Source organism: Nycticebus coucang, chromosome X (assembly GCF_027406575.1).
Source record: "Nycticebus coucang isolate mNycCou1 chromosome X, mNycCou1.pri, whole genome shotgun sequence".
In the NCBI taxonomy this organism is placed as follows: domain Eukaryota; kingdom Metazoa; phylum Chordata; class Mammalia; order Primates; family Lorisidae; genus Nycticebus; species Nycticebus coucang.
In genome coordinates, this window is record NC_069804.1 from 45,164,244 (window position 1) to 45,236,332 (window position 72,089).

Here is a 72,089-nt window from a genome sequence, read left to right on the forward strand (position 1 = left end):
CGGTGTTCTGAAACTCTCTGCTATCTAAATTTCAAATCTCTGGGCATGTGTGGAAAATTCTCTTAAATTGTTTCACAAGATACATAAAGCATCTGTATTCTTTGCAGCAATCTCATCACTTTCAGGTATTCCTATAAGGTGAATATTAGACCTCTTCAAATTATCCCAGAGCTCTCTGAGAGAATGATCCATTTTTGTTCTCCACTTTTTTCCCTCCTTGATTGTTTAGGAGCATTCAAAATCTTTGTCTTCAATATCAGAGATTCTTTCTTCTGCATGCTCCATTCTGTTACTGAAGGATTATATTGTATTTTTTAGATCTTTGAGGGCTGCAAATACTTGCTTTAATGTGTCAAAATCTTTTGTCATTTTGTCTTTAAATTTGTTAAATTCTTGAGACATCTTTTGAATTTCTGCTTTAAATTCTAATTTCATAATTTCCTCCATTTTGTTGATCCTATTTGCTATCCAAATTCTGAACTTGATTTCTGACATCTTAGCCATTTGTTTGTGAATAGGATCTTGTGCTGTGTCTGCTTTATCATTTTTGGGGGAAGTTAATCTACTCTAATTGTTCATGTTGCCAGAGTTTTTCCATTGATTCCGCCTCATGATTGTTTTTCACTGTTTTCTAGGTAGTCTGTTAAGGTGAGATTGTATTGGGGTTTCCTGGGGTTGTGGTTAACCAGCCCTTTGTTAAGGATCTGGGACTGATGACTGAAGCTTTTTCCCCTTTAGCTTTGCAAAGGACCTGTACAGTATTGCAGTTTGAGGCTGGGGAAACCTGCTTGGTGTGGTGTGGTTAGGTGCCTCAGTCTGGTATTCAACTGGTTCTTGTCTTATCCTGGTGGATCAGTGACTCTGGTGAAGTCTTAGCTGTGAGGAAGTACAAGCAATTAAGGACCCCACCTCCCAGTCAACAACTGGAATGGGAAAATCAACCCTTCCTGTTACTACACAACCAGGTTATCACCTGACAGTGTCCTTGGGTGATTGTCCCAAGTTAGGGGTTCCAAACCAATTGACCCTGTCAGTACAAACTCTCAGGTGGGAGAGTTTGAAAGTTCTCCAGCAGCTAGATAGCAGAGGTCTACTGGCTGGTCAGATTTGGCTCTCTCCGGTGCTCTACAGAGTCAGAAAGGCCTGCCGGGTAGCACAGTATGACCAGGGGGCTGAGTCTCTTTCTCCACTTTGTTACTTTTTCACACCCAATCACTGGTGATCCCACAGGGCTGCAGTCCTGTTCCCTCCAATAATGCGAAGTGCCAGGGCTTAGCACCTGTCAGAGTCAAAGGAAGGTCAATGCCCCTGAGACCCGGCCACTGCCCTCGGTTACAAGCCATCTGGGGGAGTTGAGGCCTGCCTGCCATGGGTGTTCAATATCCACTGGCGAGTGTTCCACTTGGGTTCAGTCTAATCCTGGGGGTACCAGGCCTGCAAATCCTTATCTCCCTCAGCCATTGCGCCTTTTCCCCTGCTGCTCTGCAGCACCAATATCCCAATAGAGTGACTTCTGGTTTCCTCTGGCAGTGCACAGAGTTGGGGGGCAGTGTTTCTCCAAGATTAGACCCTGGCGTGATCACTCTATTGTTGCTGGATCTTTGTGGGAAGTGCCCCTGCACAGCTCCACTGCCACTGCCAAAGCCAGAGAATTCTGGTTGTAGGAGCAGCTCTAGGAACATACTGCACATGGATCTGGCAGCAGGGCAGGGCACACTGCATGCGATTCTGGCAGTATCCAGCACCAGGTTACTTCAGCAAGGAAAACACTACTCCACTGGTGATTCTGGTTGGGCAGGGGCCTGGATGCAGAGGCAGGGCAGACACCGTGCCCTCCTGACTGGCAGGGCATGGTGCGTGGCCTCAGCGGTCCTCAGGCAGTTGTGGCATGGCGCAGAGGCAGGGACGGCACCAGGGGCATGGCATGGCTTGGAGACAGGGAGGGAGAGTGGGTCCCTTAACTCACAACTTAATATATCTTTAACCACTGATTGTATCTGTGTAACCCGAACCCAAATAAATAAATAAAACATCATTAGAATAGAGGCCTTCAAGGGACTGGAATAATTCTCTCTGTACCGCCATTCCAGGGAGGAGAAAGATAGACGACTGGGAGATATCTTCTTAGCAGCCACCTGTAGTGAAACAGAGGAGAGAGGACTCCAGCCACCTCTTGCTGGGGTATCCTGCCCATAAACATCACTCCGCAGACACATTGAAGTAGTATGGGACTCCAGGAACCAACAAAGAAGTCAGGAGCAGTGGAAGACTGGCACGGAAGGGGAGTGCTTGGATGCAGGCAGAGGCTGGCTGATCCTCCAGCAGAGGGCTAGAGACAGTGAAGGCCCGTCTTGCAATTTTGTTTTGTTGTTTTGTTTTTTGAACTTGGGTACTTACCAGAGCTGCCTTGGAAGTACTTGAGTGAGTGAACTTGAACAGCAGTTTGTGGCTGGGATTAAATCAGTGGGTATGGTGTAACTCATATTGATTTGATGAAGCTACCATTGTGGGAAAGCCACTGGGGAGGAACAGTCTGCAAGGTCCCAGTGTATGGCTAGCTCTGGCATGCCTGCTGAGCTTGGAAAGTCACCATTAGGGTGAATTGGGTGGCTTCCACATCCAATGAAAAGCCACTTTCTGGGCAAGGAGCACTGTTTGAAAGGTTGAGGCATATCTCCCAAATAGTCTGGCAAGGGCTTCAGGCTGCCAACCCTGTGGGGATTGAATGCTAGCAAGGTGACCAAGCCCTGATTGAGGTCAAATAAATTAGGAAGACGGGACTGGGGTCTCCTTGGCAGCTAGATAGTGGCTTCCTGCCTACATATATACACTTTTTTTTCTTTTTTGAGACAAGAGTTTCATCTTATCACCCTCAGTAGATTGCCATGTTGTCACTGTTCACAGCAAACTCAAACTCTTGGGCTCAACATAGTGCTGGGAGTTTTAGCCAAAGCAATCAAGGAATATAAGGATATTAAGGGCCTGTAAATGGGGGCAAAGGAGGTCAAACTCTTGCTTTTTGCTGATATATAATCTTATATTCAAAGACTCAACCATGAGACTCCTGGAAGTCATCAAAAAATACAGTAATGTCTCAGTGTATAAAATCTGTGTCCACAAATCAGTAGCTGTTGTATACACCAATGATATCCAAGTGGTGAAGCAAATCAAGGGAAATTCCCTTCACTGTAGCTTCAAAGAAAATGAAATACCTAGGAATATACCTAACAAAAGAGGTAAAGTATCCTTGCAAAAAGAATTATGAAACCCTAAGAAAAGAAATAGCTGAAGGCATTAACAAATGGAAGAACATACCATGCTCTTGGCTGGGAAGAATCAACATGGCTAAAATGGCTATACTTCTTGAAGCAATCTACAGATTCAATCCCCATTAAAATACCCATATCATACTTTAAAGAACTAAAAAAAAAAAAAAATAGGTCTTCATTTCATTTGAAACCAGAAAAAAAATCATATAGCCAAGGTGATTCTTAGTAATAAAAATAAAGTCAGAGGCATCATTCTACCAGAGTTCAGGTTATGTTACAAGTCCACAGTGATCAAAACAGCATGGTATTGGCATGAAAAATAGAGACATATACATTTGGAACATAATAGAAAACCAAGAGATGAAACTGGTCTCTTATCACATCTGATCTTTGATAAACCAAACAAAAACGTACACTGGAGAAAAGAACCCCTATTTAATAAATGGTACTGAGAGAACTGGATGACCACACGTAAAAGACTGAAAATAGGTGCACATTTTTCACCACTTACAAAAATTAACACAAGATAGATAGAAGATTTAAATGTAAGACATGAAACAATAAAATTCATGGAAGAAAGCATGGGAAAAAACTCTTAGGGCTGTCAGCCCGGGGAAAGATTTTATGAAGAAGACTTCTGTGGCAATTGCAACAATAATGAAAGTAAACAAATGGGACTTAATTAAACTGAAAAGCTTCTGTACGTCTAAAGATACAACAATTAAAGCGAATAGAAAACCTTCAGAATGGGAAAAGATATTTCAAGTTATGAATCTGACAGAGGGTTAATAACTAGAATCTACAGAGAACTCAAGTTAATTGAAAACAAAAAAAAAAGAGCAAACAGTCCCATCTATCACTGGGCAAGAGACATGAACAGAGCTTTCTCTGAGGAAGACAGATGAAGGACTAAGAATCATATGAAAAAATGCTCATCATCCCTAATCATCAGAGAAATTCAAATCAAAACCACCTTGAGATATTACCTAATCCCAATGAGACTAGCCCACATCACACTGTCCCAAAGCTGCAGACGCTGGCGTGGATATGGGGAGAAGGGAACTCTTTTACACTGTTTGTGGGACTGCAAACTGATACATCCTCTTTGGAAAGAAGTATGGAAAACCCTCAAAGAACTCATATTAGACCTCCCACTTGACCCCACAATCCCACTACAAGGCATCTACCCAGAAGAAAAAAAAATATTGTATCATAAGAACGTTTGCACTAGATTGTTTATTGCAGCTCAATTTACAATCTACAAGATGTGAAAGCAGCCTAAATGCCCATCAACCCAGGAATGGATTAATAATAAACTGTGGTCTATGTATACCATGGAATACTCTTCAGCCATAAAACGTGATGGGAATTTTATCTTTTGTATTAACCTGGATGGAGTTGAAACACATTCTTCCCAGTAAAGTACTATAAGAATGAAAAAGCCAATGTCTACAATACTAATGTGAATCAAGTATATGATATAATATAGTGATTCTCAACCTCCCTAATGCCGTGATGTATTTTCATTGTTACGAAGGGGTCGAGACCCACAGGTTGAGAACCGCTGATCTAATACATGCCAACCTAGGAGAAAAACTCAATTCAATTCAGGCTAGGGGGAGGGGAAACAGGAAGCAGGGAGGGGGAGGAGGGAAGGTCATTGATGTATTCCCACTTGATGGGCACAATGTAAAGGTGTATGGCACACATGTTATGTGCAGGACACAACTATAAGAGGGAGTCTACCTAACAAATGCAAACATTGTCACCTAATTGTTTGTATCCTCACATGAATCTGAAGTTAAAAAGTAAGGGACAAAACGGGAGAAAAAAGAGTTCGTTAATTCCTAACTTCTAACCACATAGGTTAGTTTTATCTGCTTTTAAACTTCATTTACATAGAAAAACAGTACATACTCTTTTGATGCCTGCTTCTTTCACTCAAGAATTTGTAAAGATTTTCTCTACTTTTTGTGTAGTTGGACATCATTCATTCTCATTGATACATAATATTCTATTATTTGAACATACCTTGGTTTATTTTTCTTTGTACTTTTGAAAGATTGTATAGTTTCTTGTCTGGGGATATTACAAATAGCACAATAATATACTCGTATATAGCTTTTGGTGAATGTGTTTATTCATTTTCTCTTGTGCTTCTACCTGTGAGTGGAAATGCTGGGTTATAGAGTGTGCTTATGGTCCTCTTTACTAGATACTACCAAATAGTTTTCCAAAGCAGTTGAATTAATTTAGTTATTAGAAACTATATTTTTGCTGTCTTTTGCTATTGATCAATACTCTAAAGCATGAAAATTTTTATTTTTTTCAAATCATTGTTCCAAGTGGTCTATGTGTGGTGGATGGGAGATAGTAGAGGAAGAAATAAAAGGAGAAGACCTCTGCTATTTCTACTACAAGAATTTAAACTTATGAATTGAAGAACTCAGGTTTCTCAAATCCATTTGTAAGAGAGAAACAGTGAGGAGAGGTAACTTTTGCCAAGGAGAAAAGTTAAGTGTCTAAGAAACTTGAACAGATGAAGAATTTTAAGGGCAGTATGGAATTTTAAAAAATCAAATGTATTTCCTGGTTCAGCCATACCATGTACCCTAAGGAATGTGGAAAACTGAATAAACTTTATCTGTCATTTTTTTGTGTTATTTGGTAGCTGTGCAGAAAAGTAATACTCTAAAGTGAGATTCATATTTTGGTTTGTTTTGTTTTACTCAATATTAATTAATTCCACAAAGTATCACTAATTCATCTATAAACTAATTCATTCAGCGCCAAGCATAGTGCAAAGCACTGAGAGTAACACATTAAATTAAACAGATTTGATCCAGAGAGCGTATAGTATTTTTATCAACTTTGTTCTGAACAAGAGATGATACTAATTGGTTTTCAAATATACACATATACACATGTACACACACAGTGCAAATAATAGAAAAATGAATAAAATCAAGATTATGGAGAAACTGCCTACTTATCAATTACTATTTTTTTTTCCTGATAGAAAAATGGTGACTGTGAAGTCTCCCTGAGTATTTGTTAGTCTCTTTTCTGGAAGGGAAGGATCAAAATGCTAAGTCATTCAACAAAAAGACATTAGACTTTTTTCATGAAGAATAAGAAATCCAACACAGAGTAGAATGACATTATCTTTTCTTATGTTTACTTTGCTTCTTTGCTTCTCACTTGCTTGGTATGCTAAGAAGAAGGAGAAGCAAGGGAGTGGGTAGCTGATGTAGGAAGGAAGAATGAGTCTTAGAATTCTCAGGAGTGCGGTGTGTTCTAGCTTATAATGCCATTTTGTGAAAAATAAAATTTAGCCAAGGCTTCTGCATGGGAGATTAGAATATTTGTGTGTAACCAGAGAAGGCAAACAGAGGGATGGTGCAGCTGAAAAGATTTTCTTAGAGTTTCCTAGTATTGATACACTTTTTTAAATATCACAATTGTGAAGTCTAAATCTTGACAAGACCTTAGATGAAACAGTCCCAGTGTTCACATTACACTATAGAAGAAGTAAAATAGTTTCCTGCAGTGCCAAAAATCTTCTTTTAGGAGAATGTGTCACCTGTGAAAAATAATGTCAAAATCTTTGTGCAAATTTTACCTACTTAGCATTTGGATTCTTACAGTTTCTAAAATCAATGATATGTGAGTGTATTTGTCCTACACAATTATCAGCAGTTATAATATGCAGACTAATGTATTAGTCTGATGAAAATAAACAATAATTCAGCTTCCTGGAGATAAGAGATACAACTAAACACAGTACAGGCCCTTTACACTTATGTTGTGGAAGTTTCCAAATAATTGAAGAAAAAGAAACTTGTATATTTGTTTCCAGGGAACATGACCATCTGCTAGCATTTGTTTGGTGTTTTTGAACAGGTTCGTTTTTTTTTTGTTTTTTTTTTGGTTAACGACACTTTATTTCTTCTCAAATGACTTTCCCCCTCAAAACTCATTTCTTTTTTTTTTTTTAGTTCTTAATATTTATTGAAGTAAATGATTTTTTTTTATTAAATCATAACTGTATACATTGATATGATCATGGGGCATCATACACTCGCTTCATAAACCATTTGACACATTTTTATCACAGTGGTTAACATAGCCTTTCCGGTGTTATCTCAGTTACTGTGCCAAAACATTTACATTCTACATTTATCAAGTTTCGCAAATACCCCTGTAATATGCACCACAGGTGTGATCCCACTGATCCCCCCCCTCTACCCACACCCCCTTTCCCACTTCCCACTATTGTTAAGTTGTAGCTGGGTTATAGCTTTCATGTGAGACTCCCAAATTAGTTTCATAGTAGGGCTGTGTACATTGGGTACTTTTTCTTCCATTCTTGAGATACTTTCCTAAGAAGAATATGTTCCAGCTCCATCCATGTAAACATGAAAGAGGTAAAGTCTCCATCTTTCTTTAAGGCTGCATAGTATTCCATGGTATACATATACCACAATTTATTAATCCATTCGTGGATCGATGGGCACTTGGGCTTTTTCCATGACTTAGCTATTATGAATTGGGCTGCAATAAACATTCTGGTACAAATATCTTTGTTATGTTGTGATTTTTGGTCTTCTGGGTATATGCCCAGCAGAGGGATTACAGGATTGAATGGCAGATCTATTTTTAGATCTCTGAGTGTTCTCCATATATCTTTCCAAAAGGAATATATTAATTTGCATTCCCACCAGCAGTGCAGAAGTGTTCCCTTTTCTCCGCATCCACGCCAACATCTCTGGTCTTGAGATTTTGTGATATAGGCTAGTCTCATTGGAGTTAGATGATATCTCAAAGTAGTTTTGATTTGCATTTCTCTGATGATTAAAGATGATGAGCATTTTTTCATATGTCTGAAGGCCGTGCGCCTGTCTTCTTCAGAGAAGTTTCTCTTCAAATCCCTTGCCCAGCCTGCGATGGGATCCCTTGTTTTTTTCTTGCTGATGCGTTTGAGTTCTCTGTGGATTCTGGTTATTAAACCTTTGTCAGAGATATACCCTGCAAATATCTTCTCCCATTCTGAGGACTGTCTGCTTGCTTTGCTTACTGTGTTCTTAGCTGTGCAGAAGCTTTTTAGTTTGATCAAGTCCCAGTAGTGTATTTTTGAAGCTGCTTCAATTGCCCGGGGGGTTCTCCTCATGAAGTACTCACTCAGACCAATTTCTTCAAGCGTTTTCCCTGCATTCTCCTCTAGTATTTTTATAGTTTCATGTCTTAAGTTTAAATTTTTAATCCAATGAGAGTCTATCTTAGTTAATGGTGAAAGGTGTGGGTCCAATTTCAGTCTTCTGCAGGTTGCCAGCCAGTTCAGCCAGCACCATTTGTTAAATAGGGAATCTTTTCCCTACTGAATGTTTTTAATTGGCTTGTCAAAAATCAAATAGCGGTAAGTAGCTGGATTCATCTCTTGGTTCTCTATTCTGTTCCAGATATCTACTTCTCTGTTTTTGGTGCCAATACCATGCTGTTTTGATCACTATCGATTTGTAGTAAAGTCTGAGGTCTGGTAGTGTGATTCCTCCTGTTTTGTTTTTATTTCTGAGTAATGTCTTGGCTATTCGAGGTTTTTTCTGATTCCATGTAAAACGAAGTATTGTTTTTTCAAGATCTTTAAAGTATGACAGCTGAGCTTTAATAGGGAGTGCGTTGAAATTATATATTGCTTTGGGTAGTATGGACATTTTAATAATATTGATTCTTCCCAGCCACGAGCATGGTATGTTTTTCCATTGGTTAACATTTTCAGCTCTTTCTTTTCTTAGAGTTTCATACTTCTCTTTATAGAGATCTTTCACGTCTTTTGTAGGTAAATTCCCAAATATTTCATCTTTGGCACTACTGTGAGTGGGATAGAGTCCTTAACTGGTTTTTCAACTTGACTGCTGTTGGTGTATATAAAGGCTACAGATTTATGGATGTTGATTTTGTAACCTGAGATGCTGCTGTATTCCATGATCACTTCTAGGAGTTTTGTAGTAGAGTCCCTAGTGTTTTCCAGATACACAATCACATCATATGCGAAGAGCGAAAATTTGATCTCTTCTGACCCTATATGGATACTTTTGATTGCCTCTTCTTCCCTAATTGCGGTGGCTAAAACTTCCATTACAATGTTTAAAAGCAATGGAGACAATGGGCAGCCTTGTCTGGTTCCTGATCTGAGTGGAAATGATTCCAATTTAACTCCATTCAGTATGATATTGGCTGTGGGTTTGCTGTAGATGGTCTCTATCAGTTTAAGAAAAGTCCCTTCTAGACCAATTTTCTTGAGTGTTCTGATCATGAAGCGATGCTGGATATTATAGAAAGCTTTTTCTGCATCAATTGAGAGAATCATATGGTCTTTGTTTTTTAATTTTTTTATGTGCTGAATTACATTTATAGATTTACGTATATTGAACCAGCCTTGAGACCCTGGGATAAAACCAACTTGGTCATGATGTGTAATTTGTTTGATGTGTTGCTGGATTCTGTTTCTTAGGACCTTGTTGAATATTTTTGCATCTATATTCATTAGTGATATTGGTCTATAATTTCTTTTCTTGTTGGGTCTTTTCCTGGTTTGGGAATCAGGGTGATGTTTGCTTCATAGAACGTGTTGGGTAGTCTTCCTTCTTTTTCTAACTTTTGGAATAGGTTGAGTAATATAGGTACTAATTCCTCTTTAAAAGTTTGTTAGAATTCAGACGTGAAACCATCTGGTCCTGGGCTTTTCTTTTTAGGGAGGTTTTGTATGGTTGATTCTATTTCCGAACTTGATATGGGCCTGTTCATCATTTCCACTTGATTCTGGCTAAATCTTGGAAAATGACATGCTTCCAAGTATTGGTCAATTTCCTTCAGATTTTCATATTTCTGAGAATAAAATTTCTTGTAATATTCATTAAGGATTTTTTTTGATTTCTGAGGAGTCTCTTGTTCGTCTTTGTTGTTTCTGATTGATGAGATTAGAAATTTTACTCTTTTTTTTCTGATTAGGTTGGCCAAAGGTTTATCTATTTTATTCACCTTTTCGAAAAACCAGCTTTTTGATTTATTGATCTGTTGTATTATTATTTTGTTTCCAATTTCATTTCATTCTGCTCTAATTTTGGTTATTTGTTTTCTTCTTCTGGGTTTTGGGTTGGAATGTTCTTCCTTTTCCAGTTGCGTGAGATGTCCCATTAAGTTGTTAACTTCGTCTCTTTCCATTCTCTTGAGGAAGGCTTGCAGTGCTATAAATTTCCCTCTTAGAGCTGCCTTTGCGGTGTCCCAGAGGATCTGATGGTTCGTGTCTTCATTGTCGTTTTGTTCCAAAAAATTGGCGATTTCTTTCTTAATCTCATCTCTGACCCAGCTATCATTCAGCATAAGGTTATTTAACTTCCATGTTTTTGTATGAGTATGCAGATTCGTGTTGTTACTCAGCTCAAATTTTATTCCATGGTGGTCCGAGAAGATGCATGGAATAATTTCTATTCCTTTAAATTTACTGAGGTTAGACTTGTGACCTAAGATGTGATCGATTTTGGAGTAAGTTAAATGTGCTGATGAGAAGTACGTGTATTCAGTTTTGTTGGGATGAAATGTTCTGTAGATGTCTGCTAAAACCAAATGTTGGATGGTTAGGTTTAAATCTAAGATTTCTTTGCTCAGCTTCTTGTTGGAGGATCAATCCAACACTGCCAAAGGAGTGTTGAAATCTCCGACGATTATGGAGCTGGAGGAAATCAAATTGCTCATGTCTGTTAGAGTTTCTCTTATAAATTGAAGTGCATTCTGGTTGGGTGCATAGATATTAATAATTGAGATCTCATCATAGTGAGTATTACCCTGAACAAATATGAGGTGATCTTTCTTGTCCTTCCTTACTTCTGTTTGTTTAAAGCCTATTGTATCTGCGAATAAAATTGCAACACCTGCTTTTTTCTTTTTTTTTTTTTTGGCCGGGGCTGGGTTTGAACCCACCACCTCCGGCATATGGGACCAGCGCCCTACTCCTTGAGCCACAGGCGCCACCAACACCTGCTTTTTTCTGATTACCATTTGCCTGAAATATGGACGACCATCCTTTCACCCTTTGTCTGTATTTGTCTTTAGGTTAAGATGTGACTCTTGTATGCAACAGATATCTGGCCTGAGTTTTTGTATCCAATGAGCTAACCTATGCCTCTTTAGAGGACAGTTTTAGCTGTTCACATTAATGGAGAATATTGATAAGTCTGCTGAAGTTTTGGGTATCGAGTTTTTCAAAAGTGCAGTGGCCATTTTTAATCCTTTCGCCAGTGTGGAAATTGGAGTTTGATCCGAAGTTTCTGAGTGAGTTTACTTTTGTGGTATAGGATTGGGTTGGTCATTATGGAGGATAGGTCTGAGAATATCCTGAAGAGCTGGTTTGGTTATGGCAAATTTCTTCAACATATGAATGTCATTAAAGTATTTAATTTCTGCATCACAAATGAAACTCAGTTTAGTTGGATATAAGATCCGTGGTTGAAAGTTAGTTTGCTTTAGGAGATTAAAAATTCGGTGACCACCCTCTTCTGGCTTGAAATGTTTCAGCAGAGAGATCTGCAGTCATTCTAATATTCTTGCCTTTCAAGGTAATGGTTTTCTTTCTCCTGGCAGCTTTGAGGATTTTCTCCTTCATATTAACTTTAGTGAAGTTAATTATGATCTGCCTGGGGGATGTCTTATTGGGGTTGAGTTGTGCTGGGGTTCTGAAGCTGTCCGCTATCTGAATTTCAGAATCTCTAGGCATGTCTGGAAAATTCTCTTTCATAATTTCATGCAGAAAGGACTCTGTGCCCAGTGAGGCCACTTCATCTGTTTCTGGATCTCCTATGATTCGGATATGCGTCTTCTTCTAATTATCCCATAGCTCTCTGAGTGAGTGTTCCATTTTTGCTCTCCATTTCTCTTCCTCTTTTAGAGTCTGGGAGCGTTCAAGGCTTTATCTTTGATGTCAGAAATCCTTTCTTCTGCTTGCTCCATTCTGTTACTGAGGGATTCTACTGTATTTTTCATATCTTTGAGGGCTGCAAATTCTTGCTTCAGTGTGTCTAAGTCTTTGGTGGTTTTGTCTTTAAATTCATTAAATTCTTGAGACAACTTTTGAATTTCTCCTCGGATTCCTAATTCCACTTTGTTAATCTTGTCTGTGATCTAAATTCTGAATTCGATTTCTGACATCTAAGCCAGTTGTTTATGAATGGGATCTTCAATTGCATCTGCCATATCTTTCCTTGGGGGGTGATCTATTCTGGTTGTTCATGTTACCAGAGTTTTTCCGCTGATTCCACCCCATGGTTGTTTTACTCCCTCTGATTTTTTTCCCGTGGGGCTTTGTCGAGGGCCCATACAGTGTTGTGGCCTGAGAAACTGGGGCCCTGTCTGTTGTGGTGGGGCTAAATGGTTCTGCTTTGCTTTCAGCTAGTTTCTGTTCCACCCTAGTGAAACAGATACTTTGGATTGAAGTCTCCCCTGTGGAGAAATATCAGCAATTAAGTCACCCCGCCCCTCACAGGCAACCAATTGGAAAAGAAAAATCAAACCTTCCTACCACCGTGCACCTAGGGCACCACCTGATTTGTCCTCAGGTGATTGGTTCAGTTCAAAAATGTCCAATCAATTGTCTCAGTCTGCACCAGTCTTGGGTGAGAGAGTTTAAGAGTTCTCTGGGAACTGGGTCACAGGGGTCTGGTGACTACTCTGGTGTGGCTTGCTCCAGTGCTGCATGGAGTTAGGAGAAGCCACCCAGCCTATAAATCAGTCTGGGAAGGTTGCTGCCTCCTTCCCCACCTTGCACCACTTCACACCCAGTCACTAATAGCCCTGCAGTTGGCTGACCCAGTTGCCTGTAGCGAATGGGTACTCAAGGAGTTTGTATCTGCCTGAATCACAAGGAAGTCTGCCAGGCCGCTGCGCTCTGCCTCTCTCCAGCAGGAGGAGGTGAGGCCTGACAAACTCGGGCGCTAGATGAAGGTTGAGGGGTTTTCACTCAGGTCCAGTCTCGCCCCTGATTAATGTTACTGACAGAACAGAACAGAACAACTCTGCGTTTCCCCTGGAGAAGAAAAGCTGAATTGAGTTCCCAATCAAGGGAACTCTTGTATTGTCTATAGGCTGACGATCCCCTGAGGGACAGGTGCGTCTTAGGTTTAGTAAAGCGGACCTCTGGGTCAGCCCCGCCCTGGGAATTTCCCTGATTTGCAAGTTTATGTTGCCTCAGGCAAACTCAGAGTCTCTGGTTGCCCAGGGAGACAGGGAGTGTGGCTTCAGAATATTCTGTAGTGAGCCATATTGCTAGCAAAAAAGGGCTGCTGACTTATGGCTCAGGCAACCACTGCTCCAGTGTAGCTCCCCTCCGTCCAATCGTCCTCTCTCTGCTCTGTACCCGAGTCTGCACCGACAGGCTGCAGCCCAGCACTGTCTACACCCCTCGAGCAATCGCCCAAGAGTCTGGACCCCTGAGGGACAGGCCTCCAGACCTTGGAGCAAGAGCAGAGGGGAGCGCGGGGAGCGCTGGAAGCCTGGGGTTGCGGGCAGAGAACACACACAGCTCCACACAGTTTCATGCCCGGCCGTATTATCACCAAAAGACAGCTGTCGCACTGTGCCTCAGGGAACTGCCACTCCGATGCAGTCCCCTCTCTGCCGACCGACCGGGACTGGCCTCCAGACCCCAGTGTGAGTGAAGGAGAGTGCTGGGAGCTCAGAATTCCAGGTAGAGACCATATACAGTTTATACAGTTTTATGCCTGGCAGGAGGACGCCGTGGCACCGCAGTAGGGGAGGTAGGTCCAGTTTTTAGAGTGTCTCTCCCGTGGAGTGTAGTGGGAGGAACTTTGAACTCTGCCCGGCTGTTTGTGGGGCACTCTGAGCCTTTCTCATGGGGGAGGAGACTCCCGTCCACTTGGTGATGGATTTTGTACCTTTTGTTTGTATCCTTGTGGTCGCAGCTCGCGTCAGCGGGGTTGACGTGCGTTCTACAACTTTCTCTCTTAGTGCAGCTCAAATCCACCAGGTTACTTGCTGAATTTTTGTCCTTTAACTCTCCTTCTGAACCAGAGCTTCTGTGGAAAGCTGGCTTCAGTCAGCCATCTTGTCTCGTCCCCCCAAATTTGTTAAATTCTTGAGACAACTTTGGAATTTCTCCTCGAATTCCTAATTCCATTTTATTAAACTTGTCTGCAATCCAAATTCTGAATTCGATTTCTGACATCCCAGCCAGTTGTTTATGAATGTGATCTTCAATCATATCTGCTGTATCTTTTCCTGGGGGGGTTGATCTAGTTTGGTTATTCATGTTACCAGAGTTTTTCCGCTGATTCTGCCCCATGGTTGTTTTACTCCTCTGATTTTTCACCTGGGGCTATATCGAGGGCCTGTACAGTGTTGTGGCCTGAGAAACTGGGGCCCTGTCTTGTGTGGTGGGGCTACGTGGTTCTGTCTTGTTTTCAGCTGGTTTCTGTTCGATCCTAGTGTAACATTTACTCTGGCTTGAAGTCTCAGCTGTTTGGAAAAACCAGCAATTAAGTCACCCCACCTGCCCACCTCTGGCACCAGTTGGAAAAGGAAAATCAAAATTTCCTACAACTGCATACCCAGGGCAGCACCTTAAAAGTCCTCAGTCTATTAGTTCAGTTGAAAAGGTCCAAATCGATTGTCTCAATCGGCACCTGTCTTGGGTGGGAGAGTTTAAGAGGTCTCTGGGAACTGGATCACAGGGGTCTGATATGGCTTACTCCAGTGCTGTGTGGAGTCAGGAGGAGCCACCTAGCAAATAGATCAGTCTGGGAAGGTTGATGTCTCCTTCCCCACTTTGACCCTCCATCGGACCCAGTCACTGGTATCTCTATAGATGGCTAACCCAGTTGCCTGTAGTGAACAGATACTCCAGGATTTTGCACCTGCCTGAATTGCAAGGAAGTCTGCCAGGCTCCTGCAGTCTGCCGCTGTCTAGCAGGAGGAGATGGGGCTTGACATTTTTGAGTTCTTGATGCAGGTGGTGGGAGGGAGGTGTTCACTCAGGCTTAGCCCCGTCCCTGATTGATGCTGCTAACAGAACAGACAACTTTGAGGGGTTCTGTCTCTGTTTCTGCTAAAATCGCTTACAGACGGGCTGTTCTGAGTTCAAACATCTTTGCTGCTGGAGGTTTGTGTCCTATTACCTCTCTGAGTCGGCTCTGCCCTGGAAGCTTCCCGGGTTTGTGAGCAGTGTCAGGCAAATCTTTTGCTCACTGGTGGCCTCCTCTGGTTGCCCAGGGAGACAGGGGGTGTGGCTTCAGAATATCCAGAAGTGAGCCGTTTTGCTTTTTAAGAAAAAACGGCTGTTGATTTGCCTCCAGGAACTGCAGCTCTGGTGTGGGCACCCAGCCAACACTTTTCTCCTCTGTCTTGTGCCCCAGAGTCAGCACTGAGTGGCTTCAGTTTATGCTCTGTCCACACCCCTCGAGAGGTCTCCCAAGAATCTGGACTCCTGGGGAGCAGGCCCCCAGACCCCCGAGTGAGAGTGGGGGGAAGCTAGAGTTTCATTCAGTTTTATGCCTGGCCGTATTGTTGCCTGGGGAGGGCTGCTGCACTGCACCACAGGGAAGTGCCGCAAAGGCGTGACTCTCCCTCAGCCAAGTGCCCTCTCCTCACTCGCATGTCTCAGAGTCAGCGCTGACCAGTCACGGCTTGGGCACTGTGCACTCCCCTCGAGAAATCACCCAAGGATCTGAACTCCTGAGGGACAGGCCCCCAAATCCCGAGTGAGAGTGGGGGGAAGCTAGAGTTTCATTCAGTTTTATGCCTGGCCGTATTGATGCACAGGGAGGGCTGCTGCACCGCACTGCAGGGAAGTGCCGCCAAGGCGTGACTCCCCCTTAGCCGGGTGCCCTCTCCACACTCGCATGCCTCAGAGTCAGCGCTGACCAGTTGCAGCTCGGGGACTGTCCACTCCCTTTGAGAAGTCACCCAAGAATCTGAACTCCTGGGGGACAGGCCTCCAGACCTCAGTGAGTGGGAGGGGAGTGTTGGGGATTCAGGGTTGCCGGCAAAGGATTTTTAAAGTTTTATACAGTTTTATTCCTGGCAGGAGAATGCCATGGCACCCTATTAGGGGAGGTAGGTCCAGTTTTTAGAAGGTCTCTCCCGTGGAGTGTAGTGGGAGGGCCTTTAATTTCTGCTCGTTTGTTTAATTGTGGGTCTCTTGAGCCAGTCTCAGGGGGGAGGGGTCTCCCGTCGGCTTGGTGGTGGATTTTGTACCTTTTGTTTGTGTCCTTGTGATCACAGCTTGCCTCAGCGGTATTGATGTGAGTTCTTCAACCTTCTCTCTTGGTGTGGCTCAAATCCACCAGGATACTTACTAAATTCCTGTCCCTTAATTCTCCTTCTGGATGGGAGCCTCTGTTGAAAGCTGGCTTCAGTCCACCATCTTGTCTCTCCCCCCAATTCTTAGCTTTCTTTAAGGGATTAATAAAGACTGTATCTATATAGTTTTATTTACCAGTTTATCTCACAGTGGAAGAATATCATCCTGCATGTTTCTATTTTTTTACTTTCAAAAACACAATGACTGTCAATGCTATTAACTAGTTCCAGGGAACATTTACTGCTGCCTAGAGTGGCAGAATGAATTATTGGAAGGATTCATCTTCTCCCAAAATAATTTAGCCCTTCTGCAATTTATAGCAATAATTTTTTTGAGTGTGTGTTTACTACAAAACCCTCCCTTTTTGGCTTTTATGAAAGCTGTAGGGAACATTAGTTACCTTCTCCTATCACCCTATGTAGTGTTAAATATAATAACAATGGTTTAATGTAATAAAACATAGTGGGGAAGATTGCTGAGACTTGAATATAATCAATTTGTTCCAATTCTGGTTTAGGTGAAAATTTATTGATAAATTGCCTTTTTAAGAGCTGCTTTGGTTATTTGATATTGATCTCAAAATAATTAAGAAGTGGAACACTATTGATTTTTAAATAAAAACTCCTTATAATGAGAGCCAGAACCAGATTGCAAAAATTTTAGATGTTAGAAGTGGACTTCAGTAGTCTCTATCAGCTCCTAGGATTGAATTTGCAAGCTATATAGTTCTTTTGCTGAGGTTGGAAGTTCTAACAAGGTAAAAATGTACAATTTTTTAACTGTGGAACAAAAGACATGTGTATAAATATTGATATAATTTAAAACTCATGTAATATAGCTAGATTCAACAATAGACACCAAGGATTTAGATCTAAAATTACTATGTCATCACCAAATCATAGAAAACTACTTGGGGTTGGTGATGGGCATACAATAACTCCCATTAGTCAATGTTTCCTGAGTTATTTTCTGGTCATCTCCATGTACTGATGTCCCAAACTACAGTTGCCAACATAGTTCTCCTTGATGTTTTAAAGTCATTTCACATTCCTTAGGGAATAAGATTAAAGAACTTCTGATACCTTGTTGATTGAAGCTCAAAAATAGATAAATTTTCCAGATGAAAAATTTTCAGTAAGTTAGTCTATTTTAAATAAAAATCTTTCTAGAAGTTTCCTTGCTTTTCTCAAAGAAGCAGATATTTTTCAGTATCATTTTTGGTACCTCTGCTCTATTTCAAATAAAGGCCCTCTTCATATAGAGCATGTTCGTACAGCATTCCAAACACCTGTGCTTGTCCATTTAACCCATAAAAGCCACTTCATTCCATGACTAAGGATTCTTGAATAGTATATTGTGTTTTATTTTTATTTTTGCCTTATATAAACATTGAGTTCTGGGGGAAGAGACAACATGGCTGACTGAAGCCAGCTTTCCACAGAGGCTCCCGTCCAGTAGGAGAGTTAAAGGACAAAAATTCAGCAAGTAACCTGGTGGATTTGAGCTGCACTAAGAGAGAAGGTTGAAGAACACATGTCAACCCCACTGAGGTGAGCTGCGACCACAAGGATACAAACAAAAGGTACAAAATCCATCACCAAGTGGATGGGAGTCCCCTCCCCCATGAGAACGGCTCAGAGTGCCCCACAAACAACCGGGCAGAGTTCAAAGGTCCTCCCACTATACTCCATGGGAGAGACCCTCTAAAAACTGGACCTACCTCCCCTACTAGGGTGCCATGGCATCCTCCTGCCAGTCATAAAACTGTATAAACTGTATATAGTTTCTACCTAGAATTCTGAGATCCCAGCACTCCCCTCAACTCACACTGAGGTCTGGAGGCCAGACAACCAGGAGTTCAGAGTCTTCGGTGAGTTCTCGAGGGGTGTGGACAGGGCCTCAACTGCAGCTGGTCGGACAGTGGGCAGAGAGGGGACCACACCAGAGCAGCAGTTCCCTGAGGCACAGTGCGACAGCCATCTTTTGGTGACAATACGGACAGGCATAAAACTGTGTAAAACTGTGTGTGTTCTCTGCCCGCACCCCCCAGGCTCCCAGTGCTCCCCACACTGCCCTCTGCTCTCGCTCCAAGTTCTGGAGGACTGTCACCCAGGAGTCCAGAATCTTGGGTGATTGCTCAAGGGGTGGAGACAATGCCGGGCTGCAGTCTGTTGGTGCAGACTCTGGGGCACTGGAGCAGAGAGAGAACAGTTTGCCGGAAGGGAGGTGCACCGGAGCAGCAGTTGCCTTAGGCATAAAACAGCAGCCCTCTTTTGCTTGCAATACAGCTCACTACTGAATATTATGAAGCCACCCCTTTTCTCCCTGGGCAACCAGATACTGTGAGTATAGGATTGCCTGAGGCAACTCCAACTTGCAAACCAGGGAAAATTCCAGGGTGGGGCTGACCCACAGGTCTGCTTTACTGAACCTAAGACGCACCAGCCCTCAGGGGATCGTCAGCCTATAGACAATACAAGAGCAGAGACAAGCTGATTTGGAACTCAATTCAGATTCTCTTTTGGAGGGAAACCACAAAGTTGTTTGGTTTTGTTCTGTCAGTAACATTAATCAGGGGCGAGACTTGACCTGAGTGAAAACACCCCAGCCTTCATCAAGAGCCTGGGGTTGTCAGGCCTCACGTACTCCTGCTAGAGAGAGGCAGAGCAGAGCAGTCTGGCAGACTTCCTTGTGATTCAGGTAGGTGCAAACTCCTGGAGCAGTGAATCACTACAGGCAACTGGGTCAGCCAACTGCAGGGCTATCAGCAAATGAGTGTGAGAGTGGTGCAAGTTGGGGAAGGAGGCAGCAACCTTCCCAGACTGATCTATTGGCTGGGTGGCTCCTCCTGACTCCACGCAGCACTGGAGCAAGCCACACCAGAGTAGTCACCAGAACCCTGTGATCCAGGTCCCAGAGACCTCTTAAACTCTCTCACCCGAGACAGGTGCAGACTGAGACAATTGATGTGGACCTTTTGAACTGAACCAATCACCTGAGGACAAATCAGGTGGTGCCCTGGGTGCACGGTGGTAGGAAGGTTTGATTTTTCTTTTCCAATTGTTTGCCAGTGGGGGGCAGGGTGACTTAATTGCTGATATTTCTCCACAGCTGAGACTTCAATCCAGAGTATCTATTTCACTAGGGTGGAACAGAAACCAGCTATAACAAGACAGAACCATTTAGCCCCACCACACCAGTCAGGGCCATAATATCTCAGGCCACAACACTGTACAGGCCCTCAACAAAGCCCCAGGGGAAAAAATCAAAGGGAATAAAACTACCATCGGGTGGAATCAGCGGAAAAACTCTAGTGACATGAATAACCAGAATAGATCAACCCCCCCAAGGAAAGATATGTCAGATGTAATTGAAGATCCCGTTCATAACAACTGGCTGAGATGTCAGAAATCGAATTCAGAATTTGGATTGCAGAGAAGATTAACAAAGTGGAATTAGGGATTTGAGGAGAAATTCAAAAGTTGTCTCAAGAATTTAACAAATTTAAAGACAAAACCACCAAAGACTTAGACAGCACTGAAGCAAGAATTTGCACCCCTCAAAGATATGAAAAATACAGTAGAATCCCTCAGCAACAGAATGGAGCAAGCAGAAGAAAGGATTTCTGACATCGAAGATAAAGCCTTTGAATGCTCCCAAACTCTCAAAGAGGAAGAGAAATGGAGAGCAAAAACGGATCATTCTCTCAGAGAGCTCTGGGATAATCCGAAGAAGGGCAATATCTGAATCATTGGAGTTCCAGAAACAGATGAAGTGGCCCCACTGGGCACAGAGGCCCTTCTGCATGAAATTATGAAAGAGAATTTTCCAGACATGCCTAGAGATTCTGAAATTCAGATAACGGACAGCTTCAGAACCCAAGCACGACTCAACCCCAATAAGACATCCCCCAGGCATATCATAATTAACTTCACTAAAGTTAATATGAAGGAGAAAATTCTCAAAGCTACCAGGAGAAAGAAAACCATTACCTTCAAAGGCAAGAATATTAGAATGACTGCAGATCTGTCTTTGAAACTTTTCAAGCCAGAAGAGGGTGGTCACCGACTTTGAATCTCCTAAAGCAAAATAACTTTCAATCCTGGATCTTGTATCCAGCTAAACTGAGTTTCATTTATGATGGAGAAATTAAATACTTTAATGACATTCATATGTTGAAGAAATTTGCCATAACCAAACCAGCTATTCAGGATATTCTCAGACCTATCCTCCATATGACCAATCCAATCCTATACCACAAAAGTACACTCACTCAGAAACTTCATATCAAACTCCAATTACCACACTGGCGAAAGGATTAAAAATGCCCACCGGACTTTCAAAAAACTCTATACCAAAAACTTCACCAGACTTATCAATATTCTCCATTTATGTAAATGGCTTAAACTGTCCTCTAAAGAGGCATAGGTTAGCTGACTGGATACAAAAACTCAGGCCAGATATTTGTTGCATACAAGAGTCACATCTTAACTTAAAAGATAAATACAGACTCAGGGTGAAAGGATGGTCATCCATATTTCAGGCATTGTGATCCGAAAAAGCAGGTATCGCAATTTTATTTGCAGATACAATGGGCTTTAAACCAACAAAAGTAAGGAAATAAAAGAATGGTCACTTCATACTTGTTAAGGGTAATACTTCTTATGATGAGATCTCAATTACTAATATCTATGCACCCAACCAGAATGCACCTCAATTTATAAGAGAAACTCTAACAGACATGAGCAACTTGATTTCCTCCACCTCCATAACTGTTGAAGATTTCAACACTCCTTTGGCAGTGTTGGATCAATCCTCCAACAAGAAGCTGAGCAAAGAAATCTTAGATTTAAACCTAACCATCCAACATGTGGATTTAGCAGACATCTACAGAACATTTCATCCCAACAAAACTGAATACACATACTTCTCATCAGCCCACGGAACTTACTTCAAAATTGACCACATTTTAGGTCACAAGTCTAACCTCAGTAAATTTAAAGGAATAGAAATTATTCCTTGCATCTTCTCGGACCACCATGGAATAAAACTTGAGCTGAGTAACAACAGGAATCTGCATACTCATACAAAAACATGGAAGTTAAATAACCTTACGCTGAATGATAGCTGGGTCAGAGATGAGATTAAGAAAGAAATCGCCCATTTTTTGGAACAAAACAACAATGAAGACACAAACTATCAGAACCTCTGGGACACTGCAAGGGTAGTTCTAAGATGGAAATTTATAGCACTGCAAGCCCTTTTCAAGAGAACGGAAAGAAAGGAAATTAACAACTTAATGGGACATCTCAAGCAACTGGAAAAGGAAGAACATTCCAACCCCAAACCCAGTAGAAAAAAAGGAATAACCAAAATTAGAGCAGAATGAAATGAAATTGAAAACAAAAGAATAATACAGCGTATCAATAAATCAAAAAGCTGGTTTTTGATAAGGTCAATAAAATAGATAAGCCTATTGCCAACCTAATTAGGAAAAAAACAGTAAAATCTCTAATCTCATCAATCAGAAACAACAAAGACGAAATAACAACAGAGCCCTCAGAAACCAAAAAATCTTTAATGAATATTACAAGAAACTTTATTCTCAGAAATATGAAAATCTGAAGGAAATTGACCGATACTTGGAAGCACGTCATCTTCCAAGACTTAGCCAGAATGAAGTGGAAATGTCAAACAGGCCCATATCAAGTTTGGAAATAGCATCAACCATAGAAAACCTCCCTAAAAAGAAAAGCCTGGGACCAGATGGTTTCACATCAGAATTCTACCAAACCTTTAAAGAGGAATTAGTACCTATATTACTCAACCTATTCCAAAAGGTAGAAAAAGAAGGAAGACTACCCAACATGTTCTATGAAGCAAACATCACCCTGATCCCCAAACCAGGAAAAGACCCAACATGAAAAGAAAATTACAGACTGATATCACTAATGAATATAGATGCAAAAATATTCAACATGATCCTAACAAACAGAATCCAGCAAGACATCACACAAATTATACGTCATGACCAGTCCGTTTTATCCCAGGTTCTCAAGGCTGGTTCAATATACGTAAATCTATAAATGTAATCCAGCACATAAACAAATTAAAAAACAAAGAGCATATGATTCTCTCAATCGATGCCGAAAAAGCTTTTGATAATATCCAGCATCCCTTCATGATCAGAGCACTTAAGATAATCTGTATAGAAGTGACATTTCTTAAACTGATCGAGACCATCTATAGCAAACCCACAGCCAATATCATATTGAATGGAGTGAAACTGGAATCATTTCCACTCAGATCAGGAACCAGACAAGGTTGCCCATTGTCTCCATTGCTTTTTAACATTGTAATGGAAGTTTTATCCACCGCAATTAGGGAAGAAAGGGCAATCAAGTGTATCTACATAGGGTCAGAAGAGATCAAACTTTCGCTCTTTGCAGATGATATGACAGTATATCTGGAAAACACTAGGGACTTGACTAGAAAACTCTTAGAAGTGATCAAGTAATATAGCAGCGTCTCAAGTTACAAAATCAACATTCATAAATCGGTAGCCTTTATATATACCAACAATAGTCAAGTTGAAAAAACAATTAAGGGCTCTATTCCATTCACAGTAGTGCCAAAGAAGATGAAATATTTGGGATTTTATCTAAAAAAGGACGTGAAAGATCTTATAAAGAGAAGTATGAAACTCCAACAAAAGAAATAGCTGAAAATATTAACAAAAGGAAAAACATACCATTCTCATGGCTGGGAAGAATCAACATTGTTAAAAAGTCCATACTACCCAAAGCAATATCCCTATGCAATCCCTATCAAAGCTCCACTGTCATATTTTAAAGATCTTGAAAAAACATTACTTCGTTTTATGTGGAATCAGAAAAATCCTTGAATAGCCAAGACATTACTCAGAAATAAAAACAAAGCAGGATGAATTATGCTACCAGACCTCAGACTATACTAGAAATCGATAATGATCAAAACAGCATGGTATTGGCACAAAAACAGAGAAGTAGATCTCTGGAACAGAATAGAGAACCAAGAGATGAATCAAGCTACTTACCATTATTTCATCTTTGACAAGCCAGTTAAAAACATTCTGAGGGGAAAAGATTCCTTATTTAACAAATGGTGCTGGGTGAACTGGCTGGCAACATGCAGAAGACTGAAACCGGTCCCACACCTTTCACCATTAACTAAGATAGACTCTCACTGGATTAAAAATTTAAACTTAAGACATGAAAGTATAAAAATACTAGAGGAGAGTGCATGGAAAACCCTTGAAGAAATCGGTCTGGGTGAGTATTTTATGAGGAGGATCCCCCGGGTAATTGAAGCAGCTTCAAAAATACACTACTGGGACTTGATCAAACTAAAAAGCTTCTGCACAGCCAAGAACACAGTAAGTAAAGCAAGCAAACAGCCCTCAGAATGGGAGAAGATATTTGCAGGTTATGTCTCCAAGAAAGGTTTAATAACCAGAATCCACAGAGAACTCAAACGCATTAGCAAGAATAGAACAAGGGATCCCATTGCAGGCTGGTCAAGGGATTTGAAGAGAAACTTCTCTGAAGAACACAGGCGCACAGCCTTCAGACATATGAAAAAATACTCATCATCTTTAATCATCAGAGAAATGCAAATCAAAACTACTTCTAGATATCATCTAACTCCAGTGAGACTAGCTTTTATTACAAAATCCCAACACCAGAGATATTTGTGCGTATGTGGACAAAAAGGAACACTTTTGCACTGCTGGTGGGAATGTAAATTAATACATTCCTTTTGGAAGGAGATATGGAGAACACTTTGAGATCTAAAAATAGGTCTGTCATTCAATCCTGTAATCCCTCTACTGTGCATATACCCAGAAGACCAAAAATCACATCATAACAAAGATATTTATAACAGAATGTTTATTGCAGCCCAATTCATAATTGCTAAGTCATGGAAAAAGCCCAAGTGCCCATCGATCCACGAATAGATTAATAAATTGTGGTATATGCATACCATGGAATATCATGCAGCCTTAAAAAAGATGGAGACTTTACCTCTTTTATGTTTACATGGATGGAGCTGGAACATATTCTTCTTAGTAAAGTATCTCAAGAATGGAAGAAAAAGTATCCAATGTACTCAGCCCTACTATGAAACTAATTTAGGGTTTTCACATGAAAACTATAACCCAGTTACAACCTAAGAATAGGGGGAAAGGGGAAAGGGAGGGGAGGAGAGGGGAAGTGGGTAGTGGGAAGGAGATTGGTGGGATTACACCAGCAGTGCATCTTACAAGGGCATGTGTGAAACTTGGTAAATGTGGAATGTAAGTGTCTTGGCACAGTAACTGAGAGAATGCCAGGAATGCTATGTTAACCAGTGTGATGAAAGTGTGTGTCAAATGGTCTGTGAAGCTAGTGAGTGATGCCCCATGATCATATCAATGTACATAGCTATGATTTAGTAAAAATCAAACAAAAACTATACAAAAAAAAATAAACATTGGGTTCTTTCCTTGGGAACTAGTATGTGACCGTTTTTTTCCTCTCTATTCTTAGCTACAATCCTCCATTCCCATAGCTGTCATTCAGAGCCAGATTTTTGAAAAACATTCTAGTAGTAGCCAAGCACACAACTCTTTACCCTTCACTGGACCTTTAACTTATAACAAATTCTACAAGTACCCTAGAAATGAAAATAAAGGAAATCTATCTAAAAATTTGTTTCATCATTTTATAATCCAGCTCACTTCTTTGTTTGATTTCTATAACCCTTGCTAAATTCCTAAACTATTTTTTTCCCAAAGTAGCCATTGGTTTAAAACAAATATTTGTTTGCCGCATTCCTAAATTTCAATACCAGTGGTAAACTCCACCAGTAGAAATTTAGTTTCCATTTAAAATTATCATCTCTGTGTAGTTATACAGATTAATGTGATATCCATTTTCAATTTGCTTTATATAAATGGGTAACTATAAATAAGATGAAGATAGCTCAGGAAAGAAAGTAAAAATAAAATAGTAATTTTATAATCTAATTTTACTTAATCTTTACTAAATATCTGGATCAAGCTTCGCCTTCCACCTGAGGTAAGCAATATTTATATCATATCTTTGAGCTGTATGCTATGTTAGCTATAAACTGTTTGAAAAAGAAAAGTAATTCAACTGGAAGCTTTACTTTCTCTGTTGGTAATGAAATTGGCCATGCTCAATGTTTCAATTTGAAAGGACAACAGAAGTGGTAATCTCTCTAATTACTAATTGACATTTCATCACAAGTTCCAACATCCTGGCCATCCATTGTTACTAATTCAAATGATGTACTTTCTTGCTTTTGAAAGGGTCTTATTCTTAAGTTCTTTAAGTTTGAGAGCAAAGTACATTTGGCTTTGTTCAAAGGTATTTGAAGACGTACATTATTATTTGAGGCTTTGTATCTTATTGCCATCTATCTTTCTGTTATATATACTAAACAAATTCCTGCAGGTCTAAATCTGGGGCTATATCCATATGCCTAATATTATTCCATTCATTAATATTATTCCTATACATATTAGCTGAAATTTTCAATAGCAATAATGATGAATATAATTTGAAGTGACCGCCAATCTAATAGTAATCATTTTACTTCTTTAATATTCCCTTCTTTAGTCCTCTTTTGTCAACACCATATGCTGCAGTAAAACCTTTCAAAGTTAGCATGGTATTACACATTTTATTAAGTGGATTTTGATTTAAAGGACATCCTGAAAAAGACTACAGATCAGAGGAATCATTCACAATGAAAGGAGATTATTTAAATGGATGTTATGATTAGGAAGTACATGGACAAGGAGACCAGAATATAAAAGATAGGAGATTAACAAAACCTACTATATAAAATTCATTCATTCAAAGAGCAGGAAGTTTTATTTTGTCTTTAGAGATTATTATAGAGTACAAATTGAAAGGAATCAGAAGAAAAAAAGTTAAGAAATTCTCATGTTCATCCTACTGCTTCTCAAGAAGATGAGGAATTTTGGCAATATTTGAAGCCAGAGTTGTGAGGAGATATTAATTATTCCATGAAGTTGCTTCTCCCAGATTCAAGTAGCTGGAAGGCCCTATGAGTCAGCCCTGCTCTCTGAGGCCCAGCATTACTACTGTAGAGAAAAGTTGTGCCTCAAATCACTCTTGCTATTGCTAACAGTGCCAGCCTGTTCTCTGTGGAGCCATTTTTTGGTATGTTTTGCTAAAATAAAATGTTTTTATTTCATGGGAAGAATGTTGCCTAGGACTGATTCAGCATCAGTAGAATGACAGTGACTTCTGTGCCTTAGAAATTCAGGCAGAGTCAGACACTCTTAAATTTCAGAGAATCATATCTCTCTCTCTCTTTTTTTAAATACTTATCCACAATGACCTCCATACAAGGATATGTGTGGGGGGATGGGGAAACAGTAAGAATTTGTAAGGGGATAGAAGAATGTAGGGAAGTGAGAAAGGAAGCCTCAAGTAGATGTTGCTAGGGCCCTACCTATATTCGCTCAAACTCTCTTGGTACTGAATTTCCAATTGTCAGCACCTGAATTTCTTTGCCTGAGAACTTTCTTGGGTCTTCAGAGACTGTTTTGTCCACCTTATGACAGGCTTCAAGTGCCTTGGTGTCTTCTTCACCCCCGCCACATACCAGATATATGACTCTATATGATGAACAGGAGTTGAAATGTAAGTACACCAGTTCCTGAGGTGGAATACCTCTAAGCTGTCCATTCTATGTAGTCTCTTGCACTTTTCTGCTGACCTTATGCTCTAGTCTGATGAAAGTTCTTGTCAATATAATAACATAATAAGATAGACAATCACATAATAGGCAAACTTTCAGAAAGAAAGAATAAGCCAGGCACGTTGGCTCACACATACAATACTAGCACTCTGGGAGGCTAATGCAGGTGGATTGCTTGAATTTAGGAGTTCAAGACCAGCCTCAGTAATACTTAGACCCCATTTCTACAAAAAATAGAAAAACTAGCTGGGCATTGTGGCGAGTGTCTGTAGCACCAGCTACTGGGGAGGCTGAGGCAAGAGGATCTATTGAGCTCAGGATTTGAGGTTGCTGTGAGCTATGATGTCATGGCATTCTAGTCTGGGGTAACAGAGTGAAGTTCTATCTGTCTCCAAAAAAAAAAAAAAGGTAGGAAGTAACTATTATCTGTAGATGTGTATGTAACAGTCTAAGAAAGTGAACTAAAAACCTTTTAGAATTAAAGAGTTTCATAAAATGTCAGGATAAACATAAATACACAGAAATAAATTACTTGCATGCAAACCAGAAAGTACTTTTGAAGTTCAAATATTAAATAAATCATGATATCAAATATAAAGTCTAAAAGGCACAGCTCTAACATGCAGAATCTCTCTGTGAAACTGAACATTTACTGAACAAGAGAAAACATTTGAAAAAATGGAGCAATATGCCATATTGCTGAAAGAGAAAAGCAAATGATTTAGAAATTGTACTTCTTTACAAATTTATTTGAAGCTTTAACACAATCCCATTCAAAAGTCCTATCTTTGTAAATTGACACAACTATTTTAAAGCTTAGCTAAAAAAAGAAAATAGGCAAGAACAATGAAGTAATATAGGAAATTCATAAAGGTTTCAAAACTTACCATAAAGTTATAGTAATCAAGGTAATATCAGCAAAAGGAAAGACACAGAAGTAGCACTTGCCTTGTTCTTGACCTTAGGGGAAAAAGTTATTTTTTTACATTACGTATGATGTTAGCTATAGATTATTTTATAGATGCTTTTTATCCAGTTAAGTCCCACCCCTTCCTATGTTGCTTAGAGTTTTTGTCATGAATGTGGATTGTTTTTTTTCCCCACATGATTTTGTGTCAATTAATATGATTATTTTTGTTCAGCCTGCTGATATAGTGGATTACATGGATTGATTTTCTAATAATAAGCCAGCTTTATATACCTGAAATCAATTCCATTTGGTCTAGTATATTTTCTAATACTTTGTAGGATTTGGTTTATTTAATGTTTTGTTAAGGCTTTGTGTGTCTAAGTATTTGAGAGATTACTACAGATTACTTGTTTTATGTTGTTCATATCTGGTTTTGGTAGAAGAAAAGTGCTGGTCTCATAAAATGCGTTTGGAATAAGTTTGGAAGTGTCTCCTCTCCTTTTGTTATGTGGAAGATATTGTTAAAATTGGTATTAATTCTTATTTAAATATTTGGCAAAAGTCTCCAATAAAACCATCTTTGCCTGGAGATTTCTCTTTCTGGATATTTTTAATTATAGATTCAGGTTCTTTAACGGTTTAAAACTGCTCAGATTATCTAATTCATCTTGGTTCAGTTTTGGCAATTTATGATTTTCAAGAAACTGATCATTTCTTCTAAATAAACTTGGAAGCATAAAGTTATTTATAGAGTTTCATTTTAATAGCTTAAAAATATGTAGTGTTATTCTCTGTTTCATTTTTCATTGTGGTAGGATTTATGTTTTTCTCTATTTTTATCCTTGTCAGTATTTGCTGTGATCAGAATGATTGTGTCTCTCCATTCATTCACATGCTGAAACCTAATTGCCAATGTGATGGTAATAAGAGATTGGGAAGAATGTTAGCAAGATGGCGGAATAGACAATTCCCTAGGATCACTTCCTCACAAAAGAACAGCTAGAAACTTTTCAAAGACAATAACAATATGTTGAGTTCAACAGAACTCAAGGAAGAAACAGAAACACCCTGGGCACACAGAATTAAGAGAAGTCATTGTCCTTTCAAACTGTGCTGTCCATTCCTCAAGCTGGCATAATGCCACTCACACAGAATTTCCCTAGAACTATGATTTCCAAAGTAAGAGGAGGGAATTGGAAGTGAAAATTCAATCTCTTCACTGATCTGATAATCTTCATGGGAAGCTCACTGTGGTCCCATCTTGCAAGAACCACAAGGAGTGCAAAAGGGATGAAACATTTGGGGTGAACTTGGAACAAAGATCTGGGAACTGACAACACCGATTGTCATGTAGATCCTGGTAACTATTCTGAGCTCTGATCAACAGGGATGCCATGTTTAAGAGATTGGATTAAGCCCTACTATTGCAGGGGACACAATGACACAATCCTGTGGTAAGGCCTGAATCCCTGGCAGGATTTTCTGCAAAGCCAAGCTGCTTCTGTGGAGCCTTTTCCTGGCCTGAAAATGACTAAAATGTGAGGAATAAGTTCCAGTGTCCACTTAAGTATTACCTAGAATGAGAAAAAGTGGCAAGGCAGCAATATAGTTCCAGGCCAATACTATACATTTTCTCAAATTAGGAAATAATGGTAGGGCAGTAATTTAATTCTAGTGCTCACTGTAATTCCTCCCAGAATAGAAAGAAATAATATCCAGCATTTAAATTTAGTTATTAGATAGTAAAGGTCTAACACCATCAAAGAACACCTGCAAAAGTGGAAGAAGCAGCTATCTCCTCAAATTAATAAGCATCTATGTAAAGAACTGTGAACAAAGAAAAATATAGCACCACCAAAGAAACCAACAGAGCTCCAGCAATGGACACAAATGAATTTATAAAATGTTGGACAGAGAATTCATAATAATATCCTTAAACAAGTTCAGGAAATCACTAGAAACTATGGATAGAAAACTAAATTAAATTCAAAAGATAATATAGCAATAAGAGATACTTGAGAAATAAAAATAATTTAAAAAACAATAAAAATTGTAGAAATAAAGAATATAATATATGAGCTAAAAAAATCATCGGAAAGTATCAATGACAGACTAACCAGAGTAAAGAAGCACCAAGTTTGAAGACAAAACATACAATTATTGAGAGACTAAAAAAGAGAAAAAGATTGGACAGCGCCTGTGGCTCAAAGAAGTAGGGCGCCAGCCTCATATGCCAAAGGTGGTGGGTTCAAACCCAGCCCTGGACAAAAACTGAAAAAAAAAAAAAAAAAAAAAAGATTAAAAAATAGTGAAGTAGGGCGGTGCCTATGGCTCAAAGGAGTAGGGCACTGGCCCTGTATGCTGGAGGTGACAGGTTCAAACCCAGCCCTGGCCAAAAACTGCAAAAAAAAAAAAAATGAAAAAGGCTTATGAAAATTATGGAACACTACAATTATCCATGATGGGATTTTCTGAAGGAAATGAAAGAGAAAAAGGCCTAGAAAGCACTTTCCAGGAAACAAATGGGAAGATATCCTACGCTCATGAATTAGAAGAATTAATTTTGTTAAAATGTCCATACTACCCAAAGCTGTACAATTACCCAGATTTTTTTTTATTTATTCTTTTTTTTTCTTTTTTTTTATTGTTGGGGATTCATTGAGGGTACAATAAGCCAGGTTACATTGATTGCAATTGTTAGGCAATGTTCCTCTTGCAATCATGTCTTGCCCCCATAAAGTGTGACACACACCAAAGCCCCACCCCCTCCCTCGTCCCTCTTTCTGCTTTTCCTCCCCCCCCCATAACCTGCGTACATTAATATGATCATGGAGCACCACACACTTGGTTCATAGATCGTTTGACACATTTTCACCACACTAGTTAACATAGCTTTCATAGCATTTTCTTAGTTATTACCCAGATTCAATCCAATCTCTATCAAAATACAAATGACATTCATCACAGAAATAGAAAAAAAATTGTAAAATTCATATGAAACCATAAAAGACCTCAAATAGCCAAAGCAATCTTGAAGAAAAAGAAGAAAGTTGAAGGCATCACACTACCAGACTTCAAAATATACTAGAAATCTATACTATAGCATACTACAGCAGAGTACTGGCATAAAAACAAACACACAGACCAATGGTACAGAATAAAGAACCCATAAATAAATCCATACGTTTACAGCTTATTTTTGACAGTCACCAAGAACATGCATTGAGGAAAGGAGAATATTTTCAATAAGTTGTTCTGGGGATGGGGAGAGGAGGTAAGATGGACAACTGGAGCCAGCTTTCAACAGAGGCTCCCTTCCAGAGGGAGCGATAATGGACAGAATGAACTTAATGAAGCTGAAGATCAGGAGCTGAGCTAAAAAAGAAGATTGATGACTGCACATCCTCCTGCTGAGGCAAGCTGTGACATCAAGGAAACAAATTCCACATACAAAACCTACTGCCAAGTGGGTGAGAGACCCCTCTCCCAAGAGAGTGGCTCACTGTGTATTCTCTATAAGTAAGCAGTGGACAAAAGACCTCTTATTTTACCCCATGGGAGAGAGCTGCTAAACACTGGGCCTTCTTCTCCAGAGAGGTCCCACCTGTGAGCCTAGGCATTCTCCTACCCAGCATAATATTGAACAAATATATTCCCCACAATTCTGAAGTCCAAGTTCACGCTTTCCCCCTTACCTAGTGGTCTGAAAGCCTGTCCCCTGCAGAGGCCAGAGTGTCTGGCAACTCCTTGAGCATTCCTGGGCATTGTGCAGGCCACTGAACAGCTGCATGAAAACAGTGACTCAAGTGGAAGTTGGGAAGAGTGGGGAGAGAGTGACATGGGAGAAAGAAAAGCACTGCACTGCTGCAGGAGGCAGCGGGGCTCATGCCCCAGGTCAGACTTTGGTGGAGCACATCCCCTATTCTGTTGACCACCAGAGGGAGCTGGGCTTCAAACCCTCAGGATTGCCAGTAGTGGAGTGCAGCTGTGGCAGGGGTGCAGAATGTGTGGGACAGAAAAATCCATGCAACAGTGCCCACTGGTCTGCCCTGGAACAGAATCTGTTTGAGCATTTCCAAGATTCTGTTGAACACTGGAGATAAATGGGATTTAGCTCTTTGGGGTTGCTGGTGGCAGTGTGCAGCAGGGGAGGAGGCACTGACTCCCCTTTGACTCTAGCAGGTGCTTATCCCTGGTGACATAGCTCACTAGATGGAGCTGGCCCCCAGGCCCATGGGGTTACCAGTGGCAGTGCGTGGCTGTCATGCAAGGTGGAAACAGAGGCACCAACCCCCCTGGACTGACTCTTTGGCTAGGTATGATTTCCTGACTCCATTAAGCACTGGAGGTAGACAGACTCCAGCCTCTTGGGTTTTTAGGACAGAGCTGCCTGTGGATCGCAGCTGTCAGGTTGCCAGAGACCTTTTGAACTCTCCTGGTTGAGCAGTGATTGTACTGTCTGAGACAATAAGATTGGAACTCTTGACCTGGGCTGTCCACCCAGGGATGCTTCAAGGTTGAGCTGTGATTGTGTTGTAGTGGTAGGGATGGATTCTCTTCTCCAGTGGTCCCTGGTGGGGTGGGATGTCTCAGTTGCTTGTATCTCTCTTCAGCTGAAATTTCAGCCTAAATCCACAACTCATTAGGATCCGATAGAGACTAGCTGACTATAAAACAGAGTCGACTAGCCCTATCACACCAATCAGGTCCTCAGAGTCTCTGGCTCAGCCTTGAAAGGGACCTTTGTAAAGCTGTAAAGGGAAAAAGCCACAATCACTAGACCCAGCTCTTTAGTAAACTACAATTGGTTAACTGCAATTCCTGGAGCTATCAATACAATCTCACCCTACCAGTTTTACTAGCCAAACTGCAGAAAATAATCATGGGGTGGAACCAGCAGAAGAACTCTGGCAACATGAATAATCACAGTAGATCAACTCCCCCAAGGAATGACAAAGGATATTCATCAGAAGATACCATTCATAAACAAATGGCTGAATTGTCAGAAATAGAATTCAGAATATGGATGGCAAATACAATGAATAGAATGGAGGAAAATATGGAAAGGGAAATCCAAAGTGTTGTGCAAAAGTTGTCTCAAGAAATTAATTAATTCAAAGACAAAATCACCAAGGATATGGACATAATCAGAAAAGAGTTAGCTGAGCTCAAGGAAATGAAAAAAGTTATTCAAGGAGCTTCAAAATACAATAGAATCCCTCAGTAATAGAGTTTATCAGGCAGAACAAAGGATCTCTAAAATTGAAGACAAAGCTTCTGAATATCCCAAGTGCTCAAAGAGGCAGAGAAATGGAGAGAAAAAACTGATCATTCCCTGAGAGTTGTGGGATCACACCAACAGATCAAACATTCATCTTATAGGAATTCCTAAAGGAGAAGAGGATGATCATAAAGGCACAGAAGCCAGAGAACTTCCCAAGCATTAAAATTATAAAGAAATTCAGATAGTAGGCAGTTTCAGAATCGTAGCCAGACTCAATACAAATAAAGCATCTCCTAGACACATTGTAATTAACTTTGCTAAAGTTAATATGAAGGAGAAAATTCTGCAAGCAGCCAGACATAATAAAAGCATTACTTACCAAGGGAGAAATATTAGAAAGACTGCAGATATATTAGTTGAAAACTTTCCATCCAGAAGAGGATGGTCTTTGAACTTCAATCTCCTAAAAAAAAACAACTTTCATCCCAGGATCCTGTATCCAGCTAAACTGAGTTTCTTTTGTGATGGAGACATCAACTTTACTGACATCCACATGTTGAGGAAATTTGCCATAACTAAACCAGCTCTCTAGGATATTCTCAGACTCATTTTCCATAATGACTAGCACACTGGTTTAACACAAAAGTAAACTCACCCAGAAATTATTGAACAAAATCCAACTTCCACAATGGTGAAAGGATTAAAAATATTCACTGCACATTTGAAAAACCTGACACCCAAAACACTACTATGCCTATCAATTCTCTCGATTAACCTGAATGGCTTAAATTGTCCTTTAAAGAGGTACAGGTTGGCTGATTGGATACAAAAACTCGGGCAAGTTATCTGTTGCACATAAGAGACTTGTCTTACCCTGAAGGGTAAAAAAAGACTCAGGGTTAAGGGATGGACATCCATAATGCAGGCAAATGGAAATCAGAGAAAACCAGGGGTTGCAATTCTATTTGCAGATACAATAGGATCTAAACCAAGAAGATAAGGATAGACACTACATATTTGTCAAGGAAAACACTGAACATGAAGATATTTCAATAATTAACGTTTATGCACCCTACCAGCATGCTCCTCATTTTATAAAGCAAACCCTAACAGATATGAACAATTCAATATCTTCCTGCGCTATAATACTTGGAGATTTTAACACCCCTTAGGCAGTTGTAAATTGATCCTCCAAGAAGAAACGAAACAAAGAAAGAATAGACTTAAACTTGACCCTATAATAAATGGACTTAACAGACAACTACAGAACATTTCATCCTAACACAACTGAATACATATTCTTCTCTTCAGCCCACAAATCATCTTCAAAATTTGATCATATCTTAGGACACAAGTCTAATCTCAACAAATTTAAGAGTAGAAATGATTCCTTGTATCCTCTTGGACCATTATGGAATAAAAGTTGAACTCAATAGCAACAGAAATTTTCATACTCAAAGTCATGGAAACTAAATACCATTAGGGTGAATGATAGCTGGGTCAAAGATGTGATTAAAAAGGAAATCACCAAATTTTTGGAACAAAATGATAATGATGACACAAATTATCAAAATCTGTGGGATACTGGAAAGGCAGTCCTAAGAGGGAAATTTATAGTGTGGGAAGCCTTCATTAAGAAAACAGAAAGAGGAAGTCAACAACTTAATGGGTCACCTTAAGCTACTTGAAAGGGAAGAACATTCCAACCCTAAACCCAGTAGAAGAATAGAAATAACCACAATTACAGCACAATTAAATAAAATTAAAAACAAAAGTATCATTCAGAAGATCAATGAAAAAAAGTTCATTTTTAAAAAAATATTAACAAAATTTATAAACCTTTGGCTAGCCTAACAAGAAAGAGAAAAGTAAAATCTCTAATATCACCAATCAGAAATGATAAAGGAGGAATAGCAGCAGACACCTGAGAAATTCAAAAAATACTCAATAATTACTAACAAAAAGTGTATTCTCAGATATCAAAGTCTAGAGGAAACGAACCAATATCTGGAAGCACACCACCTTTCTAGATTCCACCAGAAAGAATTAGAAATTTTGAATAGACCTATATCAAGCACTAAAATAGCATTAACAGTTGGAAATCTCCCAAAAAAGAAAAGTCCGGGACCAGATGGCTTCACATCAGAATTCTATGAAGCCTTTAAAAAGGAACTAGTACCTATATTATAGAACCTTTTCCAACACATAGAAAAAGAAGGACTACTTCCCAACACATTCTAGGAAACAAATATCACCTTGATCTCCAAACCAGGAAAGGACCCAACAAAGAACAAAAATTATAGACCAATATAATTAATGAATACCAATGCAAAAATATTCAGTAAGATCCCAGCAAACAGAATTCAACAACACATCAAAAAATTATACACCATGATCAAGTTGGTTTTATCCCAGGGTTACAATGTTGGTCCAGCATATGTAAATCTAAAAATATAATACATCACATCAATAAAATAAAAAACAAAAACAAGGACCATATGATTCTCTCAATTGATGCAGAAAAAGCCTTTGATAATATCCAGCATCCTTTCATGATCAGAACACTTAAGAAAATAAGCATAGAAGGGACAATTCTTAAACTGATAGAGGCCATCGACAGCAAACCCACAGCTAATATATTGAACGGAGTAAAATTGAAAACATTTTCACTCAGACCTAGAACTAGACAAGGATGCCTATTGTCACACACTATTCAACATAGATATAGAAGTCTTAGCCATAGCAATCAGGCAAGAGAAGGTGATCAGGGGTATCCAAATGGGGTCAGAGGAGTACAAACTCTCACCATTTGTGGATGACATAATCTTATACCTGGAAAACTCCTGGGACTCAACTACAAAAATCTTAGATGTGTTCAAGGAATACAGTAGCATCTCTGGATACAAAATCAATACTTACAAATCAGTAGCTATTATATATACCAACAACAGTCAAAGACTCTATTCCTTTTACAGTAGTGCCAAAGAAGATGAAATATCTGGGAATGTACCTAACAAAGAATGTGAAAGATCTCTACAACAAGAATTATGAAACTCTGAGAAAAGTAATAGCTGAAGATGTTAACAAATGTAAAACCATACCATGCTCATGGCTGGGAAGAATCAACACTGTTAAAATGTCTATACTATCTAAAGCACGCTACAGATTTAATACAATCCCTATTAAAGCACCAATGTCACACTTTCAAGATCTTGAAAAAATAGTACTTCATTTCCCAATACATTACTCAGAAATAAAAACAAATCAGGAGACTTAAGGCTATACTATAAATATTTAGTAATCAAAACCACATGGTACTGACACAAAAATACAGAGGTAGATATACGGAACAAAATAGAGAACCAGGAGATGAACCCCAGCCAGTTATCATTATTTGGTCTTTCATAAGCCTATCAAAAACATTCTTTGGGGAAACATTCCGTATTTAACAAATGGTGTTGGGTGAAGACTGAAACTGGACCCTCACCTTTCACCTCTAACAAAAATTTATTCTCACTGGATGAAATACTTAAACTTAAGACATGAAACATTAAAATACTAGAAGAGAGTGCAGGGAAAATTCTTGAGGAAATTGGCCTGGGAAAATAGTTTATGAGAAAGAACACCCCCCCCCAGCAATGGAAGCAACATGAAACATATATATACATATATATAATCACACACAGTTTCATATGAAAGATAAAACACAATTATAGACCAGGATGAAGGAGGGAAGAAGAGGTGCAGGGGAAAGGGCAGGTTGGATGGATGGAGGGTAATCAGTGGGGCCACACCTATGGTGCATATTGCAAGGGTACATGTCAAATCTATTAAGTGTAGAGTATAAATGTCTTAACACAATAATTGAGTAAGTGAGGTGAAGGCTGTGTTAACCAGTTTGATATAAAGATTCCAAATTGTATATAAAATCAGCACATTATACCCCATAAATGCATTAAGGTATACAGTTATGATTTAATAAAAAAATTACTGGGATCTGATCAAACTAAAAAGCTTCTGCATAGCCAAGAGCACTGTAAGTAAAGCAAACAGACAGCCTTCATAATAGTAGAAGATTTTTGTAGAATATGTTTCCAACAAAGGTCTGATAACTAGAATCCACAGAGAACTTAAACTAATCAATAAGAAAAGAACAAATAACCCCATTTCATTGTGAGCAAGAGATTTGAACAGAAACTTCTATGAAGATGAAATGTGTATGGCCAACAAACACGTGAAATAATGCTCAACATCTTTATTTATTTATTTATTTATTTATTTTATTAAATCATAGCTGTGTACATTAGTATGATCATGGGGCACCATACACTTGGTTCATAGACCGTTTGACACATTTTCATCACACTCGTTAACATAGCTTTCATGGCATTTTCTTAGTTATTTTGCTAAGACCTTTACATTCCACATTTACTAGGATTCACATATACCCTTGTAAGATGCACCTCAGGTATAATCCCATTAATCCCCCTCCCTCCACCTACCTCCCCCCTCCCTCCCCTCCCTTTCCCCCTTCTCCCTATTCTTAGGTTGTAACTGGGTTATAGCTTTCATGTGAAGGTTCTACATTAGTTTCATAATAAGGGTGACATCTTTAATCATTAGAGAAATGCAAATCAAAATCACTTTGAGATATTTGCATCAGAATGTTTATTGCAGCCAATTCATAATTGCCAAGTCATGGAAGCAGCCCAAATGCCCATCAACCCATGAATGGATAAACAAATTGTGTTTTATGTATACCATGGAAGACTATGCAGCCATAAAGGAGGATGGAGACTTTACATCTTTTATGTTTACCTGGATGGAACTGAAACATATTCTTTTTAGTAAAGTACCTCAAGAATAGGGAAAAAAGTATACAATGAACCCAATACTATTATGAAACCAATATATAATAATAACCTACACATTCATACAAATGATAAAACACAATTATAATCCAAAAAGAAGGAGGGAAGAGGAGGGAGAGGGGAGGGGAGGGAGGAAGGCATGAGGAGGAAGGGTATTTTGTGGGTTCTCACCCATTTTGTACAATGCAATGATATATTTCAAATCAATTAAGAGTAGAGTATAAATGTCTGACCACAACAAATAAGTAAGTGTAGTGATGGCTATGTTAAACAATATGATGTAAGCATTCCACATTGTATATCTAATAAGCACACTGTACCCCATAAATGTACATGGTTATGATTTAATAAAAAAATGTTATGTTTGAGTAATTGGATATCCATGTACAGAAGAATAAAACTAGGCACTTGTATCTCTCACCATATACAAAAAGCAAATAAAAATAGATTAAATATTTAATGGCCTGAAGTTATGAAACTACTAGAAGAAAACATAGGGAAAATTCTTCAGGACATGAATCTGGTAAAGGATGTTTTTGGTAGACCTCAAAAGCACAGGCAACACTATTAAAAATAAACTAATGGGATTACATCAAATTAACAAGCTTCTGCACAGCAAAGAAATCAATAGAGTGAAGAAGAAACCTACAGATGAAAAATATAATAATAACAAGATATTGCTCTAATAAGGGATTAATAACTAGAATACATATATTAAATTCAACAATTTATTAATGAAAAGAACAAATAATCTTGCTAAATAATGGGCAAAATGGCCAATGGGTATATTAAAAGTGCTCAACATTACTAATAATCAGGGAAATGCAAATCAAACCACAACGAGACATCATCCTACCCCAGTTAAAATGGCCCTTATTACAAAGGCAAAAATTACATGCTGATGACGCAGAGAAAGAGGAATGCTAGTACACTGTTGGTGGGAATGTAAATTACTACAGCAACTATGGAAAACAGTATGAAGCTTCCTTAAAAAATAAAAAGTGATTTACCATATGATTCTGAAATCCCACTACAAAAGACAGGACATCAGTTATCAAAGAGATATATGATCTCTTACGTTTATTGCAGCACTATTCACAAAAGCCAAAATATGGAATCAATCTAATTGTCCATTAGTGGATAAATGGATAAAGAAAATGTGGTTATATATACTCAATGACATAATTTTCAGTGATAAAAAAGAATGAAATTCTGTCATTTGCAACAACACTGATGGAACTTAAGGACATTATGGTAAGGGAACTTAAGGACATTATGGTAAGTGAAATAAGCCAGGTACAGAAAGACAGATATTACATGTTCTCACTCCCAACTGGAAGCTAAAAACGTTGATCTAATGAAGATGGAGAGTAGAATAATGGTTACCAGAAGCTGGAAAGGTTGTAGAGAAGGCAAGGATGAAGAAAGTTTGGTTAGTCGGTACAAAAACAAAGTTATATAGAAGAAATACATTTTAGTGTCCAATAGCACAGAAGGGTGACAATCGTTAATGATATGCTATTGTTTATTTCAAAATAGCTGGAAAATTTGAAATGTTCCCAACACAAAGAGATGAAAAAATGTTTGCATTGATAGATATTCTAATTACCCTCATTTTATCATTATACACTGTATGCATAAATCACAATATCACATATACCTCATCAATATCTACAGTTATTACGTATCCATTAAAAAGAGGTGGAGCAATTGTGAGGTGATTATGTCATGATGATTCTGTCATCACGAATGAGATTAGTCCCCTTATAAAAGATGTCCATGGGGCTCAGCACCTGTAGCACAGTGGTTATGGTGCCAGCCACATACACCAAGGCAGGCAGGTTTGAACCCAGCCCAGGCCAGCTAAGCAAGAATGACAACTGCAACAGAAAAATAGTCAGGTGTTGTTGTGGGTGTCTGTAGTCCCAGGTACTTGGGAGGCTGAGGCAAGAAAATCACTTAAGCCCAAGAGTTTGAGGTTGCTGTGAGCTGTGACGCCACAGCACTCTATCAAGGGCAATATAGGGAGACTGTCTCAAAAAAAAAAAAAAGATGCCAATGGGAGCTTATTTGTCCCTTCCATTGTTACATGATGCAGCAAGTATGCACTATCTATGAGGAACAGGCTCTCAGTAAATACAAAATCTTTATTGACTTTGATCGTGGCTTTCCTAGTTTCCTGGACCATGAGAAATAAATGTTCTCTTGTTTGTAAGCTATCCGGTTTATGGTATTTTGTTATAGAAACCCAAGCAGACTAAGATAGTATTACTAGAGTTTTATCAATTCCTCATGAAATCTGTATATCATATTTGGTGATTGCATCGAAAATTGTTATAATAGCTGATATTCAAAACAATGATGTCTATAACTGAGAAAGGGAAAGGTGCCTAAATGGAAATGAAGTTTCAAAATTACATTTGAATTGCTAAAATATTGATAATTTTAGATTATGATGACGTAAATATGCATATTGGAACATATAGAACAAACACTCCCAAAATTATTCAAAGAGATACACTCAAAAACAATATAAATAAATCAAAATAGAATCCTAAAAAAATGTTCAAGTAGGGGTGGAGACAAGATGGCTGACTGAAGCCAGCTTTCCACAGAGGCTCCCATCCAGAAGGAGAGTTAAAGGACAGAAATTTAGTAAGCAACCTGGTGGATTAGAGCTGCACCAAGAGAGAAGGTTGAAGAATGCACATCAACCCTGCTGAGGTGAGATGCAACCCCAAGGATACAAACAAAAGGTACAAAATCCATCACTAAGTGGACAGGAGTCCCCTCTCCCATGAGAACGGCTCGGAGTGCACCACAAACAAAAGAGCGGAGTTCAAAGGTCCTCCCACTACGCTCCACAGGAGAGACCCTCTAAAAACTGGACCTACCTCCCCTCCTAGGGTGCCACAGAGTTCTCCTGCCAGGCATAAAACTGTATAAAACTGTATATATTCTCTACCTGCAACTCTGAGCTCCCAGAACTCCCCTCCACTCTCACTGTGAGGTCTGGAGGCCTGTCGCCCACGATTCCAGATTCTTGGGTGATTTCTTGAGGGGTGTGGACAGGGCCTGAACTGCAGCTGGTCAGTGCTAACTCTGGGGCACAGGAGTGAGGAGAGGATGGTCGGCAGAGAGGGAACCACATTGGAGCGGCGGTGCCCCAAGGTACAGAGCAGCAGCCGTCTTTTAGCAACAATAGGGCTCACTCCCAGATATTCTGAAGCCAAACCTCCTGTCTCCCTGGGCAAACAGAGGAGGCCGGGCATCTACTCAGGTGGCAACCACAATGGAACAGAACTGGGATGGAAATGCAGGCACTGGGAGTAAAGGGTTTGCCTGAGGCGGTACTGGCCTGGGTGGAGCACAGAGACTAGAAATGCACGCACAGAGCCAGGAAGTTCCCAGGGCGGGGCTGACCCAGAGGACCGCTTTGCTGAGCCTAAGATGCACCCGGCCCTCAAGGGGATCATCAGCCTATAGACAAAGGAAGACAGGAGGCTAGAACTGACAGGTAACCAATTACAAACCTGCAGGAGCAAAGACAGGGCCTGAGGTGCAGGCTCTGGGAACTCAAAACAGCTTCTCTTCTGCAGGGGAATTTAGCAGGGACAGAAACAAATTCCCACAAAGTTGTTCTGTTCTGTTCTGTCAGTAACATCAATCAGGGGCGGGGCTGGAACTGAGTGAACACCCCCAAGCCTCCATCAAGTGCCCAAGGTTGTCAGGCCTCATCTCCCTCTGCTAGATAGAGGCAGAGCACAGCTGCCTGGCTGAGCAGAAGTAGATTTCCTTGTGATTCAGGCCATGCAAACCCCTGGAGTATCTGTTCACTACAGGCAACTGGGTCAAAGCCCGGCAGGACTATCAGTGACTGGGTGTGACAGAGGTGCAAGGTGGGTAAGGAGGCATCAACATTCCCAGACTGATCTGTTTTCTGGGTGGGTTCTCCTGAATCCACAGAGAACTGGAGCAAGCCATATCAGAGTAGTCAACAGACCCCTGCGATCTAGTTGCCAGAGACCTTTTAACCTCTCCCACCTGAGACAGGTGCTGACTGAGACAACTGATTTGGACCTTTTGAACTGAGCCAATAGCCTGAGGACTATTCAGGTGGTGCCCTGGGTGTGTGGTTGTAGGAAGGTTTGATTTTCCTTTTCCAATGGTTGCCCGTGGGGGGCGGGGTGACTTAATTGCTGTTATTTCTCCACAGCTGAGACTTCAACCCAGAGTAACTGTTTCACTAGGGTCAAAGAGAGACCAGCTGAAAACAAGACAGAACCACTTAGCCCCACCAAACCAAAAAGGTCCCCAGTTTCTCAGGCCATAGCACTGTACAGGTCCTCGACAAAGCTCCAGGGGAAAAATCAAACAGTGTAAAACAATCATGGGGCAGAATCAGCGGAAAAACTCTGGTAACATGAATAACCAGAATAGATCAACCCCCCCCAAGGAAAGATATAGCAGATGTAACTGAAGATCCCATTAATAAACAGATGGCCGAGATGTCAGAAATCAAATTCAGAATTTGGATTGCAAACAAGATTAATAAAATGGAGGAAAATTTGGAATTAGAAATTCGAGCAGCAATTCAAAAGTTGGAATTAGAAATTTGAGGAGAAATTCAAAAGTTGTCTCAAGAATTTAACAAATTTAAAGACAAAACCACCAACAATTTTCATGCACTGAACCAAGGATTTGCAGCCCTTGAATATCTGAAAAATACAGTAGAATCCCTCAGTGACAGAGTGGAGCAAGCAGAAGAAAGAATTTCTGAAATTGAAGACAAAGCCTTTGAATGCTCCCAAACTCACAAAGAGGAAGAGAAATGGAGAAAAAAAAACGAATCATTATTTCAGAGAGCTATGGGATAAATTGAAGAAGGCTAATATCCACATCATTGGAATCCCTGAAAGTGATGAAGTGGCCTCGCAAGGCACAGAGGCCCTTCACCATGAAATTATGAAAGAGAATGTTCCAGACATGCCAAGAGATTCTGAAATTCAGATAGCAAACAGTTTCAGAAACCCAGCACGACTCAATCCCAATAAGACATCCCCCATGCATGTCATAATTAACTTCACTAAAGTGAATATGAAGGAGAAAATTCTGAAATCAGCCAGACGTAAGAAATCCATTACCTACAAAGAGAAGAATATTTGAATGACTGCAAATCTCTCTGCTGAATGTTTTCCAGCCAGAAGAGGGTGGTCACCGACTTTTAATCTCCTAAATCAAAATAACTTTGAACACTGGATCCTGTATCCAGCTAAACTGAGTTTCATTTATGATGGAGAAATTCAATACTTTAATGACATTCATACATTGAAGAAATTTGCCCTAACCAAACCAGCTCTTTAGGATATTCTCAGACCTATCTTCCAAAATGACCAGCCCAATCCTCTACCACAAAACAAACTCACTCAGAAACCTTTGATCAAACTCCAACTTCCACAGTGGCAAAAGGATTAAAAATGCCCACTGGAATTCTGAAAAACTTGATACCCAAAATTTTACCAGACTGATCAATATTCTCCATTAATGTGAACAGCTTAAAATGTCCTCTAAAGAGGCACAGGTTAGATGACTGGCTACAAAAACTCAGGCCAGATATTTGTTGCATACAAGAGTTACATCTTACCTTAAATGACAAATATAGATTCAAGGTGAAAGGATGGTCATCCATATTTCAGGCAAATGGTAATCAGAAAAAAATCAGGTGTTGCAATTTTATTTGCAGATATGAAAGGCTTTAAACCAACAAAAGTAAGGAAGGATAAGAATGGTCACTTCATATTTGTTAAGGGTAATACTCAATATGATGAGATTTCAATTATTAATATCTATGCACCCAACCAGAATGCACCTCAGTTTATAAGAGAAACACTAACAGACATGAGCAACTTGATTTCCTCCAGCTCCATAATAGTTGGAGATTTCAACACTCCCTTGGCAGTGTTGGATCGAACCTCCAATAAGAAGCTGAGCAGAGAAATTTTAGATTTAAACCTAACCACCCAACATTTCATCCCAACAAAACTGAATACACATACTTCTCATCAGCCCACGGAACATACTCCAAAATCAATCACATGTTAGGCCACAAGTCTAACCTCAGTAAATTTAAAGGAATAGAAATTATTCCTTGCATCTTCTCAGACCACCATGGAATAAACTTTGAGCTCAGTAACAACAGGAATCTGCATACTCATACAAAAACATGGAAGTTAAATAACCTTATGCTGAATGATAGCTGGGTCAGAGAAGAGATTAAGAAGGAAATTGCCAAAGATTTGGAACAAAAAGCCAATGAAGACACATATTATCAGAACCTCTGGGATACCGCAAAGGCAGTCCTAAGAGGGAAATTTATAGCACTGAAAGCCTTCCTCAAGAGAATGGAAATAGAGGAAGTTAACAACTTAATGGTACATCTCAAGCAACTGGAAAAGGAAGAATATTCCAACCCCAAACCCAGTAGAAGAAAAGAAATAACCAAATTTAGAGCAGATTTAATGAAACTGAAAACAAAAGAATTCTACAACAGATTAATAAATAAAAAGGTTGTTTTTTTTAAAAGGTCAATGAAATAGATAAACCTTAGGCCAACCTAATCAGGAAAAAAAAGAGTAAAATCTCTAATTTTGTCAATCAGAAATTCAAAAAATCCTTAGTGAATATTACAAGAAACTTTATTCTCAGAAATATGAAAATCTGAAGGAAATTGACCAATACCTGGAAGCATGTCAACTCCCAAGACTTAGCCAGAATCAAGTGGACATGTTGAACAGGCCCATATCAAGTTCTGAAATAGCATCAACCATACAAAATTTCCCTAAAAAAAAAAAAAAAAAAAAAAAAAGCCCAGGTCCAGATGGCTTCACTTCAGAATTCTACCAAACCTTTAAAGAGGAATTAGTACCTATATTACTCAACCTGTTCCAAAATGTAGAGAAAGAAGAAAGACAATCCAACACATTCTATGAGGCAAACATCACCCTGATCCCCCAAACAGGAAAAGACACAATAAGAAAAGAAAATTATAGACCGATATCACTAATGAATATAGATGGAAAAATATCCAAGAAGATCCTAACAAACAGAATACAGCAACACATCAAACAAATTATACGTCATGACCAAGTCGGTTTTGTCCCAGGGTCTCAAGGCTGGTTCAATTTACGAAAATCTATAAGTATAATACAGCACATAAACAGCACATAAACAAATTAAAAAAACAAAGAACGTATAATTATCTCAATTGATGCAGAAAAAGCTTTTGATAATATCCAGCATCCCTTCATAATCAGAACAGTTAAGAAAATTAGTATAGAAGGGACATTTCTTAAACTGATCAAGGCCATCTACAGCAAACCCACAGCCATTATGGTATTGAATGGAGTTAAATTGAAATCATTTCCACTCAAATCAGGAACCAGACAAGGCTGCCCATTGTCTCCACTGCTCTTTAACATTGTAATGGAAGTTTTAGCCACTGCAATTAGGGAAGAAAAGCGATCAAGGCTATCCATATAGGGTCAGAAGAGATCAAATTTTTGCTCTTCGCAGATGGTATGATTGTATATCTGAAAAACACCAGGGATTCTGCTATAAAAGTCTTAGAAGTGATCAAGGAATATAGCAGCGTCTCAGGTTACAAAATCAACATTCATAAATCGGTAGTGTTTATATATACTAACAATAGTCAACAGTGTAACCTGGCTTATTGTACCCTCAATGAATCCCCAACAATAAAAAAAAAATAGTCAAGCTGAAAAAACAGTTAAGTACTCTATCCCATTCACAGTAGTGCCGAAGAAGATGAAATAGTTGGGAGTTTATTTAACAAAAGACGTGAAAGATCTCTATAAAGAGAACTATGAAACTCTAAGAAAAGAAATAGCTGAAAACATTAACAAATGGAAAAACATACCATGCTCATGGCTGGGAAGAATCAACATTGTTAAAATGTCCATACTACCCAAAGCAATATACAATTTTAATGCAATCCCTATTAAAGCTCCACTGTCATACTTTAAAGATCTTGAAACAATAATACTTTGTTTTATATGGAATCAGAAAAAGCCTCAAATAGCCAAGACAGTACTCAGAAATAAAAACAAAGCAGGAGGAATCATGCTACCAGACCTCAGACTATACTATAAATCGATAGTGATCAAAACAGCATGGTATTGGCACAAAAACAGAGAAGTAGATGTTTGGAACAGAATAGAGAACCAAGAGATGAATCCAGCTAATTACCGTTATCTGATCTTTGACAAGCCAATTAAAAACATTCAATGGGGAAAAGATTCCCTATTTAACAAATGGTGCTGGGTGAACTGGCTGGCAACCTGCAGAAGACTGAAACTGGACCCAAACCTTTCACCATTAACTAAGATAGACTCTCAGTGGATTAAATATTTAAACTTAAGACATGAAACTATAACAAAACAAGAAGAGAGTGCAGGGAAAACCCTTGAAGAAATCGGTCTGGGGGAGTATTTTATGAGTAGGACCCCCCAGGCAATTGTTGCAGCTAAAAAATGCACTACAGGGACCTGATCAAACTAAAAAGCTTCTGCGTAGCCAAGAACACAGTAAATTAAGCAAACAGCCCTCAGAATGGGAGAAGATATTTACAGGTTATGTCTCTGACAAAGGTTTAATAACCAGAATCCACAGAGAACTCAAACGTATAAGCAAGAAAAGAACAAGGGATCCCATCGCAGGGTGGGCAAGTGACCTGAAGAGAAAGTTCTCTGAAGAAGACAGGCGTGCAGCCTACAGACATATGAAAAAAATGCTCATCATCTTTAATCATCAGAGAAATGCAAATGAAAACTACTTTGAGATATCATCTAACTTCAGTACCATTAGCCCATATCACAAAATCCAAAGACCAGAGATGTTGGCGTGGATGTGGAGAACAGGGAACACTTCTACACTGCTGGTGGGAATGCAAATTAATACATTCCTTTTGGAAAGATGTTTGGAGAACACTTAGTGATCTAAAAATAGATTTGCCCTTCAATCCTATAATTCCTCTAGTAGGCATATACCCAGAAGACCAAAAATCACTTCATAACAAAGATATTTGTACCAGAATGTTTATTGCAGCCCTATTCATAATTTCTAAGTCATGGAAAAAGCCCAAGTGCATATCGATGCACGAACGGATTAATAAATTGTGGTATATTTATACCTTGGAGTATTGTGCAGCCTTGAAGAAAGATGGAGACTTTACCTCTTTCGTGTTTACATGGATGGAGCTGGAACATATTATTCTTAGTAAAGTATCTCAAGAATAGAAGAGAAGGTATCCAATGTATTCAGTCCTACTATGAAACTAATTTATGGCTTTCACATGAAAGCTATAACCTAGTTATAACCTAAGAATAGGGGTAAGGGGGAAAGGGAGGGGAGGGAGTGGGGAGGTTAGCAAATGGAGGATGACTGGTGGGATTATACCTGCGGTGCATCTTATTATTGTATATGTGTTACTTAGTAAAAGTAGAATGTAAATATCTTAACACAATAACTAAGAAAATACCAAGAAGGCTATGTTAACCAGTGTGATGAAAATGTGTCAAACGGTCTATAAAACCAGTGTATGATGCCCCATGACCGCATTAATGTACAAAGCTATGATTTAATAAACAAAAAAATGAGAAAGATGTTCAAGTAGTTGGATATTTTCTCAGGAAAAAGGAAACAAAACCAGAGTGAACAAACAAAACAACAAAATGGCAGACTCAAATGCTATAGTATCAGATGTTACTTTAAGTGTAAATATCATAAATATACTAATCAAACGACATGGTTTGGCACAGTGGATTTTTAAATGAGCACAAATCAACTATATGTTGTATATAGAAACTTCAAATTAAACTGTATGGGTAAGTACAAAGTGAAAGGATGAAAAAATACATTCTAGCATTATTCAAAAACAGAATGGGAGGCCAGGCGTGGTGGCTCACATGTATAATCCTAGCCCTCTGGGGGGCTGAGGTGAGTGGATTGCTTGAGCTTAGGAGTTCGAGACCAGCCTGAGCAAAAGTAAGATCCTATTTACTAAAAAATAGAAAACAGCTGGGCGCTATGGTGGGCATCTGTAGTCTTAGCTACTTGGGAGACTGAAGCAAGTGGATTCCTTGAATCCAAGAATTTGAGGTTTCTCTGAGCTATGATGATGACATACAACTTTACCCTGGGTGACAGAGTGAGATTCTGTCTCAAAAATTAAAATTAAAAAATTAAAAAACAGACTGGGATTGGCTATATTAATACATGATAAACTACACCTCAGAAGAAGTAAAATTATCAGAGACAAAGAGAAATATTTTACAATGATAAAAGGATCAATCCATGAGGAAGACATAATAATCCTAAAAGTGTACACAATAGTAAAGTATCAAAATACACAATAATTAAAACTTTAAAAACTTTTTACTTTTTTTATTAAGTCATATACACATAGATCATGAATACATTTATACTTATGTGGGGCAAACATGATAGAGCTGAAAGGAGAAATACACAAACCCACAATTACAATTGAATTTTAACTTTCAGAACTAATCTATTTTCTTCTTTTTTTTTTGCAGTTTTTGGCCAGGGCTGTGCTCGAACCCACCACCCCTGGTATATGGGGCTGACACCTTGAGCCACAGGTACCACCCAAAACTAATCTATTTTCTCTTTCTCTCTCATTCTCTTCCTTCCTGCCAGCCTTCCTGCCTTCCTTTTCTTCTCTCTCTCTCTCTTTCTCTCTCTCTCTGTTCTTTCTCTCTCATTCTTTCTTCATTGTAGCAAGGGAGTCTCACTCAGTAACCCAAGAAAGAGTGCAATGTTGCAATTATAGTCTATTGCAGCCTCAGACTCCCAGGTTCCAGGAACCCTCCTGAGGGTACTTCAGCCTCCTGATTACCTGGGAATACCTGGATATTTTTCAAAACTATATTTTTGATGTGTTTTGGTATGGATTTCTTTGTGTTTATTCTTTTTTTTTTTTTAAATATGGAACGCTTCACAAATTTGCATGTCATCCTTGCACAGGGGCCATGCTAATCTTCTCTGTATTGTTCCAATTTTAGTATATGTGTTGCCAAAGCGAGCACTGTGTTTATTCTTTTATAGTTCACTCAGCTTCTTGAATCTATAGGTTTGCATCTTTTGCCAAGTTAAGGAAATTTTCAGCCTAATTTCTTCAAATACTCCTTTAGTCCCAATTCTCTTCCCCTTCTCTTTCTGATAACCTGATAATACAAATGTCAATTTTTTTCTTATTATACAACAAGTTCCTGAGGTAATACTCACATCTCTCCTGTCTATTTTCTCTCTTTTGTTTTAATATTGAGTGAATTTTAGTGATGTGTCTTTAAGTTCACTGATTCTATTCTTTTTACTTTTCTTTTTGTTTCATAATATAGGGCGTACAAATGTTTTGTTATGTGGAATCCTTGTATAATGCGTAAGTTGGGCCTTTTAGTGTGTCTAAAATCGAGTTCACTGTGCTCAACAGGTAAGTTTTTACCCCTCACTCCCTCCCACACCCGTGATGATGACAACCGTCTACCATGTCGGCTTGTGAGCTGCCCACTGTGATCCATAGATGGTGCCATTTGTTGCCCTATGTGGCTTGAGTTTATTACTGTTTGTGCCCTTTGGCACTGGCAATTATGAGCTTACTCTGGCTTGAGGGCTGCCAGATGTTCAGATGCACAGATGGTAGAATTTGTCAGCTGTGTCCTGGCTTGAGGCCAGCTCCACCCATGTCCACAAATGGTGATGATTTTCATCTGGTACTAGCTTGAGAACTCTCTGGGTTAGACATGCAGGCAGCCTTGTTTGTAGGTTCCTGTGGCTTGAGCATAGTTACACCCATAACTGTATATCACTGTGTATAGGCAGCAGTGATTGACAATCCATTCAGCTTGAGCGATGCACCATTTTGATCCTCTGGCTGCAGTGTTTGTTGACCTGGTGATGGCTTGACCCTTGCCCTGCCCATGTTAACAGGCTGTGGTGATTGTCGCCCTCCTCAAATCCCTCAGCTCCAGAGGGGGCAAGCGGCATCTCCCCCACAGTTCTCATGAGAGTGTCTGGCCTCCTGAATATGGTGATGGGAGATATCAGCCACAGGTCTGACCACTTACAAGAAGCAATGTTCTAGGTATAGTGTTTTTAAGTATCACCAGCCATAGCGCCCAGGGTTTGAGAACCAGTTGGCCACATTGTGCCCATTCTCCAGAACTCTACACAGTCTCCAGGTGAAACCTTATGTCAGGCCTGGGGCCTTCTGAAGTGGAGGGCCCTCCTGCAGGTGGGATAGCAATTATCATGAAGAGAATGTGGAGCCCAGGATTCTCCCCTCTGTACCACATATGCCTTCCTCTTCCCTTGGTCCCTCCAAACACAAAGCATGTCCTTTGTCTTCTTTTCCCTTCATTTTAGGTTCATAATGATCTCTTTGGATTCATAATGGTCTCTCTTATACAATGGGTCTGAAGGTGGAAATCCACTCACTATCTTTAATTTTCTCCATGATAGTAGCACAAACAGGCTGCTTCTAGTCTTTCATTTTGTATTTTGCCTCTATTCTATTCTTTATCATTTCAATTCTATTATTGGGTTCATTAAGCCAGTTATTTATTTCTGTTATTATATTTTCAAGTTTTATAACTTCCACTAAGCTAATTTCACTCGGTTTTTTCTTTCCTCAAATTTCTTATCTTTTATTTGTTTTGAGATAATTTTTAATTGATTGCTGAAGCATTTTATGAATAATTTAGCTCTGTCTTGGCATTAGTTCAGAATCTTTTCTCATTACCTTGTGATTTTCTTGGAACTTGGTTGATGGGTGATTTTCAATTGCACCCTAAACATTTTGTCTAGTGTCTTAGCAAGAACTGCATCTCATTTAAATTCTTTACTTCAGCAGCCACTCTTATTAAGTTTTATATTTATTCCAGTCCTGCTTTTGTGGGCTGTTTTATAGTACAGTTTAATCTGTGGAAGCTTTGTACAGTTGTTTTTGTTTGCTTGCTTTACCTTGTGCTGTTGGAATTCTCAATGGTTCCTGTTGGTGCTGCCTGAAGAGGTAGAAGGAACTTCTTCAGGCTGAGCTGTCAGATGTCTCTCAGTGAGGAGAGGATTCTTAGGCTACAAGGACAAAAAGATTTCCCTGCCTGGGCATTTGTTGTGATGGGATCCCTTTTCTCAAATGACCGCAGTTGATTCAGTGTTTCTTGGCTAATGAGGGGGCATCTCAGGTCTAAGGAGATAGAGGCTTTCTGAACCTGGCTAGTTTTTGTGGCAAGATCTCTCTTGTCAGTTCTTCCTCAGTATGTCTCAGTAGGAGAAAGGAGTCTTAGTCTCACTGGGGAAGGAGAATACTTCACTTGACTGCTTATTGTTAGCAGGCCTCTCACCAAGCCTCATGGGCAGTGGTTCTGTGCTCACCTGGTATGTTTAGAGGGATTCTTATTCAATTTAGGCCTGCCTTATTTTTAAGGATGGAGATTGGGAAATTCAGGATCTGTGTCAAATTCTTCTATTGGATATAGGAACATATGATATTCTGCCACTGTGTAATTTCTTCACTCTTGTAGTCCCAAACCAGGGACTTCTTTCCACCTTTCAGGGTTCTTTTTTGGTTGTTTTTTGCATTATTTGCAGGATTTAAAACATCAATTTGTAGGTGGGGATGAGTAGGAGAAAATGGATCTATGCTATCCTATCCAGACTGGAATTCCCAACTGCTTTTTGACAAAAGTACAAAAGCAATTTGATCGAGAATTATCTTTGTCACAATGGTCTGTATAGTGGACCCTGCAGAAAACAAACACACAAAAATGCATAAAATTTTTAATGCACACCTTATACAAAATTTAAATAAAACTACAAGATAAATCATTCTATATTGATATAAATATGTGATTAAAAAAACAAACAAATGGAGAGAAAGGAACACTTTTACACTGCTTGTGGGACTGCAAACCAATATAACCTTTTTGGAAGCAAGTATGGAGAAACTCCAAAGAACTCAACCTAGACCTCCCTTTTGATCCTGCAATCCCATTACTGGGCATCTATCCAGAAGGAAAAAAAAAACAAACCTTTTATCATAAGGACATTTGTACTAGACTGTTTATTGCAGCTCAATTTACAATTGCCAAGATGTGGAAACAGCCTAAATGCCCCCCAACCCAGGAATGGATTAACAAGCTTTGGTACATGTATACTATGGAATATTATTCAGCCATTAAAAAAATGGAGACTTCACAGCATTTGTATTAACCTGGATGGAAGTGGAACACATTATTCTTAGTAAAGCATCACAAAAATGGAGAAGCATGAATCCTATGTATTCAATCTTGATTTGAGGACAGTTAATGGCAATTAATGACACAATGAGGGGGGAAGAGGAGAGCAGAGAGAGAGAGAGAGAGAGAGAGGAGGGACTGGGGTGGGGGATAGGAAAAGCTGAGAGAGGAAAGGAGGGAGGGGGTGGGGTCTCAGTGTGTGACACATCTTGTGCCCTCAATGAATTCCCAATTAAAAAGAATGTGGGCAGGGCCTGTGGCTCAGTGGGCAGGGCACCGGCCCCATATACCGAGGGTGGCGGGTTCAAACTCGGCCCTGGCCAAACTGCAACAAAAATTAGCTGGGCACTGTGGCGGGTGCCAGTAGTCCCAGCTACTTGGGAGGCTGAGGCAAAGGAATAGCCTAACCCCAGGAATTGGAGGTTGCTGTGAGCTGTGATGTCACAGCACTCTAGGGTGGGCGATAAAGTGAAACTCTGTCTCTACAAAAAAAAAAAAAATGTATTCCTTGACATGGTATGGTGAGAAAAGTACTACATATCTTTGAGATTTTTTCCCCTTAAACCTGTAATACTAGTCTAATTATGGAAAGAACACAAGAAAAAAAAATTCAGAGTCAGTCTACAAAATAGTCTAAGGAGACATGACAATTAAATAAAATGCAGTAGCCTGGATTGTGTCCCAGAAAAGAAAACAGAGTATAATGGAAAAACTGGTAAGATCTGAATAACATAAAATTCAGTTTTTTAAAAAATCTTAAGTTATAAAATATGTCCTTATATCAATAATGTGAACCACCATTAATTTAGCTTCATTGAATTTTAATTTAATAAAATGAACTCTATTATTGAGTATTTACCAATGAAAACTATCATTGTATTCTTAAATGACTTCATATAGCAAAGGCATTAACTAAAAGATACTAAAATTAATATTGCTTGAACTAAATGGAATATTTCCACTGGCTACACAAGAGAATATTACCCTTACTCTTTAATTGGTATCTTATCTCTTTTTCTCACTTTTCTCCCTGGAGGTGTTTCTCATTTCTTTTCATGTATTTCTTGTTTTCCCTATTTCCTGTTGTGTTTGCTCCCTTAGATATTTTACACTGCCTTATAATCTCATTTTATTTATTAGATAGGTGATTTTCTCTAGAATTATATAAATGGTGTAATCACTAAAGATTTTTCAACCTCTCATTTGTTGCTCTGAGCTCAGAATCACAATATTGAGGGCTGCTGAGCACAATGGATGTTATTATCTGCAGAGAAATAAAACAGAGCCTTCAAAATCACAAAGTCTGCTCAGCACCTGTAACTCAAGTGGCTAAGGTGCCAGCCACATACACCAGAGATGGCGGGTTCAAATCCAGCCCGGATCTGTCAAACAACAATGACAGCTACAATTGAAAACAGCTGGGCGTTGTGGCGGGTGCCCATAGTCCCAGCTACTTGGGAAACTGAGGCAAGAGAATCGGTTAAGCCCAGGAGTTGGAGGTTGCTATGAGCTGTGATGCCACAGCACTCTACCCAGGCAACAGCTTGAGGCTCTGTCTCAAAAAAAAAAAAAATCACAAAGTCATATTTCTTTGCATTCCAGGCAGTTACAAAGAATGCAAATGGCTGTTTGCTAAATATAAAAATTAATCTTTGTTTGTTTAAATTTATTTGCTTCCTATAAGGCAAAAGGATAAGACAGAAAGTTCTAGAAGTAGATGAAGCCTTTACCTGTTTGCCTATTGTCTGCTAAAATTTACTTTATCCTATATTTTCTTTATTCATAAAACAAACAATGTAATTTTGACAAAACACATCTGTTCTTCAACTATGCTATACAATGCAACACCTGGTAAGCATATTGCATTCTATGGTTCCCAGAATCCTATTGTTCCTTAAACACATTCTTGGGGGTTAGAGAGTAAGGATTTTTTTTTTTAATTTTTTTTATTAAATCATAACTGTATACAATGATATAAGGATTTTTTTTTTATTAAATCATAACTGTATACATTGATATGATCATGGGGCATCATACACTCGCTTCATAAACCATTTGACAGATTTTAATCACAGTGGTTAACATAGCCTTTCCGGCGTTATCTCAGTTACTGTGCCAAAACATTTACATTCTACATTTACCAAGTTTCACAAATACCCCTGTAATATGCACCACAGGTGTGATCCCACCGATCCCGCTCCCTCTACCCACCACCCCCCCCTTTCCTACTTCCCCCTATTGTTAAGTTGTAGCTGGGTTATAGATTTCATGTGAGAGTCCCAGATTAGTTTCATAGTAGGGCTGTGTACATTGGGTACTTTTTCTTCCATTCTTGAGATACTTTACTAAGAAGAATATGTTCCAGCTCCATCCATGTAAACATGAAAGGTAAAGTCTCCATCTTTCTTTAAGGCTGCATAGTATTCCATGGTATACATATACCACAATTTATTAATCCATTTGTGGATCGATGGGCACTTGGGCTTTTTCCATGACTTAGCTATTATGAATTGGGCTGCAATAAACATTCTGGTACAAATATCTTTGTTATGTTGTGATTTTTGGTCTTCTGGGTATATGCCCAGCAGAGGAATTACAGGATTGAATGGCAGATCTATTTTTAGATCTCTGAGTGTTCTCCATATATCTTTCCAAAAGGAATGTATTAATTTGCATTCCCACCAGCAGTGCAGAAGTGTTCCCTTTTCTCCGCATCCACGCCAACATCTCTGGTCTTGAGATTTTGTGATATAGGCTAGTCTCACTGGAGTTAGAAGATATCTCAAAGTAGTTTTGATTTGCATTTCTCTGATGATTAAAGATGATGAGCATTTTTTCATATGTCTGAAGGCCGTGCACCTGTCTTCTTCAGAGAAGTTTCTCTTCAAATCCCTTGCCTAGCCTGTGATGGGATCCCTTGTTTTTTTCTTGCTGATGCGTTTGAGTTCTCTGTGGATTCTGGTTATTAAACCTTTGTCAGAGATATACCCTGCAAATATCTTCTCCCATTCTGAGGGCTGTCTGCTTGCTTTGCTTACTGTGTTCTTAGCTGTGCAGAAGCTTTTTAGTTTGATCAAGTCCCAGTAGTGTATTTTTGAAGCTGCTTCAATTGCCCGGGAGGTTCTCCTCATGAAATACTCACCCAGACCAATTTCTTCAAGGGTTTTCCCTGCATTCTCCTCTAGTATTTTTATAGTTTCATGTTTTAAGTTTAAATCTTCAATCCAATGAGAGTCTATCTTAGTTAATGGTGAAAGGTGTGGGTCCAATTTCAGTCTTCTGCAGGTTGCCAGCCAGTTCACCCAGCACCATTTGTTAAATAGGGAATCATTTCCCCACTGAATGTTTTTAATTGGCTTGTCAAAAATCAAATAGCGGTAAGTAGCTGCATTCATCTCTTGGTTCTCTATTCTGTTCCAGATATCTACTTCTCTGTTTTTGTGCCAATACCATGCTGTTTTGATCACTATCGATTTGTAGTGAAGTCTGAGGTCTGGTAGTGTGATTCCTCCTGTTTTATTTTTATTTCTGAGGAATGTCTTGGCTATTTGAGGTTTTTTCTGATTCCATATAAAACGAAGTAATGTTTTTTCAAGATCTTTAAAATATGACAGTGGAGCTTCAATAGGGAGTGTGTTGAAATTATATATTGCTTTGGGTAGTATGGACATTTTGATAATGTTGATTCTTCCCAGCCATGAGCATGGTATGTTTTTCCATTTGTTAACATTTTCAGCTATTTCTTTTGTTAGAGTTTCATAGTTCTCTTTATAGAGATCTTTCACGTCTTTTGTTAGGTAAATTCCCAAATATTTCATCTTCTTTGGCACTACTGTGAATGGGATAGAGTCCTTAACTGCTTTTTCAATTTGACTGTTGTTGGAGTATATAAAGGCTACCGATTTATGAATGTTGATTTTGTAACCTGAGACGCTTCTGTATTCCTTGATCACTTCTAGGAGTTTTGTAGTAGAGTCCCTAGTGTTTTCCAGAGACACAATCATATCATCTGCGAAGCGCGAAAGTTTGATCTCTTCTGACCCTATATGGATACCCTTGATAGCCTTTTCTTCCCTAATTGCGGTGGCTAAAACTTCCATTACAATGTTGAAAAGCAATGGAGACAATGGGCAGCCTTGTCTGGTTCCTGATCTGAGTGGAAATGATTCCAATTTAACTCCATTCAATATGATATTGGTTGTGGGTTTGCTGTAGATGGCCTCTATCAGTTTAAGAAAAGTCCCTTCTAGACCAATTTTCTTGAGTGTTCTGATCATGAAGGGATGCTGGATATTATCGAAAGCTTTTTCTGCATCAATTGAGAGAATCATATGGTCTTTGTTTTTTAATTTGTTTATGTGCTGAATTACATTTATAGATTTACGTATATTGAACCAGCCTTGAGACCCTGGGATAAAACCAACTTGGTCATGATGTATAATTTGTTTGATGTGTTGCTGGATTCTGTTTGTTAGGATCTTGTTGAATATTTTTGCATCTATATTCATTAGTGATATGGGTCTATAATTTTCATTTCTTGTTGGGTCTTTTCCTGGTTTGGGGATCAGGGTGATGTTTGCTTCATAGAACGTGTTGGGTAGTCTTCCTTCTTTTTCTACATTTTGGAACAGGTTGAGTAATATAGGTACTAATTCCTCTTTAAAGGTTTGGTAGAATTCTGACGTGAAACCGTCTGGTCCCGGGCTTTTCTTTTTAGGGAGGTTTTGTATAGTTGATGCTATTTCTGAACTTGATATGGGTCTGTTCAACATTTCCACTTGATTCTGGTTAAGTCTTGGAAGGTGGCGTGCTTCCAAGTATCGGTCTATTTCCTTCAGATTTTCATATTTCTGAGAATAAATTTTCTTGTAATATTCATTAAGGATTTTTTGGATTTCTGATGAGTCTGTGGTTATTTCGTCTTTGTTGTTTCTGATTGATGATATTAGAGATTTTACTCTTTTTTTCCTGATTAGGTTGGCCAGAGGTTTATCTATTTTATTGACCTTTTCAAAAAACCAGCTTTTTGATTTATTGATCTGTTGTATTATTCTTTTGTTTTCAATTTCATTTAATTCTGCTCTAATTTTGGTTATTTCTTTTCTTCTACTGGGTTTGGGGTTGGAATGTTCTTCCTTTTCCAGTTGCGTGAGATGTCCCATTAAGTTGTTAACTTCCTCTCTTTCCATTCTCTTGAGGAAGGCTTGCAGTGCTATAAATTTCCCTCTTCCAACTGCCTTTGCGGTGTCCCAGAGGTTCTGATGGTTCGTGTCTTCATTGTCGTTTTGTTCCAAAAAATTGGCGATTTCTTTCTGGATCTCATCTCTGACCCTGCTATCATTCAGCATAAGGTTATTTAACTTCCACGTTTTTGTATGAGTATGCAGATTCCTGTTGTTACTCAGTTCAGGTTTTATTCCATGGTGGTCAGAGAAGATGCATGGAGTAATTTCTATTCCTTTAAATTACTGAGGTTGGACTTGTGACCTAAGATGTGATCGATTTTGGAGTAAGTTCCATGTGCTGATGAGAAGTATGTGTATTCAGTTTTGTTGGGATGAAATGTTCTGTAGATGTCTGCTAAACCTAAATATTGGATGGTTAGGTTTAAATCTAAGATATCTTTGCTCAGCTTCTTTCTGGAGGATCGATCCAACACTGCCAAGGGAGTGTTGAAATCTCTGACGATTATGGAGCTGGAGGAAATCAAGTTACTCATGTCTGTTAGAGTTTCTCTTATAAATTGAGGTGCATTCTGGTTGGGTGCATAGATATTAATAATTGAGATCTCATCATATTGAGTATTTCCCTTAACAAATATGAAGTGACCATTCTTGTCCTTCCTTACTTTTGATGGTTTAAAGCCTACTGTATCTGGAAATAAAATTGCAACACCTGCTTTTTTCTGATTACCATTTGCCTGAAATATGGATGACCATCCTTTCACCCTGAGTCTGTATTTGTCTTTTAAGTTGAGATGTGACTCTTGTATGCAACAAATATCTGGCTTGTTTTTTTGTATCCAGTCAGCTAACCTATGCCTCTTTAGAGGACAGTTTAAGCCATTCACATTGATGGAGAGTATTGATAAGTCTGGTGGAATTTTGGGTATCGAGTTTTTCAAAGGTCCAGTGGACATTTTTAATCCTTTCGCCAGTGTGGAAGTTGGAGTTTGATCCGAAGTTTCTGAGTGAGTTTACTTTTGTGGTATAGGATTGGGTTGGTCATTGTGGAGGATAGGTCTGAGAATATCCTGAAGAGCTGGTTTACTTATGGCAAATTTTTTCAACATATGAATGTCATTGAAGTATTTAATTTCTCCATCATAGATGAAACTCAGTTTAGCTGGATACAAGATCCTGGGTTGAAAGTTTTTTTGCTTTAGGAGATCAAAAGTTGATGACCAGCCTCTTCTGGCTTGAGAAGTTTCAGCAGAGAGATCTGCAGTTATTCTAATATTCTTACCTTTGTACGTTATAGTTTTCTTTCGCCGGGCTGCTTTGAGAATCTTCTCTTTCATGTTAACTTTAGTGAAGCTAATTATAATATGTCTGGGGGATGACTTATTGGGGTTGAATCGTGCTGGGGTTCTGAAGCTGTCTGCCATCTGAATTTCAGATTCTCTAGGCAGGTCTGGAAAATTTTCTTTCATAATTTCATGCAGAAGGGCCTCTGTGCCCCTGGAGGCCACTTCATCGTTCTCAGAAATCCCTGTAATTCTTATGTTGCTTTTTTTCGAATTATCTGAGAGTTCTCTGAGTGAGTGATCCGTTTTTGCTCTCCATTTCTCTTCCTCTTTGAGAGATTGGGAGCGTTCGAAGACTTTATCTTCAATGTCAGAAATCCTTTCTTCTGCTTGCTCCATTCTGTTACTGAGGGATTCTACTGTATTTTTCATATCTTTGAGGGCTGTAAGTTCTTGCTTCAGTGTGTCTAAGTCTTTGGTGGTTTTGTCTTTAAATTCGTTAAATTCTTGAGACAATATTTGAATTTCTCCTCGAATTCCTAATTCCATTTTATTAATCTTGTCTGCAATCCAAATTCTGAATTCGATTTCTGACATTTCAGCCAGTTGTTTATGAATGGGATCTTCAATCATCTCTGCCGTATCTTTTCTTGGGGGGGTTGATCTATTCTGGTTATTCATGTTACCAGAGTTTTTCCGCTGATTCCACCCCATGGTTATTTTACTCCCTTTGGTTTTTCCCCTGGGGTTTTATCAAGGGCCCGTACAGTGTTGTGGCCTGAGAGACTGGGGCCCTGTGTGGTGTGGTGGAGCAAAGTGGTTCTGTCTTGTTTTCAGCTGGTTTCTGTTCGATCCTATTGCAACTTCTACTCTGGCTTGAAGTGTCAGCTGTGTGGAAAAATCAGCCATTAAGTCACCCCACCTGCCCACCTCTGGCCCCAGTTGGAAAAGGAGAATCAAACCTTCCTACAACCGCACACCCAGGGCACCGCCTGAAAAGTCCTCAGTCTATTAGCTCAGTTCAAAAGGTCCAAATCAACTGTCTCAATCGGCACCTGTCTCGGGTGTGAGAGTTCAAGAGGTCTCTGGGAACTGGATCACAGGGCCCTGGTGACTCCTCTGACACGGCTCACCCCAGTGCAGCGTGGAGTCAGGAGGAGCCACCCAGCAAACAGAGCAGTCTAGGAAGGTTGACGTCTCCTTCCCCACTTTGCCCTTCCGTCGGACCCAGTCACTGGTATCTCTGCAGATGGCTAACCCAGTTGCCTGCAGTGAACAGACACTCCAGGGGTTTGCACCTGCCTGAATCGCAGGGAAGTCTGCCAGGCCCCCGCAGACTGCCGCTATCTAGCAGGAGGAGATGGGGCCTGACATCTTTGAGTGTTTGATGCAGGTGATAGGAAGGTGATGTTCACTCAGGCTTAGCCCCGTCCCTGATGGATGCTGCTAACACATCAGATAACTTTGCGGGGTTCTGTCTCTGTTCCTGTCGAAATCACCTACAGAAGACGGGCTGTTTTGAGTTCAAACATCTTTGCTGTTGGAGGTTTGCGTCCGATCACCTCTCTGGGTCCGCCCCACCCTGGAAGCTTCCCGGGTTTGTGAGCAGTGTCAGGAAATCTCCCGCTCACCAGTGGCCTCCTCTGGTTGCCCAGGGAGACAGGGGGTGTGGCCTCAGAATATCCAGAAGTGAGCGTTCTGCCGTTAAAGAAAAAACGGCTGTTGATCTACCTCCAGGGAACTGCTGCTCTGGTGTGGGCACTCAGGCGACCCTTTTCTCCTCTGTCTCGCCCCCCAGAGTCAGCACTGAGCGGCCGCAGTTTGTGCTGGGTCCACACCCCTCAAGAGATCCCCCAAGAATCAGAACTCTTGGGGGATAGGCCCCCAGATCCCGATTGGGAGTGGGGTGGGGGAAGCTAGAGTTTCATTCAGTTTTACGCAACAATACGGCCCGGAGAGGGCTCCTACACTGCACCACAGGGAAGTGCTGCCAAGGCTTGATTTCCCTCAGCAGAGTGCCCTCTCCTTGCTCCCGCGTCCCAGAGTCAGCGCTGACCTGACGCAGCTCAGGCACTGTGCACTCCCCTCGAGAAATCACCCAAGGATCCAAACTCCTGGGGGATAGGCCCTCAGACCCCAAGTGAGAGTAGGGGCTCTCAGCTCTCAGTGGGGAATCTAGAGTCTTATTCAGTCTTGTGCCCCATAATGTTGCCCGCGGAGGTTTGCTGCACTGCACCGCAGGGAAGTGCCGCGAGGCATGACTCCCCCTCAGCCCGGTGCCCTCTCCTCACTCGCGTGCCTCAGAGTCAATGCTGACCAGTCGCAACTCGGGGACTGTCCACTCCCCTTGAGAAATCACCCAAGGATCCGAACTCCTGGGGGACAGGCCTCCAGACCTCAGTGGGTGGGAGGGGAGCTCCGGGAGGGTTGCCGGCGAAGGATTCCCAAAGTTTTATTCAGTTTTATGCCTGGCAAGAGAATGCCACGGCACCGCAGTAGTGGAGGTAGGTCCAGTTTTTAGAAGGTCTCTCCCGTGGAGTGTAGTGGGAGGGCCTTCATTTTCTGCCCGTTTGTTTAATTGTGGGGCTCTTGAGCCCATCTCATGGGGGAGGGGGACTCCCGTCCGCTTGGTTGTGGATTTTGTACCTTTTGTTTGCGTCCTTGTGATCACAGCTTGCCTCAGCGGTGTTGATGTGCGTTCTTCAACCTTCTCTCTTGGTGAGGCTCAAGTCCACCAGGATACTTACTAAATTCCTGTCCCTTAACTCTCCTTCTGGACGGGAGCCTCTGTTGAAAGCTGGCTTCAGTCCGCCATCTTGTTGAAACTTCAGGATTTTTTTTTGTTTTAACAAATTAAAAGTTTGAAATCAATGCCAATCTAAAAATTTGTAAAGAGACTTAATCTTGATCCTCTAACTGGATGACTACTTCATCACCAAGTACTTCCAAAGAATTCCAGGAACCCAAAATGTTTATGATACTATTCACAAGTAAAGGCCAAGTATATTAGTGCATGATGCATGAAGGTCTTTTTCAGTGTTTCAAATAGAGAACTGAGTCATCAGACACTTCTCGGAGGAAAAGTTTTATCAAACAAAATGAGTAAGAGCCATTATAGTTAGGACTATATTCACAATGCCAATGAGTTAGTTCATTGTGCAATCATTTTCTATATATAAGAAAAAGGTAAAAATAGTAAGCAGTAAATATTCAATAGCACTTTTATCATGAGAATATTTCTTTGACCTTGGGTCATACAAAGGTCTGGGATTTTTTCTAGATTAATATGGGAGTATGTACAATTATTTTACTGTTAGCCTTTGTAAGTTTGAAGTGCAAGTTGTAGGTATGCCATTCACCCAGGAAGTGTGCAATATACCATTGCAGTGTACCTATTGGGTGAGAACCTACCCAACCCTATTCCTCCCTCCCTACTACTTTAATTTATTTTTCTCTGTCATGTATGCATGTAGGTGTTAATCTACTAGTTCCAATTTAGTACAGTGTATATGTGATGTTTCTTTTCTTATTCTTGTGATAGTTTATTTAGGAGAATGGTCTTCAATTCATTTAAGGTTGTTACAAAAGATACAAAATCTCCATTTAGTTATGGCTGAATAGTATTCCGTAGTCTATGTGTACCACAATTAATCCATTCATGTGTGTTGAAGAGCACTTGTGTTGTTTCCACATCTTTGTGATTGTAAATTGTGCTGCTATAAACATTCAAAAATGAATGTCTTTATGAAGAAATGCTTTTTTCAGGGGAGTAAACACCTAGTAGTGGAATTGCAGGATCAAATGATAGTCTCCTTTTAGTTCTCTGAGGAATCTCCATACTACCATCCATAGAGGATATACTAGTTTACAGTCTCACCAAGAGTGTATGAGTGTTCCTTTCTCTCTTCACCTATGACAGCATCTGTTGCTTTGGGACCTTATGATGTGGATCAATTCTCACTAGGGTTAGGTAATATCTTAATGTGGTTTTGATTTGCATTTATTTGATAATTATGGATTATGAGCATTTTTTCAAGTGTTTGTTGGCCATTATGTTTTCCTCCCGAGAAAAGTTTCTGTTCATGTCTCTTGCCCAGTTGTTAATGAAGTTGTTTGATCTTTTCTTATTCATTTGCTTGAATTCTTTGTAAATTCTGGTTATTAGCCTTTCATCACATTTGTAGCATTGGAATTTCTTCTCCCTTTCTGTAGGTTGTTTCTTTGCTTTGTTGATTATGTCTTTAGCTCTACAGGAACTTTTTAACACAATCAGGCCCCCATTTATTTATTCATTTTGGTTGCTGAAATTACATTTTGGATCTTCTTTATAAATTCTTTTTGTAGGCCAATATCATTAAGTGTTTTTTCCACATTTTCTTCTAGAATTTTTATACTTTCACATCTTAAGTTTAAATCTTTTACCCATGATAAATTAATTTTTGTGAGTGGCAAGATGTGTGCATCCAGTTTTAGCCTTTTACATGTGGCTAATAAGTTCTTCCACCAATATTTATTGAATAGAGATTCTTTTCCCCAGTGTATACCTTTGTTTGCTTTGTCAAAGATCAGATGGAAATATGCAGCTGGTTTCATCTGTAGAGTCTCTGTTCTGTTCCATACATGTATATCTCTATTTTTATGCCAGGACCATGCCATTTTGATAACTATAGACCTGTCATATAGCCTGAAGTGTGGTAAAGTGATGCCTCCTGATTTCTTCTTATTTTGTAGAGTTGTGTTGGTTATTCAGGCCTTTTTTCTGATTCCGTATGAAATACAGAACTATTTTAAGATCTACAAAGTATGACATTGATATTTTAATGGTGAATGCATTGAATCTATAAATCACTTTGGGTAGCAGACATTTTAATAATGTCGATTCTTCCCAGCTATGACCATGATATCATCTTTCATCTGTTAAAAACCTCTGCAATTTCTTTCTTTGGTGTTTCACAGTTCCACTATAGAGAACCTTCACATCTTTTCTTAAATATATTCCAAGGCATCTCATTTTCTTTTATGCTACTGTGAAGAATAATAGGCTCCCAGCAAAGTAAAACTACCTAGAAATGAAAGGACAAAAACTAGCTCCAACAATGGCCTAAGTGATAAAACAAAGCAACAGAGTCCCACACCAACAGGACAAATAAAAATCCACCCTACTTATCAACTTTCTCAATAAATTTAAATGTCTTGAATTCTCCACTGAAGAGACATAGGCTGGTTCATTGGATAAAAAATATAAGCCAACTATGTTCTTAGATAAAAAACCAAGTATCTTCTATCTTCAGGAAACACATCTAACTCCCAAGGACAGATCAAGACTCAGGGTAAAGGATCAGAAAATAATATATCATGCAAATGAAAACCAAAAGAAGGTGGAAGTTGCAATTCTCATTACAAATACCATTGACTGTAAAGAAACAAAAATAAAGAAAGACAAAGATGGACATTATACATTGGTCAAGGAAACAACTCAACAAGAAAGCATATCAACCCTAAATATCCATGTACCCAACTTAGGAACTCCCAAATTTTACTTGATCTAAACAAAATAATAAACGCTAACACCATAATAGTCAGGGACTTCAAGACCCTGTTGGCAAAACTGGACAGATCCTCTAAGCAGAAATTAAACAAAGAAACTTTGAACACCTGGCTTATTGTACCCTCAATGAATCCCCAACAATAAAAAAAAAAGAAACTTTGAACATAAGCATGACCCTAGAACAAATAAGTTTCATAGACATCTACAGAACATTTCACCCCAATACTACTGAACATATGTTCTTTTTTTTGTTTGTTTATGTTAATTGGTCTGAGACCTCACCTACTGAATATATGTTATTATCAGCACATGGATCATTCTCCAAGATTGATCATATCTTAGGTCACAAAATAAACCTCAACAAATTAAAAATATATAAATTATGCCTTATATTTTTATAGACCATAAGGGAATAAAACCAGAAGTCAATTCCAATAGAAATACTCATCCCCACATAAAGTCATTGAAATTAAATAAGTTATTCCCAAGTGATAAGTTGTGTCAACTTATTAAATAAGTTATTCCCAAGTGATAGTTGAGGAGGAGATAAAGACATAACTCATTAGATTTCTTGAACATAATGACAGTGAGTCCACAAACTATAAAAACCCATTAGGTATTCCAAAAGCAGTCCTGAGCAGAACATTTATTGCCATATATTCCCACATCCAGAAATTAGAAAGAGTGCAAAGAATAATCTAATGAATCGCCTTGCAGAGCTAGAAAAGGAAGAGTAATCCAAACCCCAACCCAGTAGAAGAAAAGAAGTAACCAAAATAAGATCAGAACTAAGTGGAATAAAAAAAGCAAAAGAACCATTCAGAAGATTAACAAAGCAAAAAGTTTGTTCTGTGAAAAGATAAACAAAATTAATAAGTCTCTGGATAGATTAACCAAAAACAGAAAAGTAAGATCTCTAATAACCTCAGTCAGAAACAAAAACATGGAAATAACAAAAGATACAATGAAAATACAAAATATTTTGAAAATGTAGAGAACATGGACAAACACCTGGACTCACACTACCTCCCAAGACCCAGCTAGGAAGAAATAGAACTTTTGAATTGACCAATATCAGGCACCGAAATTGAAAAAATAATAAAATTCTTCCAACAAAAACAAGCCCCAGACCAGATGGATTCACACCAGAATTTTATCAAACCTTCAAAGAAGAGCTGGTACCTATATGCCAGAATCTATTTCAAAGCATTGAGAAAGAAGGAACCCTACCAACTCTTTCTACAAAGCAAACATCATTCTGCTATCAAAGCCAGGAAAGTACCCAACAAAAAAGGAAAACTATGGACAAATATCTTTAATGAATATAGATTCAAAAATAGTCAATAAAATCTTAGCAAATATAATTCAGCTACACATAAAAAATTCATTATGGGTGGACTTCATCCCAGGGATGCAAGACTGGTTGAACATACACAGATCTATAAACTTAATACATCAAATAAACAAAAGTAAAAATAAAGACCATATGATACTCTTGATAGACGCATAAAAAGTATTTAACAAAATTCAGCATCTTTTTTGATAAGAAAACTGCAGAAAATTGGAAGAGATAGGACATTCCTTAAACTGATAGAGGCCATCTACAACAAACCCACAGTCAACATCATATTGAACAGAGAAAAGGTGAACATTCCTTAAACTGATAGAGGCCATCTACAACAAACCCACAGTCAACATCATATTGAACAGAGAAAAGGTGAAAGCATTGTGTTTAGAAGTAGAATAAGCCAAGGATGTCCACTATCACCACTACTATTCAGCATCATGCTGGAAGTCCTAGCCAAAGCAATCAGATAAGATAAGGACATCAACGGTATCCAAATGGAGGCAGAGGAGGTCAAACTATCACTCTTTGCTGATGATATTATTTTATACCTAGAAAATACCAAGGACTGAACCAAGAGACTCCTGGAGTTGATAAAGAAATACAACAATGTTTCAAGATATGAAATCAATGTACACCTAAGTAGCCTTTACATATACCAATAACAGTCAAGCAGAGAATCAAATCAAAGATCCAGTAACATATTTTTAATTTTTCAGTATTAAATTTTGTAGTGCAGTATTAAATCAATTATATCATCAAAGTAAGGATTGGTGATTTAAAATTTGATCACTCTTAAATTGAAAAATTGTACTAGTAAAAATAGCAGTGAAACATGATGACTCATCATTCTCAGTATTGAAACAATCAACTTACCAAAAATTATGAAATATTCAAATATATCCATTTTCATTAAAGCCAACATCATCTATTTAGTTTTGGGAAAACACTCTTGATCATATTAAGTTAGTATTTTAAATGTTTTAAAATTTTATGTTTTGCTTATGTTTAATTTATAATTCATTACTATTTGACAATTATCTATTTAGTTTTTGGCTACACATAGTTTAGAAACATTTCCAATAACGACTAAAATCAAGAATGTAGCAATGAGCGCAAGATGTGTTAGGACACAGCAGATCAAACAGTGTAGAGAGTAAATAATACCAAGAGTGTAATGATCAGTAATTTTAGGTGATAGAAGGCAATCTAAACTGGACAAAAGATATTGAATTCAACAGAATAATAAATAGAACAATGATAGTTAATTAATCCAGCATCATTATATAGAGGGGGATGGAATAGAGATGGCATAGAGCCATGGAGGAAGTATGTTACAGAAATCTAGACACAAAGTGATGGGGATTTGACTTATAAAAATGGTAAAAATAATGGATAAGCATTTTGAAATAAAATAATTATAACATTTTGTACCACAAAGCCACCTGGAATATAAACATAATTACTTTGATTTGATTTGGGGGATTCTTCTTTTTTCACAGAGGAAAAGATACTCATCCTGGAGGCACAATAAGATCTTACAGTTAAAAGACAAGAAATTTTGTGCTGGATCTGGTATTTATTTGCTGGCATTTATATGTTCTTTGTGGTCTCAGTTCTCATCTATAAATAAAATGCTTTAGCTAGAAGTGTGGTTTTCAAATGCTCCTTGGCCCCTAGCACTAGAAACTCTTCTTCTAAGAAACATGACACCTTGCACAAGACTAAAAAAGGTAAGAAAGATAAAGCGGGCCAGAAGTTTTGTAAAACTTTCTATATATGTTTACCAAATGATCCAGCCATTCTGGGTAAACACTCCCAGTATGTGCTCAAGAGAAATGAAAGTACATATCAATATAAAGGCTCTACAAGAATGTTCATGTCTGCTTTGTTTGTAATAACTAAAGGCTGGAGACAGCAAAATATCCATTACAAGATACATAGATAAATAAATTGTGCCATCTCCATACAATGGAACATTATTCAACAATGAAAATGAATTTGCTTTGGGTACATGCAACACATGTGAATCTCCAAATAACTGTGCTTAGTGAAAGAAACCCAACAGAAGAATGTACATATTAGGCTTGGCACCAGTAGCACAGTGGTTATGGCGCCAGCCTTATACACCCAGGCTGGCAGGTTCGAACCCAGCCTGGGCCATCTAAGCAACAATGACAACTGCAGCAGAAAAATAGCTAGGCTTTGTGGTGGGTGCCTGTAGTCCCAGTTATTTGGGAGGCTGAGGCAAGAGAATCACTTAATCCCAAGAGTTTGAGATTGCTGTGAGCTGTGACGCCACAGCACTCTACCTAGGGTAACATAGTGAGACTCTGTCTCAAAAAAAAAAAAAAGAAAGAAAGAATGTGTATATTATATGATTCAATTTGTAAAACTCTAGGCATTTTGAACTATTTCAGGTCAGCAAAATTGGATCAGTGGTTGCTGCAGGATGGATGGAGAGACAGATGGAAAGAGGAGTGATGGATGTGTTCACTATTTTGATTGTGGTGATGGCTTCATGGATGTATATATGTCAAAATTTATCAAACTGTGTGTTGATTATAGCTCAATAAAGCTGTTTTTTTTTTTTTTAAGGCAATCCTGAGCATTGTCAGCTGGTCACTAGTGTAGTTGCTTTCAATTAAGGCATGGTGTCCCAACACTGGACACAATTTCACAAAATACTGATATCAGAGAAGGACTCTACATGACTGTGATGTAGCAAAACAAAAGAAAGATTATTCAATAATTATGCCTGAGCAGATATATAAACAAAAACTTTAGACAACCACAGAATACTCAAACATTACTTTCCCAGTTAATGAGAACAACAAATGCTTTTTCTTCAATGAATACTCCAGCCCCATTTTTTCTCCTACCTCCTAGTTAAAAATTAAAGTAGTCAATCATCAAATTTCACCATATTTCTGGCCACAGCTAATCCAAAACAGATTCTTTCCTCCTTAACATTCCCACCAAAAAAATTAAACACAAGTTGCAATCTTATACTAAGCCTCTCCACCCCTCCTCTGTTTCCTCTTTCAGACAAGGCCCACAGTTTCTCCATGGTGTTTAGTCTTCTTTACTGTGTCACCAATAAACCTAACCTTACTGATTAAAATTCTTTCTGGTGATCTTTGGCTAGTGAGCATAACAAAGAAGGACTTGAAAGTAGAGGCCTCTAAAGTGTGAGACATAGTGAGCCTCTCTTATATGTTCCTCATTTCCTCTGAACATGAGCAGCTTTTTGGAAGCCACTGAGATAAATAATCTCAAAGGAATACTAAAATCCACATTTTGATGATGTTGATGATGCTAATATCAGTTCCTAGAGATGATGATAGCCTTTATTCATCTATTTAATCAAGACATTCTCTTGAAATAACTGAAATTTCTATTTTAAAATTAATATTGTGCCTGAGAATGGTGATCAACAGAGTTAGCATAGAAGCTATTATTTGTAGAGAAAACAAAAGTTTAAAATATTAATTTGTATCATTTTGATGTCTCTTTATAAGTTTATTATTTTTTTCTCAGCACTCTTAATTTTCCTCTACATATGGTCTGTGGCACTGGGGAGAAAAGCTCAATTTTTGCTGACTCAAAAGAGATTGATCCATGAATGTGCTTTCCTTAGCTTCCTGCTCATAGATGCTCTTGTCCTGCTATTTTACTGAGTTGTTTCTGTCCCTGGATTCTCATCTGGAATAAGCATATAGGGAATTGAAATGAAGAACAGACTTGAATATTTGGGATGCTTTCCAGAATGCACTGGCCAAGATGGAAAGCTGTGATGGGACAAAGAAAATTTGATTAGCAAGACGGTATTTTTAGAACTTTAAATGTACCCAAATGTCAAATTTACTTTTTTAAAAAAGGCACACACACACCTTTTTTCTCCTCTACCTATACTGTCGTTTCAAATTGTGTGTTATAAGAAGGAATTTTTACCTCATTTTCTGTCATTTATGTGTGTGCAACAGCACAGTGATAGAAATCTAAGATTAAAAGAATAGTGAAATTATAAAAGTGGCTTTTGATGTGTGCCTACAATTCTTTGCTTTTAGGATAAAGAGTTGTGGGACAGAAGTAGTGAAAGCAGAAGAAAGAAACCATCTTCCTAGTCATATTCATGCACACAAGCATGGCAATTTTGGCAGCATAGCTTATATTTGGGGACAAGTTGGGGTGAGATAGACAGAGATAAAAGTCTGAAACTTGTCAATAGAGATAGGGAAGCAAGAGTTTAGGAAAGAAGGAAAGTTTTAGCTTCACTTATAGTTAGAAACTTTCAAAAGAACTTGATTTTCCATAGTTTTTCAACCTTTTTAAAGATTGAAAACATTTATTATCTCATTGAAAATTGAGAAAATTCCATTGAGATGAATACAGCTGATAAAACTATAAAATGTGAATTTATTTAGGACATAATTCTCTGTAGTCAGAAGGCTAAGATTCATGTATTAGCAAAGCCATTTGCCAGTTCCACTAACTTTGGACAATTTGCAAAACCTATCTAAACCTTACTATCCTTTTTTGAAAACTTAGTACCTATTTTAAATAGTATCTTTGAGGATTATATAACAGATGAAAAGTTCTTAGCATAGGACCCATTACCTTAGAGGCATTGTATAAAGATTTGTTAGTATTACTATCACAGCTACTATTCACTGAAAAGGACTGTAATTGAACTGAGCACTATTTTCATTGGAAGAAGCAATTTAATTCTTCTAGCTATTTTCTTAGTATTTATTTCCATATTTCTAAATAGTATACTATGCTATTTATTAATTTTCCATTTTAAGCATCATATATTAATTCCTTGTGATAAAAATCTTAGAACTTCACATTCTTTATTATTTTTTTTTTGTAGAGACAGGGTCTCACTGTACCGCCCTCGGGTAGAGGGCCATGACGTCACACGGCTCACAGCAACCTCTAACTCTTGGGCTTACATGATTCTCTTGCCTCAGTCTCCCAAGCATCTGGGATTACAGGCACCCGCCACAAAGCCCAGCTACTTTTTTGTTGCAGTTTGGCGGGGGCTGGGTTTGAACCCGCCACCCTCGGCATATGGGGCCAGTGCCCTATTCACTGAGCCACAGGCGCCGCCCGAGAACATTCTCACATTACTCCTTATTAACCTCCCTTTGTGTGCCTCTCCTCATTCTTCTTCTTCTTCATCTTCTTCTTCTTTTTTTTTTTTTTGCAGCTTTTGGCCAGGGCTGAGTTTGAACCCACCACCTCCGGTATATGGGGCTGTCATCCTAATCCTTTGAGCCACAGCCACGGCCCTGTCATTTTTCTTCTTCTTTTTTTGTTTTTTGTAATTCAGATTATTATGAGAGTACAAACGATTAGGTTAAAATGTTTGCATTTGCATTTGTTAGGTAAGGTCCCTGTCATCATTGTGTCCATATAGGATGTGTACCATATACCCTTATGTTGTGCCCATTAGGTGGGAGCACACCAATCCCCTTCCCCCCTCCCCGCTCCCAACTTCCTTCTCCTCCACCCAACTTTTATTTATTTATTTATTTATTTTTTATTAAATCATAACTGTATACATTGATATGATCATGGGGCATCATACACTCGCTTCATAAACCATTTGACACATTTTTATCACAGTGGATAACATAGGCTTTCTGGCGTTATCTCAGTTACTGTGCCAAAACATTTACATTCTACATGTACCAAGTTTCTCAAATACCCCTGTAAGATGCACCACAGGTGTGATCCCACCGATCCCCCTCCCTCTACCCACCCACCCCCTTCCCACTTCCCCCAATTGTTAAGTTGTAGCTGGGTTATAGCTTTCATGTGAGAGTCCCAAATTAGTTTCATAGTAGGGCTGTGTACATTGGGTACTTTTTCTTCCATTCTTGAGATACTTTCCTAAGAAGAATATGTTCGAGCTCCATCCATGTAAACATGAAAGAGGTAAAGTCTCCATCTTTCTTTAAGGCTGCATAGTATTC

The 72,089-nt window shown here is 39.0% G+C and overlaps 1 non-coding gene across 1 annotated transcript; it reads right to left on the reverse strand.

Annotated features, from left to right (window-relative positions):
* Positions 1–49,432: 49,432 nt before the first annotated feature.
* LOC128578678 (U6 spliceosomal RNA) lies at positions 49,433–49,539 on the reverse strand. The gene has a single exon (XR_008377818.1). It is a non-coding gene; the product is annotated as a U6 spliceosomal RNA (small nuclear RNA).
* Between the last annotated feature and the right edge of the window lie 22,550 nt (positions 49,540–72,089).